Source organism: Equus asinus, chromosome 21 (genome assembly GCF_041296235.1).
Source record: "Equus asinus isolate D_3611 breed Donkey chromosome 21, EquAss-T2T_v2, whole genome shotgun sequence".
NCBI classification, from domain to species: Eukaryota; Metazoa; Chordata; class Mammalia; order Perissodactyla; family Equidae; genus Equus; species Equus asinus.
The window spans coordinates 12,988,453-13,048,209 of record NC_091810.1 but is presented as its reverse complement, the minus strand read 5'-3'; the positions used below and the strand labels follow the sequence as shown (position 1 = coordinate 13,048,209).

The following is a 59,757-nucleotide window of genomic DNA, read 5'->3' as shown; positions in this document are numbered from 1 at the left end:
TTTAATAAATTCATTTTAATTTTAGCCAGCTTGACCACACATTAAAATTCCTTTTCCAGGGCAGGCCTTTAGATATGAAGATGTTTCCCTTATTATCACACATATTACTTAGGATTCTTTTTTTTTTTTTTTTTTTGCTGAGGAAGAGTCACCTTGAGCTAACATCTGTTTCCAATCTTCCTCTATTTTGTATGAAGCTGCTGTCACAGCATGGCCACTGATAGACAGGTGGTATAGGTCCATGCCTGGGAACTGAACCTGGGTCACTGAAGCAGAGTGTGCCAAATTTGACCACTAGGCCACTGGGACAAGCCCTGATTAGAATTCCTAACTCTTAGAATCCTTAATTTCTGGGGAAAGACTAAGTAAGCAATTGTGAACTATATTAGCATTTTGTGGCTTGGAGAACTTATAACTATCTTTTATATATTTCTAGAAATGTGCCTTATAGAAAATTTCTCAGTGTTGCATAAAACATGTTCACCAATAAATTCAAATATCTTTAGTTTCTCTGGAATAGGAAGCCAAAAGTAGATAAGCCTGTGTTCAGTAATTAATGTTCATCTTATTTAAAAGTTATCTAGCTATTCAATGATCAATTATTTAGTTTAACCTAGTATAAGCTTTGATCTTATTTATATTTATTTATGTTACTTGCTTTTAACAATCATGCTTGGATTTGACATTAAACAACCAACCATCATCATGTTAAGTTACTTTCTTGCTGACAAATTTTCTAACAGAGATAACGTGAGCTTAGTAAACTCAGGCAGATTGAAAGTTGTATGTCTGCATTATATTCAGCATTGATAACTCTAAAGACATGACTGTTTCAATTAAAACAACAATCTTAAGCTAAATGTTATTTACTAAAGATTAATCCTAGAGCATGTAAACTTGAAAACAATTGGGTTAATTTCCATTATATTTCTGAGGTTTAGGAATACTTAATTTATAAGTGCTTAATTGCAAGCTAATTAAATAGAGCTCTTTTACAAATCAATCTTAGCAATACAATCTGGAGGTAGAAAAATGTCACGTATGAAAATAGACAGACATAACATATAGACAGACACAGAGACCTTACAGCTTTTGTTTCAAAAACTTCAGCCATTTCTCAGGTACAAAATTCAAGTGAATAGTTGGATCCAAATTGTGTCTCTGGTGGATGGACTAAGTTGTTTACTTGCTCAGGTGGCCAAAGTTTCAGCAATAGAGGTGATGCAGAAGGGAAGGAAGAAGACGGCACCAGAGGTGGAGTCTGAGCATAAGACAAAAACAAAAACAAAAAACAGGGGAGAGGAAAGAGAGGCCTCAGAAGCCCTTTTGTTTCCTTGAATTTTTTAGTTTTTTGGCTACTTTAGATATGGGACTCGTACTTTAGATACAAGGCAATTTTAGAGTATTGCGCACTTTTGGAAGCCTCCAGGTACCAAATAAAATAAACATACCATTCATTTTGCTTAATTTTAGAGCTACAGTCTTCCAATTTGGTTTTTAAAAAAACAAGTTTGGGGAGATCTAAAGTTCCCCATAATAGCCATTGTAACTTCAAACCACTCTTGGTCAGTTTGGCCGACTTAGTTAAATGCCCAAGTAGGGGCCCAAAGTTCTCAGATATAAACCCAGCCAGGGTCCCTGAAGAAGGGTTTCCCTCAGAACATTTAGATCACTGGGATCCCATTTATGAGATTTCCTCTGAAAACCAAGAAAGTTACTAGAGTCCTAGCCCTGATCCCTGAAGGAATCTAAAAACAAAAGAAAGTTGCTGGAATCTGAAAGTCAAAGAAAACACCTGCGTTTTAGGCAAGCCCAAGCCCCAAAAGGAACTGTGCCACCTTCAGAAAACTACTGAGTACTCACCAGGGATGAACTCTGTCCTTGAACCCAAGGACAGAGCCTTGAACTGGGAGGACAAAGTCCATCCCCTGAGAGAACAAAGCCTCTCTTGGTCCTGAGTAAGTCAGAGAGCTCAGAATGCAAAGGAAGCGGGGGTCAAAATCTGTGAGGAGACTCGCCAAACCAAAAGTAGGTGGCCACTCACAGAAGCGATGAGCACAAGGAGCTCAGTGCAGGTAACTTGCTAGATTCTGGGGGTCATTTTATCTTGGCAGTCGCCTCCTTCAGATCCCACTTCTGACTCCATATATGTGAACCTTAAAAATGAAACAGCCAATTATTTTACCAGCAAAATGGGGTGATTCAGGAATAGCCAAAGAATTGCAATTCAAGATATGCGTGCTATGGCAGACGAGAGGCAAATCCAACAATCAAAGAAGAACATTATTTTATAGGGAATTGGGAGGGGTTGTTTTGAACAAAAGTCCATTGGAGAAAAGCAAGAGTTCAGGGTAGTGATGGCTTCTCATTGGCTCGGTTGCAGAGGTAGTCTATTTGGGATGCAATGTACATTTTCTTCCTGTAATTGATGATTCTTTCCTGTTGACTTCTTTCTGTCGGGGTCTGTAACTGACTCTCTTTCCTATAATCGACCTCAAGTGGTACTGCAGGAGAGCTCTCCCTTTTGGCCTCCTGACTCCATTTTAAATGAGGTTTCCCTCTGTTAATTTTCACACGTGTCAGAATTTCCTTCTTTTTTAGGTGTCTATCTGAATTTTTGTTTCTTTCATTTTGTTTCAAATTAAAACAACAACAGTACAAATCAGTCCTGATGTTGCAAACAAAAATGCCACTTGGGGGTGACCTAAAGACAGGGTGCTGCCAGAGAGGGCCATCTAGTGTGGTGTGTCCACACTGCCCCTGCCCCCCCCTTCTCTCCAGGGGCTGCCTTTGCTGTGATGATCATTTGGACAAGGAGCTCCAAGCTCTCTCTGTTGGCTGTGGCTGAGAAGTAGCAGGGCATTATTTAGTTTTCTTTGCCAAAAGAGAATCTAAATTGTGCTGAATCAGAGTAACTATAAACATTGTTTGCTTCTAGATATTTCACTTTATTCGGCAGGCTCTGAGATAATCAGCCTGTGTTCTGGAGCTGTGTTTCTGAGAAATAGATCCAAGTGAGTCAGCAGGGTCCATAAACATAATATCTTAGGACTTTCCAATCTAGGACAAGCAATTCATATAAATCTTGGAAGCTATTGTATTACACAAATCTTTATAAAAATTGTGCATTAACTGGTGTAAGGAAATTTTTACATCGGGAAATGCCAATATATAAAATATTTAATGCTTTATTCTTGCACTTTATTTTAATATTCTAATATATATACTTCTTTACATATAATATTTTCTAAGTACAGTAATTTTATCACCTCTTCCTATTATAAATTTATCAAACTGAAGTCAAATCAATAACTGCTGGTGCATCTAGAAAACAACACCAACAAGAAAACACTGCTTTCTTACCTTGTATTACCAGAAAGAATGTATTCCTATTCTATATTTATAAGTTTATAAAATATAAATATAATATAAAATATAAAAATATAAATAAAATATATTTATATTACTATAAAGAAGGTAAATATATAGGCATAGAGGTAAAATTACATGGTATTTACTGATCTTGAACAAATTTAAAAGATTACTCCCATAAGTATAAATTGTGACAAATAAAAGCTGCCTTGATGGTTTTATCAGCATCTGCTATAGGAGGAAAATTCAAGACAAGACAAATATTGTTATTTAAAAATGAATAAAAGATAATATTTCAAATGCATGTGGAATATGAACTTGAATGGTTCTATATATCATTTAAAAATGTTTTAAGACATAAACCACCCCTGGACATAAAACTTTAAATATAATTAAGATCTCAGTTTTAAAATCTCAACAGCAAGTTTGAGAATATCAGAAGTATTGTGAAGATATGCTATATAACCATGTCCTTTTTTTTCCAGGTAGCAAGACAGCCTTCTGAAAAAATAACTCACGCATCACATCTGCCAACATCCTGCACAAGGTGACAAGCTCAGAAGATTTCAGTGACTTGCTCATGGTCACAGAGCCACGAAACCAACCCTTTCCCAGAAACCAATAGCCTCTAATAAGAAAGTCTTCAAGGAGAAGAGAAAATATATAACAAAGCAGAAATATGTTGGAATAAGAAAGATCTAGTTGCTTTGTTCAGAATTTTCATACTGTGGGGATGTATTAGGATTAAGGAGAGAGGTAATCGTTACAGAATTAAGTACTGATACCAAAAAGAAAAGAGACCCTCAGAGGTGGCACCGCAGTAGCCCAGAAGCAGGCAGTGTAGACAGACGCGGTTTCCTAGCCCTGAAGAATACCACAGCAGGCCAGGAGGAAGATGGCCTGGGAAAGGTTATCTTATTCCAGCCTTACTCGAAACCCTCCATTGGTCCTTGTACAGTACTGGTGGGAATGTAAACGGTGCAGCCACTGGGAAAAAGAGTTTAACGGTTCCTCAAAAAGTTAAACATAGAATTACCATATTAGCCAGAAATTTCACCCTAGGTATAGACCCCAAAGAACTGAAAACAGGGACTCAAGCAGATAGTTGTATGCCAATGTTCACTGAAGGCTTCTTCACAATAGCCAGGAGAGGGAAGCAACACAAGGGCCCATGGAAGGATGACTGGATAAATGAAATGTGGTCTATACGTACAGTGGAATATTATTCAGCCTTGAAAAGGAATTAAATTCTGATACGTGCTACAACATGGGTGAACCGTGAAAACATTATGCTAAATAAAATAGGCGAGATACATAAGGACAAATGTATGATTCTACTTGTTTGATGTATCTAGAATAGTCAAAGTTACAGTGACAGAAAGTGGAATGGGGGTTGCTAGGGGCGGGGGAGGGGAATGGGGAGGTGTGCTTAATGGGGCAGAGTTTCCATTGGGGGTGATGAAAAAGTTCTGGAGATGGACAGTGGTGACGGCTGAACAACAATGTGAAAGTATTTAATACCACTGAACTGTCCATTTAAAAATGGTTAAAATGTTTAATGTTATGTCATGTATATATTACCAAAATAAAAGCAAACAGTAACATGATATATTTAGCACCAAAAAAAAAAAATGGAATGAATTTTTGAGACATTCTACATGGATGAATCTTTAAAACATTTCCAGGTGAAATAAGCCAGGTACAAAAGGACAAATACTGTATGATTCCACTTATATGAAATATCTTTAATAGGCAAATTCATAGAGGCACAAAATAGATTAGAGGTTACCAAGGGCTGGGAGCAAGAGAGAATGAGTTATTGCTTAATGAGTACAGAGTTTCTGTTTAGGGTGGTGGAAAAGTTTTGGAAATGGATAGTGGTGATGGTCGTACAACACTGTAATTAATGCCACTGAGTTGTACGCTTTAAAGTGGTGAAAAGGGCAAATTTTATGTTATATTTTCTCCCACAAAGCAAACAGACCCTTCAGTGGCTCCACATCTTTGCAGAACTAAAAATCCACACCCCTATGGCTGGCAGGCCGGCCCCTTCATTCTGCCTTTCCAGACTTCTTTTCCACTAGTCCTTATTGTACAGCTTCTAGGCTGCTCCTAGCCTAATCCTACTGGCCCAGTGCCACTGGCCTTCTCCAATTCCCCATCTGAGAGTGTCACTCCCTCCTGTGAGTAACCAGCCACTCCTGCACCACCCTGCCCTGCCCCCTCCCAGGCCTCAAGTCTGAGTCATCTGGGCTCGCACAGAACTGTCTGCTCAGTAATTGTATGGACCGAGTGGAAGGAGGGCAAGCAGAGGCAGGGGCTGGCCAAGGTCATGCCTTAGGAAACAGTGTGCTCAAGCAGAAAGGTCAGTGGACTTGGCGTCAGAAGACAGAGGTTCTAGTCCACCTCTGCCACCAGCTAAGTTGCTGAGCGTGGACAAGCCCAAGCCCCTCTCTGGACCTGCTTCCTCTTCTGTAAAATGAGAGGGCTGCACTGGGATGTCTAAGAGTGCTTTCAGTTCCAGGGTTTGGGGACTAAACGTGGGTACAGAGCACAGCAGGATAGAGATAACCTTCAAGGGAGGAAGTTTTCCTAAAATTTCAGTTGATGATTTTCTTCTCATTGGGGCACCTGGGGCAGTCTTTAAAGATTTCTGGAGAGATAAATGAAAAAAATTTAACACACCAAAGTTAAGAGTTCTGAGGCTGACTTATCCAATAATTTTAGCGTTTGTTATGGTATTAGGATTTTCACAAAGAAAATTATCCAAGGGAAATAATAATTATTCTCTCCACTTTTAGCCCACAAATGTTAAGCCTAAGATGTTGAGTAGAATCTGGATATTAATAATGCATAGTTAAACATAGAAGCAACTAAAAGGAGGCAGTAACACAGATGTAGTGGAGGAATATTATACAGCGATGACGAGAAACTAAGCACAACGCCCTGCTCCCAAGCGGATGTCTTGAAATCATATACGCTACAGGACTCCCCTTCTGAAAGTTTCAGAAATGAATGGAACTCACCGATGGTGCTCTTCCTGATTCACCAAATTCGGGCCTGAATTAACACTTTGGTATTTAAAATAAAATATGTAACAACTGGAAAAATATTTAAGATGTTATTTTATTTAACTCATCAACTTCACTTCTGGGAATTTATCCTAATGAAATATTCAATGATGTGCACAACCGTGCTGTTGTAAAGATGGTCACTGAAGGATTGTTGATATGGACCGAATGTTTGTGTCCCCTCAAAATTCATATGTTGAAACTAATCCCCACTGGGATGGTATTTGGAAGGGGAGCCTTTCGGAGTTAATTAGCTCATGAGGGTGGAGCTCTCATAAAAGGGGATTCATGTCCTCATAAGAAGAGGCCAGGTCTAGCTTGCTCCTTTTCTGCCATGTGAGGACACGCTGAGAAGACCACCACCTGCAAACCAGGAAGCAGGCAATCACCAGACACCGGATCTGCTCGCACCTTGACCTTGGACTTCCAGCCTCTAGAACTGTGAGAAATAAAGGTTTGTTGTGCAAGCCACTCAGTCTGTAATAATTTGTTATAGCAGCCCAAATGGACTAAGACAATTGTTTATAATACTGAAAAAGAAGACACAATCTAAATGTCTAAAGATAAGGAATTAGTTTTATATATAATACATATGTATTGATATTAAAGCATATGTATAAATAAATGTATGCCAGTATATACATATGCCACTATATCAGTATTTCAATACATAGGCCAGATGTATATCATATGTATAAATAATATATAATATAAATAACATGTAAATATATTTATATCATATAAATATACATTTAACATATGTCAGTGTATCAGTACAAAGGAATGCTACACAGCCATTTAAAATTCTGGAGAATATTTAACCACTTCATAGTAGTAACTAACATTTACTGGACCCTAACGAAGCACTCCGTCTGTGTTATCTTATCTCACCCTGACAACATAACTCCCTGTGATGAAATGCTCGTTTTTTCATTTGTCTAGATGAGAACACTGAAGCAGAGGGCGTTAAGTAACTTGCTCAAGACCATCTAGTTAATAAATGCCAAACTCAGAAATATATCTATTATTACGTTTAAGAGAAAAATAAGGTATGCAATAGTATGGATAATATTATCTCATTTTTATTGTTTTTGTTTTAACTTTTTCAAAATACATCTGCACAGATATATAAAACATAACACATATATATACATACTCAGCACAGGCATAACCTCAACAAAATGTTAGCAGTGGTGGGATTCTGAGAAATTGTAATTTTCTTCCTTTTTGTTTGTGTGTATAGAATGGGTGGGTATATGAACTATGACTCTAAGTCCCAGGTCTGGGCACTGTATCTTATCAATTACCAACACACGCCCTATCCCAGGAAGGGTCAACATATCATATTAATATCAACATATTGGCCTGGCCTATTTGCATATTCACAAGACCTACAGCAGAGCCCGATGTGCACCAGTCGTACCTGGGACCAACATGCGAGGGTTTGCTCATTTGCATGTAGCCCAGTAGATCAGGCGATGGGAGGCAGTACCCCTGGAAATCAATCTTAGAAAGCCACTCCCCACTCCAGAGTTCTAGAGCCTTAAGCTTGCAGAGCTGGATGGCATTTGTGCCCATGGTGGCAGGGTCCTATGCTGCCCTCCTGTTCTCTAATTCTTGAAGGTGGAGGGAGTCTCAGGCTGTAGGCTCTGGCCCTCCCTCTGATGGGGGAGCCCTTACCCCTGATTCCAGTCCAAACTGAGCACCTAGGCAGCTGCGGGGAGGGCGTGTCCCTAACATGACACCCCCCTAGAACTTAAGGCACAGTGTAGGGCCTCTGTCCCTCCCCCACAGAAATTTGCCTGGGTGTGCTGTTGTTTTAATAGGAAGCTTGGATAGATTAGGTATTTTTATATTGGACAATCTTACGTTGAACAATTTTATAATAAATATAAGTAATTTGAAAATGTTGCCTAAGTTTCCACATCATTCTATCAAAGCCAGTGGAGTGACTATAATTCAATTCACTAGACAGTTTTGACAATGTCTGTGTTACAAAGGTTCTTTAATGAATGGGTAAAATTTTTGCAATGAGTGTTTTTTAATAAAAAATAATTTTAACAAAATTTTGAAAATATTTTAAAAATATTTTGGAAGCAATCGTTTATTTAACAGATACTTGGGAGCTGACCACATGCCAGATTACAAAGAGGAAGAGAAAAGATTTACGTCTTGAGTTTACAGTGCTTACAGCATTTGGAAAATCCATTTTCCTCTACTCTCCCCTATAAGGATCACCCCCTACTCTCCCCAAAGGAAGATTTTCTGTGTCTGTGCCTTTGGGATCTGGGCCCCCTGCCCATCCCCTAAGCCACTCTTATGAAGTCTTGTGGCTGCCCCAGGCCCACGTGAGCGCTCCTTTCTCTGGGCTCACCGGTAATATTCTCATAACAATAATAGCTACAATTATATTCATTGAGTGCTCATATGTACCAAGCATTTTATATTCCTTAGCTCTTACTCCTCCCAACAACGTGATGAGATACATACTCTCACTTTAAAGCTGAAAATATCTGAGACATAAAGAGGTCAGGTAACTCACACGTGGTCACTCATCAGGATTTGAGTCCAGATGGACCAGCCCCAGAGACGGCGTAGCTCTGAAGCACTCACCTTGCTTTGCCATATCCCGCCCGATACACATGTACACCCCGCCCTGCCTGGCCTGTAAAGTTCTTAAGGGAGAAATCACTCCAGGTATTCCTGAATAGCAGCAGTCACTACAGTGGCCAAGACTTATTGCTTCAAAATCCAGTTTTTCTCTAGAATCTAGACTCATCCTTTTCCTTTGTCCCAGCTGCCTCTGCTGGGCCCTCATTCTGTCAGCCTGCACACAAGCACCACGTACCCAAGTCTATTCACATTTAAGCCCCTCCAATCAGCTCCACACTGGCCATGGGAGTGAGTCCCGCCTCTTGCATGGCAACCAGGGCTCTGGCGACCTGGCCCCAGCCAAGCTTACCAACAACATCACGCACCCCATACTACCCCTCCACTGGTCTCACCACGCTGGTGGCCTCACCATGCTCACCCTACAAAGGCGCTTCCTGCCCTTCTCCTGAGAGATCCAAAGTGAGCAGCGGAGCTGGGTTTAGTCAGGGAGACTGACATAAATGATGGATTAAAACACAGTGTGGTGAATGGTAAGACCATCCCAAGAGTGGGGGAAGATGGCTTGGAGGAGGAGACCCTTCATCTGCATCTTGAAGAGTGAGAAGGCATTCACCTGACTAAGAACCGCAGTGGAAAAGGACGTAAAAGGGCTTGTGTAAACTGTGCTATGCTCTGTGCTCTACAAGTTTTCCTTTACTCACAGGCACAGTGTGGAGACCAGGCATTCAAGGCAGAGTCAGAGTGGGATTCAATCTCGGCCCTACCGGCTCAGCTCTGGGTTTGTTTCCTCAGCGTAAAGAGGAGATGGGAGGGGAGAGATATGCGAAAGCATAGAGCAGGTAACATCCAATGTCAGCTTCTTTTCCACTACGAACCAGATGGCAGTGGGTTCTAGGCATATTTGGGGTTGATTTGTCATCCCTTGAACCTCTAGGTCTATTACTGGCCCTGTTTTACACTCAACTATGAAATCATTAATGATGCTGTGCTAGTATTTCTTTTTTTTTTTTTTGATTTTATTTTGAGGAAGACTAGCCCTGAGCTAACATCTGCTGCCAATCCTCCTCTTTTTGCTGAGGAAGACTGGCCCTGAGCTAACATCCACACCCATCTTCCTTTACTTTATGTGTGGGACGCCTATCACAGCATGGCTTGCCAAGTGGTGCCACATCCGCACCCGGGATCTGAACCGGCAAACCCCGGGCTGCCGAAGTGGAATGTGCACACTTAACCGCTGCGCCACCCGGCCAGCCCCTGTGCTGGTATTTCTTTAGATTACTGAAATATTTTTTAAATTACATGATATCTTCAAAACCAAAGACATTACTCCTGGGAAATTACTGAAAGTAATTAATTGAATAAGGAGAAAAAGGCATGTGCACAAAGACGTTTCAATAAAAAATGAAAAATCAGGACAACTTAAGTATTCAAGAGAATAATTTTAAATAATTTATGGGCCATCTCTGGGTGGGATATTATGCAGCCGTTAACATTTATAATTTTGAGAACTGTAACAAATGGGAAATACTTATATCCTAAGTGAAGAAACAGGACACAAAATACGTATCCGTTATGCTTACCAGGGAATCTAGAAGCTAAGGCAAAGATAGTCATGTTTGACCACTGAAAATTCATAAAGTTCTATGACAAAAACATTATTAAAAAGCCAGAGGACAAAGGATATGGCAGGAAAACATTATAATATCTACAACAAAGGTTAATATCCCCAGTAAACAGTTTCTAGGAATTAAAATCCCATAGAAAAAGGGGTAAATGGAATGTACAGACAACTCGTAAAAGAGGAAAGCCCAGCAGCATGACCTCTGCGGTCAGGGAAGCACAAACTAGGCAAGGAGGAGACACTGACACTCGTGTGTGAGACCGGCAAAGAGTGGACGGAATGAGACTACCCAGCGCTTGTAAAGCTTCAGGGGAAAGGACACTGGCGTGCACATGTGCGGGAGCTCTTTGAGTGATACACTGAAAATGGGAGCATTTTGTTGTATGTACATTATATCTCAATAAAGTTGATTTAAACATTTAAAAGTACAAATATACATGTTTGTTGGTTTTGTAAATCCCATTTTGGAGAGTCAGTTCCACAGAAATAAAAGTACCGTATGGAAGAATATATGCAGATGGATGTTTTAGCGCAGCATTGTTTTTAGAGGCAAAAAACTGGAAACAATAGGAATGTTTGTCATTAGGAAAATAGCTGAATAAATCACAGTAGATTCTTACCGTAGAATATTATAAACCTATTTAAAAGAAGAAGTTAAATCGGTATCTATTGACCTGGAGGAATATGCATGTCATGTTAAAAAAAAAAGTGAGTTGTCAAGAAATGTGCATAGTACACTATTTTTGTCCCCAAACAGTGTATATTTGTTTATATTTAGTTTCTATCGGAAAGATAGAGGGGGGAAAATATAGATTGAGCACTCCAGGCTGTTAATATTTATTACTTCAGCAGACAGAATTCGAGTAGGATGTGGGGCAGATAGAATTTTTCTTTTACAAACTTTTGGATTATTTTGCTTGTACCAAATTAGCATAAATTAACTTTATAATTCTTTCAAGTCTTAAAGAAAATTTAAGAGAAAAAATGACAAAGACTATAAGGAAATATTGAATGTTTTATAATATAAAATAACAGAACAAAAAGATTACATTGGACTCATGCTTCGATTACAATTGTAAAAGTGAAATATGCACACGGATGAGGACTGGTAAGGAGAACTCAACACAGATCTCTAGAGTTTTTTAGAGTGTAGGAGTATGTATTCTTTTTTTTAAACCTGTGAATGCTGTGGGCAATAACCAGAATAGTTCTATTATGTAAAATATGCAAAATATGGATGCAGTGAACAAAGTATAGATAGGAAAGGCAAAAGTTAAATTTCTTGGGGCTGCTCCATGGTGTAGCGGTTAAGTTCCGCACTCCGCTTTGGCGGCCCAGGTTTGAAGGTTGGGATCCCAGGCACGGACCTATACCACTCATCAGCCATGCTGTGGCAGCAACCCACATATAAAGTGGAGGAAGATTGGCAAAGATGTTAGCTCAGGGCTAATCTTCCTCAGAAGAAAAAAAAAGTTGTTTAGCAAGGAGAGCAGGCTTATGAATAAACTTTTTCAATTTCCCCAAACTTTATGTAATATTACACCATCTTGGGAATAAAAAGTAACTCCTTCCCTCTAAAAAGCTAGGTTCTCTTTTTTGGAATCAATGACATCAGGAGAAAAGACAGAACACAAATTTGTATTGTGCTACAAAAAAAAAAAAAGCTAAAGCTTTGTGAGAATATACCCCCTAGGGATGAGGATTAGAAGGGAAGCATGCTGAGATCATTGAGGGTTTTCTAATTTTTATTTCCTTTATTGTTATACCGCAAATATACAAACCAAGAGTGGGGGGAAAGCTTTTAATTTGTGTTTTCCCCATTCCCAGAAGCTCTACCTTCTTTTCCAAATTATAAAAAGTCTCTGTTTTAAATACAAGCTGATCGGGTTGTCCCTGAAACACATGAACTCAAGCTCCTGACCTTGGGAAAGCGAATCAGAGATTCTATCGAGAAAGAACTGTGACCCAGCTCGGCTCGGCGGGGAGTTACTTAGGATGCAGGCTCACGCTCAGGTACAGCCTCAGCCCTGGGGGCCAGCGGGGTCACTGGGACATGTGACAGCCACTGTGTAAGGGACATAAGCGGAGAGGATCTGAAGCAGGCTGGTTCTGGGGAAGGAGGCACAGGACCTCCTTGGCAGCCTCGGCCAGGCTAGTGACTGTTATCTGCCCCCAAGGATGTTTTTGCAGTGTCTGCCCCCAAGGATGTTTTTTGCCATGTCTAAACGTGGAATGCAAATTGAACATAATGCAAGCGGGTCGCTTTTCTCTGCAATTTTAAAAACAAAGCAAATCCTAGACTTGATATGGCTCAAGTCAGCTGGAGCAGGGGGCTTCTCAGGAGTTGAGAGAGACTTGGGCCACTTCTAATTTGGTTTTTGAATATGAAGAAATATCAAATCAAGTTTAAAATTTGTAGTATACTTTATTTTATTTTTTTTGAGATTGGCCCTAAACTAAATCTGTTGCCAATCTTCCTCATTTTTTTTCCTCCCCAAAGCCCCCCAGTACATAGTTGTATATCGTAGTTGTAGGTCCTTCTATCATCTACGCGGGAGGTCGCCACAGCATAGCTTGATGAGCAGTGTGTAGGTCCATGCCCAGGATCCAAACCAGCAAACCCCGGCCCCTGAAGTGGAGCACGTGAACTTAACCACTCGGCCATATGCTGTAGTATATTCTAAATGTTTACTTCAAATAATTAACACTTTCAACACACAAACATTGCATTTATAATAGTGCTATTCTAAAGACGGCTACAGAATTTTATAGATATGGATGAAGATACATATATTTTCTTTTTGGAATGAACAGATATTTTGAAAAGTCAGCAAACAGGATAAATTTGTTTTTTAATAGTGTATTAGTAACATTTTCAAATATGCTCAGTATCTTTTCTTTAATCTCTAGCAACATTTTCAGGTAAAGAACATCTAAATTTAAAGCAATAGATACAATTTCTCATTTGAAAAAGTACAGTAAATACAAAGGGAAAATTTTACACATATATGTATAATATCCTATCTATCTATCTACTCATAGTGTACTCCAGGTGTTCTGGTTTGATAAAGGAAGACCAATTCAAGGTAATATGATAAGCATCTTCTTTTAATCCTGCCAATGTGTCTCTGACTCATGCACACCCTTGTATGGAGATGAGGCTCTTGGAGAATGTGCAACCTGGCCACTCGCCCATGGCAAGCCCTGCTATGAGACAGCCAGAGCCGCTGGGAGTGGACAAGCCTGTGATGCGGAATCAAAGGACGTCAGCTGAAATTGCAATTGTGCCATTTCTTGCGTCAACTCTGAGTCTATATCCTCCACAGCGAGATGGAGACAGTAATAAAACCTCTTGACAGGGTTGTGGGGGAGATTAAATGAGATAGCGCATAGGATGATGCTCAGCACAGGGCTTAGCACAAACATTGCTCAACTGTTTGCTTCCTTAGATTGCCTCTTCCTGGCTCAATGTGAGGGCTACACTGGATGACGCATGTGAAAACAAAGGCTGGTTATAATTAGAAGTGGGTCACAGGGGCCCTCAGACTATGTCAAGACAGCATGTCTGTTTGTGTGTACATGGTGGTCGTGGAAGGTCTTTGACTCCCAGTTTCCCGGACACAGATATTAGACCTCAAATGCTAGAATACTTTTTAACTTCCTTCTGAGTCCCTCCCCTTTTGGCCGTCCCCAGATCTAGCTGGCTTCTCAGAATGGTTCTGGAAATGCAGAGGGGCGAGCTCATGGGCAAGAAACTATGGGTCACAGCTCCTGACACTCAATTAATACTTCGAGGCTGCATCCACATGTCCAACAAGGCCCCTGTCTGCTCCCTCTGACCTTCCCTCCCTCTCTCTCCCATCTTTTCTTACACTGCAGCCACTCTGGCCTTTTTTCTGTCTGTAAAACATGTCAAGATGCATTCCTGCCTCCTTCCCTTGCTCTTGTTCCCTCTTTCTAGAACATTCTTCCCCGAATCCCCACATGGCTGGCCCGCTTCCTCTCATCATTTAGATCTTCACTAGGCCCTACCTTCCAGGAAGGCCTCTCCTGCCCTCCTTAGCTAAAGAGCCACACCTCACTTCCTAGCCACTCTGTACCCTATTATGCTATTTTGTTTTCTTTATAGCACTTACCACCACCTGAAATTATCTTCTTTGCGAATTTATTATTTGACACCCCACAGAAGCAGAAGCTCATCTGTCTTGTCCATACTGCATCCCCACACTCAGAAAATACTCGTCAGGGGGTGAGTGACATCGGCAAAGGGAGTCGATTGTATGGTGACGGAGGGTGACAGACTTTTAGGGGTGATCACCTCATAGTGTATACAGATGTCGAACTAAAATGTTGTACACCTGAAACTTATATAATATTATATACCAATTTTATCTCAGTAAAAAAAAAGAAATACTTGTTAAATGAATGGATGAGTGAAAGCCTGTATGACATCTTTATAGCAAAATGAATAGCTTCCTCCTGGGTGATCCATGGCAGTTTATTTATTCCTTTATGCAGTGCTTATCCTAGTTATGGTAGATTGATACATTGGTGCTCTCCAATGAAACAGAGCATCCAGTATTCATGTTCTTTTTTTTTTTTTTTTTTTTGAGGAAGATTAGCCCTGAGCTAACTACTGCAATGCTCCTCTTTTTGCTGAGGAAGACTGGCCCTGAGCTAACATCCATGCCCATCTTCCTCTGCTTTATATGTGGGATGCCTACCACAGCATGGCTTGCCAAGTGGTGCCATGTCCGCACCCGGGATCTGAACCAGCGAACCCCAGGCCGCCGAGAAGTAGAACACGCAAACTTAACCGCTGCACCACCGGGCCGGCCCCCATGCTCTTTTATAGTCCCTCACATATTAACTCTGGGATTGGCCATGTGACTTGCTTTGGCCAATGAGACATTAGCAAGAGCGACACAAGCAGAGGCTTGACAAGTGCTTGAATGCTGAGGTTTGTCCTCTTGGGACACTGTCTCTTGACGTCCTGAGTTACCTGGTAAAGAGGCCCAGCTACCCTGATGAAGAGACCACATGGAGAGACAGGTGAGCCCAGCCAGCCCCCACTGTTCCAGCCATTCCAGCTGAAGTGCTGGAAATGTGAGTTGAAGAAGCCCTCTTGGACATTCCAGCCCCAGCAGATACCAGGTAAACAGAAGAACCGCCCAGCTGAGCTCAGGCCAGATTGCAGAACTATGAGGAATAAGAAATCAATTATTTTTTTTAGAAGTTTGGCATGGCTTCTTACATGGCAATCGGTGGCTGAAACATCGCTTTATCTTCCATTATAAATGGTTGTGTATGAGTCGACCCTCTTCCCCCACTAGACTGTGAGCCCAAGGCAAAGGGTTGCAACATAACTATCTGTATCTTTCCCACTTTGCATGGCATCCTGCACAAATTGAAGTCAATCCGAGAGACTAGGTCAATAACTGATTCAAAGATGTATTGAGCTCCTCTACATGCTAGTCTCTGTGCTACTCGTGTGAGGCTAGTTGTGTGTTCGTGTGGCAGGGATGGAGAGGTGCAAAAAGAAGTCGTGGAGATTCACTGCGCAAAGACATCACAGGCTGTTCCTTGAGGTCAGAGATCACGCTCAACTCCCAGCACAGTAGCCCAAGTGCAGGAGGTGAAGATCAGTGTCCAGAGAGGTCAAGACAAAGGTCTCCGGGAGCCAGAGAGGGCACGGCTGCCACCCCGGATACGGGAGACCCAGGGAGCGGCTTTAGAGCTGAGCGTCAGCTGTGTTCTAGCTGCTGTTTGAAGGCACGGGGAAGTTGGCAAAGTGACCCCAGTCATGTTCTCATGTGATCTTTAAGGCCATCCTGTGAGGTGTTAGCGGGGTCGTTTTACAGCTTGTCCTTGGTCACACAGCTTGTGAAGGACGCAACAGCCAGGCTAACATGACTAAGCTCCCTGCAGACCCTGAAGCCAACTCCGCTGCCCTCTCCCTGGCCCCTGAGGTTTGGGGGCCATACCCCTGTCCCTGGACCCTGGGCAGGCACACACCCACCTGACCTCCTGGCCCCCTTTTCCACAGGACCAGTGCTCTTTGGGAGAGAGAGAGAATAAGGCAGGTGCTTAACCGTGAAGCTCAAAACAAGGGGCCAACCCAGTGGCGTAGTGGTTAAGTTCGTGGGCTCCACTTCGGCAGTCCGGGGTTTGCAGGTATGGATCCCTGGCGTGGACCTAGCACTGCTCGTCAGACCGCTCTGTGATGGTGTCCCACATAAAATGAAGGAGGACATGCACAGATGTTAGCTCAGGGCCACTCTCCTTGATCAAAAAAAATCCTATCTATACTGCCTCCAAGTCCAAGTTGAAATAGAAAGGCTTATTTCTTCTTCCTTTTTTTTCCCCTCTTGGATGGAATTAAGCAAATTAAAATTCAGAGTTATGTCACAGTTTATCTCAAGTAGATTAGAAGCTATGATTGGTTATTTGAGGCTAGAAAAAAATTAATTTTACAATGAAAAAGAAATACATAAAAAAGTTTGAGGGGGAAGAGGGGATTCTTTTACAGCCAAACTTTTTCTAATAAAAAAGTCAAATAAACAGAAGAGTTAAAAGATCCAAAAATTGTGAAGAAGTTGCCATATTCACTTTACAAGTGGGTGCGTGTGTTTTCCTCAAAGATTTGGAGGTAATTTCAATTCTCCTATGTAACCATCATAGCATTTTCACACCTAAAAGGTTAACTATAATTAAACAGAATCTTTGGGGCCGGCCCGTGGCCGAGTGGTTAAGTCCACGCACTCTGCTTTGGCGGCCCAGGGTTTCACCGGTTTGAATCCTGAGCGCTGACATGGCACCACTCATCAGGCCATGTTGAGGCGGCATCCCACATGCCACAACTAGAAGGACCTACAACTAAAAAAATACACAACTATGTACCAGGGGGCTTTGGGGAGAAAAAGGAAAAATAAAATCTTAAAAAGAAAAATTTAAAAATTTGAACAGAATCTTTGAACACAGATGATAACTTTTATCTCTGTTTCTTATCTGGGAGCACAGGAAAGTTGGCCAGGGTGCTGGGCTAAATGTGGGGGGGTGGGAAAAAAAGAGCTTTCTGATCCTCAAAGGCCCGGACAAATGTGTGAAGTTGGCATCATTCAAAGGTGTGTTTAAAACCATTTATGGGGAGTTCCCAGCTGCCTGGATTGTGAGCACGAGTAATTACCTGCCTGTGTAGCAGCAGCCCTGGGCCGACCTCACTGACCACCAGCGTGAAAATGGCACGAAAAACAGAAGTGAATGGGTCCTTGAGACATGAAACAAATTGTAGCCACAAGTCATCTTTGCAAGCACGGGGGGAGAAAGAAAGAAAAGATTCAGCACAAATAATTTCTGCTGTGAATGAACCTGGGTCTTCCCAGGGGGAGATGTGGGTGGGGGCAGTTTGACTGAGGAAGGAAAGGAGGCTCCAGCAGGAGGAAATTCCTTGCTGTGTTAAAGTAATAAAGAATGTGCTGAACTTCACTCTTCCCACCTCTGCCGGCTCTGGCACAGGGAGCCTTCCCGCCCCCAAAGGTTTTGCAGAACCCTGCTGCGCATTCTGAAACAGGACGGAGCCTGCAGTCCTGCCTCCTTTCCCTACTCTTCTCGCCCCCTCTCTACTCCCCACAAACTGTTTCTCTTCACCTGAGTCCCTAAATGTCCTCATCCATACAATGTAGATGATCACATCTGCTTGCAAGGCAGTTCTCAGGCAGGGCTAGGTGGAGCAGTGTGGGTGAATGTGTCTGACACAGCGTCAGGAACATTAGAACAGGTCCCAAGTAAATGGTGTCTGAATCATTCCTGGGGAGCCCCTGCCCTTGTGGAAACTACATTTCCCAGGCTTGCCCATTGGCTCATGGCTGGGCTCAGCCAATGGGAGATGCAAGTGGAAGCTTGGCAGGTAGAAGCAAGAGGGAGGGGGAAGGGTATTTCTCCCTCTCTCCCTCTGCTGGGGGGTGGGATGGTTGCTGACCCTCCTCTGTAGTTCCAGCTCCCCGCCAGACAGCCCCTCCCTCTGTGGTCCCAGTGTCCACCAGGTGCCCCCACACATCAGTTCCTAGAGACGACTCTAGCCTCTGGGCTCTGGTGACACCACGTCTGGTCCTGGGGGTAGCAGAGGCTTCCTGTTGCTGCTGCTGCTTTCTGGGTTCCTTCGCTGTCTGCTGCTTAGCTCCCAACTCTTCTATCACTTGTGCAACCAACTCTTGTTAACTCTGTCTGTTTCACAGAATGACAGCGGTTTCGATTCTCCTGACTGGACTCTGGCTGATACACACAATAACTGTTCAGACCAAGTATGCAGCAAAAGGACAACTCAGCAGGCTTGGAGTGCTCAAATGCTGCACATTCCAGAGAAGGGATGGGCCCTTGACTGGCTCCTGGGAGATAACCTATAAACTTTTAGAATATCCCGCCTGATAAGAGAGTCTTTGTATACCTGGGGCCTTGGGCTAACACCCGCAATGGGATTTATAGAGAACGCCTGTTTCTATTTGCCTGGGGCCTTGTGCCACACTGTTTTAGCCTGACTTGGCTGATGGGGTAGTAGTGAAGACTGAGTACCTGTGGTCAGCCATGCAGGTGCTCCAACCCTCCGTGACTGACCCTCAAGAAAAAGCCTGAACACCAAGGCTCACATGAGCTTCCCCGGTTGGCCACATTTTGTACATGTTGTCACACATTGTTGCTGGGAGCATCACACACTGTCTGAAGGACTCCTCTGGGCGAGGACTGCTGGAACCTCACATCTGGTCTCTCCTGGACTCTGCCTGAGGCACTCGGTCCTTTCCTGACTTTAATCTTTATTCTTTTGCTATAATAAACTATAACCATGAGTATAACAGCTTTTCTGAGTGGAGTCTTTCTAGCAAATCATTGAACCTAAGGGTGGTCCTAGGGACCCCCAACACACCAATTGAAAAAGAACCTTTTTTTTTTTACAGACAAAACGTCTAGGGCCCCCAGAGTTTAAGTAACTTACCTGAACTGAATGCGGTTCTACTTGACCCTAAAGCCCCGGCCCCCTCACCAGGCCACGCTGACTTTCATAAGGACAGGGCAGGGGGTGAGGGACACGGGAGCAGAAAGACCACTTGATTGAAAATTGGAAGCAGATGGCTGTGAAGGCCCCTTCTGGCTCCAACAGCTTATAAATCTGTAAGTCAATAAACACCTATGGAACTCTTGGACTAAGCAGTCATTTGCTTGCCGGGGAGTGAGCGGAGAGGGTCTGTGTGGGCAAGGCCAGCCTCGCTGCAGAGGGAGGGAGGACTGGAGAGGAACGGATCAGGGTGGAGGACTGCAGAAGTCCAGGCAGGCAGGCTGGCAGCCCGGACTGGGGGAAGGAGGGCCAGGGTGGACTCAAGCGACCGGGCAGGAAATGGGCTATTGAACATCTCCTGAACATCTCCGCTGGGAACCTTGTTTTCCATCCCTCCCCCATACCAGGGAGTGTCCCAGGTGTCCGCATTTCAATAAATGATATTGGCTAAAGCCAGAAATACAGCATCCTCTCTGATCCCTCCATTTCCCTTGCTTCACCTGCCCACAGCAAATCATGTGAATTCTATTTCGGAAACATATCTGACGTGGGTCCTCTTTTCTCTCTCTCCCTCCTCCTCTCTCTCACTTCCTCCACCTTCGTCCAGACCAGCCTTTTGCCTTTGCGCTGGTTGTTCTCTCTGCCTGCCTGACTGGTCCCTTCTCATCCTTCCGGTTTCAGCCATTACGTGGCCTCTGCAGAGAAGCCTTCCCTGCCCACCCCAGGGAGAGGTCTGCTCTCTCCTTCTCTCCACAGAATCCTCTTTTTGTTCTTCCTTTATGGGTTTTCTTACTCTAACAACAACAACTAGTATTTGTTGCGTACACTTACAGTGTGCCAGTCACTGTTCCAAGCATGTTACATTATATTAATTCATTTAGTCCACACTTACCCAACTTTGTCTTAAATTAATTTTAAAGCTAAGGAAACAAGTTTTAAACTATTGCCTCAGCTAGACTGTGCACATTATTAGGGCAGAGATCTTGCCTGTCCTGTTTGTTGCTGATCCCCAGAAGCCAAGCATACAGCCTGGTCCCTAAGGAGGAACTCTGTATGTATTTGCTGAAGAGACAAAGAAGAATGCAGATGATTGAATGTGGAGAATGAGGGGAAAGAAGATGTCAAGGATGGCCCCCAGTTTCCGGGTTATGCAACTGGGTGGTGCCATTAGCAGAGGTGAGACGCTCCGCAGAGGGAGCTGATGGGCGGACTGGAGACGGCAATGAGCCGGGTTAGGGAGTGTGGAGCTGAAAGGCAGTTATTAGGCTGCACTGGGTCTGGCGCTCAGTCTGGGGCAGTGGATCTGGGTTTAGGAGCGGTCAGCATGTAGGTAGACATTTACCTATGAGTGAGATAAGACAGCATTTGTCTTTTTGTGACTGGCTTATTTCACGTAGCATAATATCTTTAAGGTTCATCCATGTTATAGCATGAATCAGAACTTCCTTCCTTCTCAAGGCTGAATAATATTCCATTGTATGCACAGACCACACTTTGTTTATCCATTCACCTGTCTATGGACACTTGAGTTGCTTTGGCTATTATGAATAATGCTGCTATGAACATGGTGTATAAATATCTCTTTGAGCCGTTGCTTTCAATTCTTTGGGTTATATGCCCATAGTGGAATTGCTAGATCATATGGTAATTCTGTTTAATCTGTTTTTTTTCTTTTAAGTATGCTTTTTGGTGAGGAAGATTGGCCCTGAGCTAACATCGGTTGCCAATCTTCCTCTTTTTGTTTTCCTCCCCAAAGCCCCAGCACCTAGTTGTATATCCTAGTTGTAGGTCATTCTAGTTCTTCTATTTGGGATGCTGCCACAGCATGGCTTGATGAACAGTGCTAGGTCCGTGCCCAGGATCCGAACTGGTGAACCCTGGGCCATCAAAGCAGAGTGCATGAACTGAACCACTTGGCCATGGGCCAGCCCTCTTTTTATTTATTTTTTTGCTGGGCTGACATTTTGCAGATCTTCCTCTATTTTGCATGTGGGTCACCGCCACAGCATGGTCCAGGTCTGCACCCAGAACTGAACCTGGGCCACTGAAGTGGAATGCCTGGAACTTAACCACTAGGCTGTGGGGCTGGCCCCTATCTGTTTAATCTTTTGAGGAACTGCCATGCTATTTTCCACAGTGGCTGCACCATTTTACATTTCCAATAGCAATGTACAAGTGTTCCACATTTCTCCACATCCTTGCCAACACTTGTTTTCTGGGGTTTCTTGACAGTGGCCATCTGGAAAGGCATGAATGAGGTGATATCTCACTGTTGTTTTAAGCAGCTATTTTTTGGAATGACTTTTACGTGGCAATACATAAGTAACACACCATTTCATTTTGTGAGTTCCAGGAAGGGAGTGGTTATTGGTTTCAAATACAGCTGAAAGATTGAGCAAGAGGAGAACTGAAACAAAAGTCCTCCAGAGTCATCACAGAACAAAGGCTGGGGACCTTGGGCAGAGCAGATCCAGTGGAGGCGGGGGTGGGGGTGGGGTTAGGGAGCTGTGGCGAGACTTGCAGCAAGGAAGAATAAGGGCAACTTTTTAAAGGAGTCACCTATATAATTTTTATGGGTTGTCTATGTTCTTTCCTGTGAGGGAGAGAGAAATGGAAGGGGGTGCAGTCAGATGGTGGGTTGCATTCTCTTCATTTTGAAGCTGGAAAGGAACCGATCACATTTAAATACCTCTGGCACCTCTGGCACCTCTGGCAGGGCTGGGACTAGAATCCCAGCTGAATGGCTCCTGAGCTCGCACATTTACCAGAATGCTTTGCTGGCTTGCCCAATTCCGAAGCAAAATAAAAACAAGACTAATATCAACCAGCAACATTCTGATTTCTTTCCCCTTGATGACTACTTTGAGTCCTCCTTGGGTGTAAATATTAAATATTTAATTATTTCAAATATTCTCTCTCTCTCCCTGCAGTGTCCTGCCTGGCCAGGGTGAAGATACATGTTTAATCTGCCCCTTGGGCAGTCCAGCTCCATGTCCTTCCTCCCCCATGCATCAACTCTTGCTCAGGACTCTTCTGAGCAAAGCACAATGTATAGTAGATCCCTAATGACTTTTTTTTTTGGTGAAGGAGATTGGCCCTGAGCTAATATCTGTGCCAGTCTTCCTCTATTTTGTATGTGGGTCACTGCCACAGCATGGCTTGATTAGTGGCATAGGTCTGCACCTGGGACCCGACCCCATGAACCCGGGCCGCTGAAGTGGAACACGCTGAACTTAACCACTACGCCACCAGGCCAGCCTCTAATGACATTTTTTGAAAGAGAAAACAAAACACCCCTATGGCTAAAATTGCTGGGGGTTTCCAAGTCAAAGGCCCTTCACAAACTGCACCATGAACACCCTCTGGGGGGTGCTGGGACTGGGTCCTTGCACATGGAATATGTTCCTGCTTTATTCACATGTGTGATTCATGGACACTCCACCATATCGTGCATGTGTATTTTAGCTGTTTATGTAAAGGCAGACTTGTTCTGAGGGTCTTCTGACTACAAAATCCCCAGGCCCAGGCACAAGCCAGTGTTTACCAGGCCCAGGTGTTATGGTTTGTATGAAGAAGCTCCCCGAGGGGTGAGTGCAGGCCTCTGGACTCATCACAGACACCACCTTTGAGTTTATTGGGTCCTCGTTATTCTTCAGTCTGCTAGAGCGTGGAGATGTTCTAGACTCTTTCTATTCATTGTCACCAGCCCCTGATGAGTCACTAATAACTATTCAGCCCCATGACTCCCCCTGGAGGGTGGAGAGAACCTGTAGGTGGCTGCTTCTCCTCCTACTTTGCAGTGACAGGAAAACCATCCCTCAGTAACCCTGAAGCTTTGTTGCGGGCCTATTCGGCCCACGGTCACACACTCAGAGGAGAGCAGGATGGGTGTTAATTTTGTTGCTTGGGAACTGAGGATGCACAAGAAGCCGAATACTGCCCTCAGACTCCCAGTCAAGGGCTCTTTCATCACGTGACAAGAAAATCATGCATTTGCACATGAACATTGATTTGACTTTAGCTATTATATTATGTTTTCTTTTTAGTAAACCATCAGTGATCAACATGAAGGAATTTCCTATTGCAGAAAAAAGATAAATGTGGAGTTGCCCAGACCAGGGCTAAAATCTGGGCTTTGTCATTCATTCATTCAACTGCTATTTACATTGTACCTACTATGTGCCAGGTGCCAGGGATATGGCAGACAAGGAGCTGCCTTAGTAGCTAAAGGTGGAAAGATGACAATAAGCAAGTGTGATGGTTAATTTTATGTGTCAACTTGACTGGGTCATGGGGTGCCCAGATATCTGGTCAAATATTATTCTGGGTGTTTCTGTGAGAGTGTATTTGGATGAGATTAACATTTTATCAGTGGACTGAGTAAAGCAGATTGCCCTCCCCAATGTGGGTGGGCCTCATCCAATCAGTTGAAGGCCCGAATAAAACAAAAAGGCTGAATAAGAGGGAACAACACCTGCCTGACTGCCTTCAATCTGAGACATCAGCTGTCTTCCTGCCTTTGGACTCAAACTGAAACATTAGCTCTTCCTGACTCCTGAGCCTGCCAGTCTTCAGATGGGAACTACACCATTGGCTCCCTGGTTCTCGGACCTTTGGACTCAGACTGGGACTAAATCATCGGCTCTCTTGTGTCTCCAGATTGCTGACTCGCCCTGCAGATCCTAGGCCTTGCCCTCTTCCAAAATCCTGTGAGCCATTTCCACATAACAAATCTCTCTCTCCACACACATGCGCACGCACACATCCTATTGTCTCTGTTTCTCTGGAGAACTCTGACTAATACAACAAGCAAACAAATCATCAATTTGGACAGTGATAAATTACCATGAAGAAAACAAAACATGATCGTGGAAAAGAGAGGGGGTGGTACTTTAGTTATGGAGGTCAGGATTGCCTCCCTGAGGAGGCAGCCTTTCAGCTGAGCCAGAGCAGGAGAGCAACAGCCATGTAAAAGAGGGGGAGAATGGATGGGCAAAGGCCCTGCAGTGGGCAGGCTTGTGGGGAGTTGGAGGAACAGAAAGAATACCAGTATGGCTGAGGGGAGCGTGGTGGGAGAGGAAGGCAGGATGCAGGGCGTTAGGGCCTCATGGTCCATGAGGATGAGTTTGGACGTTATTCGGAGAGCAAGGGGAATCCTTTGGAAGGTTTTAAGAATGTGTGTAACCCTCTCGCTTGCTTTGCATCCCTAGCTTGCTGTGTGATCTTGGGCAAATGAATGTAGGTCTCTGAGCTTTAGTTTCCCAGCATTGTAGTCAGGATCAAATTAGATAATATAAGAGAATGAGTTAGTACTGGGTCTGGCCCAAAGAAGTGGCTGTAGAAATGTCAGTTTCTCTTCCTGGTTGTTCACTAGGGGCAATGATTGGCAAATGCTGACACTAAAACAAGCTGCTGAAGTGGAACTGGCATGAATTTTCTGGAAGACAGTATACAGCACATCTTTTGACAAGGGACTCCTCTGCTAGGATTGTAGCCTAGGGAAACAATGGGAAACAAGGACAAAACGTATACCAAGGATGTTCATCACAATATCATTTACGCATGGAAACAACTGAGTGTCTGAGATAAGGGATGGTTTAAAGACACTTGGGTACATTAAAACAAGAGCTTTGGAGTCAAATGGACTTGGGTTCAAACTGTGGCTATTCAACTGCATCCCCTGGGTAACTTCTGGCAAGTAATCCCATTCTGTAACTCTCAGTCAACTCAGAAAATGGGGCTAACAAGAGCAACACCCACCACTTAGGGTTGTGTGAGAATTAAAAGAGAGCGTACGTGCAACCCAGCAGGCCTCCAATCCATGGGAGCTGTCTACTTTAAAAAAGCAGAAAGTTATATTTATATAATGATCACTATGCTAAAGATTGCTTAAGTTGATCTGTAGATTTAATGCACTGCTAATTAAAATCCCACAGTTTGTTTATGGAACAAGTTTTATTTGGAGGATTTATGTGGAGGAGGAAAAGCCAAGAAGAGGCAAGACACACTCTAAGAAGAATAAGATGGAAGGACTCACCCTAGTAGATAGTGATATCAAGCCTTATTCTAAGACTATGATGAGACAGTGGCGTTGACACGGGGATGGACAGACTGACAGTGCTACAGAATAGGCAGCCCAGAAACAGAGCCATTGAAGTGGGCCTTTCACGTATGACATACAAACAGAACATAAATGGAAGTTTGATATAGGACTAAAGCAGCACTGCAGATCAGCGTGGAAGGAAAAGATTATCCAACAAATTGTGCTGGGGCAATTGATTATTCACACGGGAAAAATCAGCTGGCTCCTTCACACCATATAAAAAAATTTCAGACAAAGTCAGAACTTAAGTGTGAAAAGCAAAATTTTAAATCTTTAGAAGAAAACATAAAACTGTAGGCACTAGCCATATGTGGCTATTTAAATTTAATTTTAAAGTAATTAAAATTAAATAAAATTTAAAATGCAGTCCCTAAGTCACACTAGCCACAGGTCAAGCGCTTGGCAGCCACATGTGGCTGATGGCTACTGTACTGGACAGCACAGATAGGGAACATTTCCATCACTGCGGAAACTTCTATTGGACGGAACTGATACAGAACATCTTTCCAACCTTGGGACAGAGAAACATCTCTTTAAAAAGACAAAAAATGCTATCTACAAAAGAAAATACTGATAATTCAACAACATTAAAATTTTAAACTTCCATTTATCAAAATATACTACTAAGAAAATGAAAGGACAAACCACAAACTGAAAGAAGACAGCACTGACAATAGAGAACTCCTACATATTGGCTACCAAAAAACAACAAAAGGGGGGCTGGCCCCATGGCCGAGTGGTTAAGTTCGCACACTCTGCTGCAGGTGGCCAATGTTTCATTGGTTTGAATCCTGGGCGCGGACATGGCACTGCTCATCAGACCACGCTGACGCAGCGTCCCACATGCCACAACTAGAAGGACCCACAATGAAGAATATACAACTATGTACAGGGGGGCTTTGGGGAGAAAAAGAAAAAAAATAAAACCTTAAAAAAAAAAAAAAGGCATGAATGGGCATTTCAGAGAAGTAGCATGATTATCCAATAAACAGATAAAAGATTTTCAATTTCAGGGAAAAGCAAATTAGACCCCAATGAGATTCCATTTATAGCCACTAGATTGGCAAAAAATAAGTTTAACAATACCTAGTTGGAGAGGATGTGGGTCCATGGTGGGAATATAAATTAGTACAAAAATTCTGGGAAACAGTTGGCATTATCTCGTAAGGTTGAATATCCTAGCAATTCCTCTCCTTGTGCATATCCAAGAGGCATTCCTGCATATATGCATCAGAAGACAGGCACAAGAATGTTCATAGCAGCATTTTTTTGTAATAAAAAAACTGGAAACAACTTAAATGCCCAACAAGAAGAAAACAGGTAAATATATTGTGGTAATTCGCAATGGAATATTATGTAGTAGTGAAAAGGATGAACTACAGCTACATAACCTCAAAATGAACCTTAGATAATGCTGAGTACAGAAATTCCTTGAATGCTACCTGTGACACCATTTTTATAAAGCTCAAAAACAAGCAAAAACTATACAGTCCATTGTTTAAGCATACATACATACTTGATTTTTTTTCACAAGTTTCAATAAACTAAAAGTTACCTCTGGGGTTGGGCAGGGCATAATAATACAGGGGGCCTCTGTATCTGGTAATGTTCTAGGTCTGCATTCGGGAGGTGAGTTCATGGGTGTCATTGCATTCTCATGCCCTAAAATTTACATGTGCATCACATGTATCCTTTTGTATGCATCAACTGTAAATGAAAATGTAATAAAAAAAGAATGGCTGATTTTCTCCTTTTCTTTTTACTTTGCTGTATTGTTCAAAAGGTCCCTCCCCCTAAATAAATGCTTTTGTTTTTCTAATCGGAAAAAAAAGAAATATATTAAAATACCTGGGAAATGACGTGCTGAATTCAGGAATCATTTACAAGTAGAATTGCGTTACGATGTTCAGAAGAAAAGGCGTGAAGAAAGCATATTTAGGGGGTGACCTGATTCCCTAGGTCATCTTCTAACCACCGTGTGCTCCAGCTCAAACCTTCCTGAAGGTGGCTTTACCCCAAGATTTCCTTTCAGTTAATGGCTTGGGGTTCAGGAGAAGCAGAGGCCTTTGCAAACTTGGAAACCTAGTTTTGAATGCCAGCTCTGTCATTCAGAAGCCGTGTGTCCTTTGACAACGTATGTAACTTCTCTGAGATTCAGTTTTCATGACTGTAAAAGTACAGTGATGTTTACTTTGAACTTTCTTTGGGTGGGTTAAGGTTAAAATACATTGTGTCCATCTCCTGGTGAGTACGCGACAAATGCCAGCACTTTTATTGTGACCTCCCTGCCCCAATAATGATCATACCTTATTACAGTGTAGCCCTTTACAGTTTGCAAAGGTGGGGGGGGCAATATTCATCATCTGATCCTAAAAAAGCCTCATTCTTATTAATAATATAGCTTACATGTATAGAGTACAGGTATTTGCTATGTTCATAAGAATTATGTAATAGAAATATGTAATTATGAAATAGTGTAACATGTTCATAAGAATTATGTAATAGTGCTCAGTAAGTGCTGCAGGAATGAATGAATGCTTTCAAAGGTAGATGTGAGCAAAGAAATAGAGGACTGCTTCTGTGCCTGGAGAACTCATTTTATGAGGCTCCAAGCTGCCCCTAAAGCAAAGGCAGTCCTGAGTCTCCGTTATATGGAGGGGACCCTCAGGGCAGGCCCAGGACTCTGAAACTGCCCTGAGTCATTCTGGTGGACAGCCAGAACCTGGCAAGGGGCCCTGCTCTTGGCAAGAGGCCCCAGCAGACTCTCTTCCTGCTCTGGCTTCTGAAAAACTAGAGGTAAAAGACTTGGTGCCACCTGGAGGGCAAGAGTGGGTACTTCAGATGAAAAATGCTTAGAATAGAACAGCTCTTTTAGCTGGGGGGTGAGGGCGGCGATGGTGGTAGTGATGGTGAGAAGGTACCATAAAAATAATTTCTGCTTTTTTTAAATTAAAATTTTGAGATAATTGTAGACTCATGAGCAGTTGTAAGAAATAATACAGAGAGATGCTGTACCCTTTACCCAGTTTCCCCCAATGGTAACATCTTGCAAAACTATGGTATATAGATTCATGGAATATAATCGAGAGTCCAGAAATAAACCCAAACATTATGGTCACTTGATTTTTGACAAAGGTGATGACACAATTTAATAGGGGAAAGAATAGTCTTTTCTACAAATGGTGCTGGGACAACAGGATATCCACACGCAAAAGAATGAAGCTGGACCCCTACCTCATACCATGTACAAAACTAACTCAAAACAGGCCGAAGACCTAAGTGTAAGAGGTAAAACTATAAAGCTCTTAGGAAAAAATATAGAGATAAATCTTCATGACCTTGGCTTAAGCAATGATTTCTTACACAACACCAAAAGCACAAGCAACAAAGAAAAATAAATACATTGGACCTCATCAAAACACAAACCTCTTGTGCTTCAAAGGGCACCAAAAAGAAAGTGAAAAGACAGCCCACAGGACAGGGGAGGGTATCTGCAAATCATATATCTGATAAGGGTCTAGCATCCAGAATACATAAAGAAATCTTACAACTCTATGGTAGAAAGATAAATAACCCAATTTTAAAATGGGCAAAGGATGTGAACAGACACTTCTTCAAAGATACACAAATGGCCAGTAAGCACCTGAAAAGATGCTCGACATCTTTAACCATCAGGGAAATGCGAATTAAAACCACAATGACATACTACATCACACCCACTAGCATGGCTACAACCAAAAAGACAATGACAAGTGTGAGCGAGGACATGGAGAAATTGGAACCCTTATTGCTGGTAGGAATGTAAAGTGGTGCAGATGCAGTTTCTCAAAAAGTTAAATATAGTTATCATATGACCCAGCATTTTTACTCCTAGGTATATGCCCAAGAGAAATGAAAACAGCTTACACAAAAACCTGTACACGAATGTTCATAGCAGCATTGTTCACAGGAGCCAAAAGTGGGAATCCAAATGTCCCTCAACAGATGAATGCATAAACAATAAACAAAATGTGGTGCATCCATAAAATAGAATATTATTCAGCAATAAAAAGGAATGAAATACTGATTCATGCTACAACATGGACAGACCTTGAAAACATCATGCTAAGTGAAAGAAGCCAGACACACAATAGGCCACATACTGTATGATTCCATTTATATGAAAAATCCAGAATAGGCAGATCCATAGAGACAGAAAGTAGATTCAGTTTTGGGGGCATCAGGGAGGGGAGTAAGGAAAGGAGAATGATTGCTAATGGATATGGGTTTCTTTTGGGGGGTGACGAAAATGTTCTGGAATTAGCAATAAAGGGTACACAACTTTTTGAATATACTAAGAACCACTGAATTGTATACTTTAAAGGGGTGAATTTTATGGTATGTGGATTATATTTCAACTTTTTTTTTAAAGATTAGCACCTGAGCTAACATCTGTTGCCAATCTTTTATTTTCTTTATTTATTTCTTCTTCTCCCCAAAGCCCCCCAGTACATAGTTGTATATTCTAGCTGTAGGTCCTTCTAGCTCTGCTATGTGGGATGCCACCTCAGCATGGCCTGATGAGCGGTGCCACGTCTGCGCCCAGGTTCCAAACATGCGAAACCCTTGGCTGCTGAAGCAGAGTGTGCAAACTTAACCACTTGGCCACAGGGCCGGCCCCTCAATCTTTAAATACTTGTAAAATTAATAAATACTATCACAACCAGGATATGGATCTTGGTAAAACCTCCCAATTGTGTTCAGATATCCCTTATTTTTCCTGAACTTTCAGTATTCTGTGTTTTTAAAAAGGACTTAGTGATTATCATGAAGAATATATATTACATTTAAAAAATAATAAAAGCCCTACAATTATATAGATAAGCCCATACTTAGACCTGGAGTCACAACCCACAATTCTCATTCTTAGGAAGGTATTGTCAAAATTGTCCTTGGTATAGAGTTTTATAGAATTAACATCATAACAGGTTATTAACCCAACACAATTCATCTGTATTTCATCATCTTAGCACAACAATTCAAGTCTCTGGGGTTCTCTTCTGGTTTTTAACCATGAGACATACTTATTTCATCTCAATTATGAGTACTTCTACACTCTGCTTTTCTTGTTTAATGTCTCATTTGTTATAAGAAGCTTGCATACCGCCTCACAAGTCGTCAGTAATTCATTTATCCCTTTATAAAGGGTGTGGAATATTTCATCCAATGGATGTGCCATAATTCCCTTAATCATCTCCTTACCGCTGGGCATTTCGAGTGTTGTCAGTTATCTTGCAGCAAACTGCTGCAGTGGGCAATTTTATTTTCTTCTTTTGGATGATTTCCTCCAGATAAGGGGTGGGGTTTCCGGTAAAGATTTTGACCATCTTTCTGGCTCTCGACAATTTCACCTCGGCGCAAGATCTCCCTCCCCCTCCCCTACTTCCCCCCAGCCAGCAGACTCAGCCTCTGCAAATCCTGACGCTAAAGGCTGGCCCCTCCGCCGTCACCTCTCCTCTCACTTTGCTGTCAGCCCCTCCTTCTTCACCCGCCAGCCTCTGCCCCAGCCTCCTGCCGCTCCTCTCCACCTCCGGCTCACCAGGGCTCCTTCTCCTCCCCGCTAGGCTTCGGGCTGTCCCCTCCCCAGGCAAGCTGGTGCCACGCGTGGCAGCGCTGGGCCGTCCTCACTCGGCTTGGCCGTAGCCGATGCAATTTGGCACGTCTGCACACACCGTCCTTACCTTGGCCTCGAAGTGTCCCGCGTAGGTCCCTAGGAAGATAAACCCCGCGTGATGTTTCTCTTTCCCCTTCCTGTCCCTTCACTCCCCAGCGCTAGGCGGCGGGTCTACTACGGCGCTCCATAAACACCCAAAGCCCTTAAACAGCAACACTGAAGTTTCCACGCTGATCTTTTACTCTAGTTAGCTCCGAAGTTAATAAAATACAAAACAATTTGCACCAGGAGCAGATGTGCTAGGGCGTGGACAGATATGAATTATACCAAGAATTTACTGAGCACCAATGTTATCCACGGCAGTGAATAAAGACAATAAAAAGCAATAAAGTAAAAATATAATGTGTTAGGCGGTGATTCGAGCTAGGAAGAAAACCAGGCAGGGGAAGGGGACTGAAAGCGAGGAGCGGCTAGCTTCTCACACGTGAGAAGGTGACAGTAATGACAATACAAACAGCAGGTAACATGAACTAACTGGGCGTCTGCTCCAGGCCGGTGTGCTGCGGGCCTCACCTCCGAAGGTCGGTTTAAACTCCCGCCACAACGCAGCGACGCAGCGACGACTGCTCCTCACACTGCACGATAAGGAGAGCGCGAGGCGGAGACCGCGGCGCCGATCAGCGCCGAGTCTGGGCGCTCCCCTTCCTCCCAAGGCCCCGGCCCCGGCCCCGGCCCCGGCCCCGGCCCCGGCCCCTGCCCCCAGCCTCCCCCGCCCCTGCCCAGCGGGGACAGGGTTAACGCCGGAGGCGGCTGCGCGGCCGGAATGTGCGCATGCGCAGGGCGCGGGGTGCGCTTGCGCAAAGCGCAGGGCTACGTGGCCGGCCGGAAGTGGGCTGTGTGGAGTCGCCGCTCGACTGCTGTTGCTGGCTGTCGCGGTCCAGTACAGAGCTACTGCGTTGCGCCCCCGCGGCACCACCATGCTGAAGAAATTCGACAAGAAGGACGAGGAATCGGGTGAGGATGCCCAGGCCTGTACGTAGGCCTGGGGGCGGCCGGAACCCCGCGCAGGCTCTCGGCACCCTCCCTGGGAGCCCTCCTTTGGGGCTTCTGTCCTGACCCGGGGCCGAGGCCCAGTGAGGGACAGGGGCTTGTACTAAGGTCCACCACTGGTCAGTGGCAGACCTCGGAGAGCCCGAGCGTGCTCTCCAGCTCTCCCCCCCCCACGCCCCATTCGTAAGCTCAGGCCCCGATTCGCTGGGTGACCTTGGGCGGGTCACGTGCCTTTTTGGGCCTCAGTTTCCCCATCTATCAAGGGAGGGAACTGAGCCAGATGTTCCTTTACTTTGTCCGTCCTACCTCTTGGGATTCGCCAGGACTGCGTTGGGGTTGGCCAGACTGGGGCGCAGTTTTCGGAGGCAGTGTCCTGTGGCTGAGAACCGTGACTCTTTCATTCATTTTCTCAGCAAACATGTATTGAACGCTTACTGCGTGCCAGGAACTGTACTATGTTCCGATACTGCGGTAGAACAAGTAAGACACTCAGTGCCTGGGCTGGAAATATTAGAATGGTAACAGGCATAATGGAGGAGACAGACATCTATCAGATAATCACCTGTAACTAATTACAAATGTGACACGTTCTGTGAAGGAGTCCCAGGTGTGGGGGAGATGGTGGTCCCTGCACATAGTAGGGACTCAGTTAAGTACCAGTTGCATAAATGAATGCAAGACAGGATGCTATGAGAGGCACAGAAGGACTGTACCAGGGCTCCTGGGTGACTGAATAAGTGGTTTTGGGTAGCGTGGAGCTCCCTTGTGGGACAGCAGTGGTATCTATAGGCAGATTGTAAAGCTTTGATTGCCATTCCAGAGGAGTTGCAACTTGACTAGGTAGATGATAGGGACATCTTTCTGAAACTCAGGGTCACAACCTCTATTTAATGTTTTCTGTTCCCTGACTGTAGGAGGAGGCTCCAACCCATTCCAGCACCTTGAGAAGAGTGCAGTACTCCAGGAGGCAAGTGTCATTTGCTCCCCTGTATCTTCCATCATAAATATTCATGATTGATGTGATCAGAATACTAATACATTCAAAGTGCTGGTTTAAAAAACACTAGAGGAGAAGGCTGTTTTTAGAAAGACAGGAAAACTTTGTTCCTGGAGAGCGTTCCTTGTACTTACACTTCTGTTGTTTTCTTCATTTCTCTTTCTAGCTAACAAGTGTTTACTAGTATCTATCAGTCAATAAGTCAGCACATTCCTAAGTAATGCTTAGGGAAGATTGCAGGAGTTGTTAATAGATAAATTAAGGGGAAAAATCCAAAACTCTTTCCTTATGACAATAAGCTTGTCCAGGCAAGTGTCTTTATTTATTCTGAGTCTTCTCAGACCTTGTATGTGCTTGAAGGGAGTCAATGGAAGGGAAATAAGCTGGGATGGAAGGTAATATTCTTGGTTGCTTCTTCTCAGGCCCGTGTATTTAACGAAACTCCCATCAATCCTCGGAAATGTGCCCACATCCTCACCAAGATCCTTTACCTCATCAACCAGGTAACAGAGTGAGGCTTGGGGGTGGGAAAACGGTGTCGGGGCATGTTGGGGGTTGTATAAGTCAAACAGCCATTAGGCTGTTCGACAGCCACTGTATGGTTGTAATCAGTGGCCCCCCTCTGGGTCACCTCAGCGTCCAACTCTGATATGTTGCCTTTCATGGACCCTCTGCAGGGTCCGAAGATCTGGCCTGGACTGATCTGGCAGGAAGGGCCTTCTGGCCCCTCTGTCCCAGGCTGAGACTTCTTTCTTGATTAAAATAGGGGGAGCACCTAGGGACCACTGAAGCAACGGAGGCCTTCTTTGCCATGACCAAGCTCTTTCAGTCCAATGATGTAAGTGTGCCACCCCCAGCTTTCCTCAAGAGGGGGCACCTGTGACAGGGTGGTGGGAGGGCCAAGGGAAAGTCACCTCACCTATCAGTGTGGACTGCCTTTGTGTAGGTTGGAGTTTTCTTTTGTTAGTGAGGAGAATTCTCTGAACTAACATATGTTGCCAGTCTTCCTCTTTTTTTTTGCTTGAGGAAGATTGTCACTGAGCTAACATCTGTGCAGGTCTTCCTCTCTTTTGTATGTGAGTGGCTGCCACAGCATGACTGACAAGTGGTGTAGGTCCGTGCCCGGGATCCGAACTTGCAAACCTGGGCTGCCAGAGCGGAGTGCACTGGATTTAACCACTATGCCACAGGGCCAGCCCCAAGAGTGGAGTTTTCTTTTCCTTCCCCTGGCCCTCATGCTGAGCCAGGGGTCATAGGGCTTTTCCTATTTCTTTCCCAGCCCACCCTCCGTCGCATGTGCTACTTGACCATCAAGGAGATGTCTTGCATCGCAGAGGATGTCATCATCGTCACCAGCAGGTGCATCTTGGGTCTGTGGATGGCTCCTCTGATGGGTTCCATTGATACAGAGGCCATTTTTTCTCATGTGTACCTGGTGATGAGAGACTTTGTTTGACATATTGCCAGGCGTCCTTTCCTCTCTATCTCTCTCATCATTCACTTACTGCTGCCCACCCCATGGCATGACAGCCTCCAGAGTGTGCTGTTTCCCCTTTAATTCTCTGGCCTTTGCTCAGGTACAAACCCTTCCTTCACTTGATGCCTCTTAGTCAACTGAGCCAGCCTGGAACTTTCATGAAGACTTTAGTGGGTACCCGGAGAGAACACAAGAAAAGCAGACATAAAGAATGCAGAAGTGTTCAAATAGGCTTGCTTACCCAGTGTTGGTTTCTGCATCAGGCTGAGTGATTCAGGGTACAGAGGTGACTGAGGTATAGTCTCTGCCCTTAAGAACTGGGACTCAGTTCTCTTATTTCTTCCTGCCACATTTTTTTTGGGGGGATGTTATATATTTGTTTGTAGGTCTATTGAGAAAATATTTATTGAGCGTCTACCAGTCGTTGTGTGTACCTCTGGGAACAGAGCAGCAAACAAGAGAGACATGGCCTCTGCAGCCCGAGAATTTACAGAGAAATAACCAGGCAGTCGGCCCTTAAGATCGGGTATCATATGGGTTATCACAGGAAGTATGATGTGAGAGCAGACCAGAAGGCTCCCAGCTTGCATTTGATCAGGAAAGGCCTCCAAGAACTGTCAGTGTGGCATCCTGAGGGGTGAATGAGAAATGGCAGGACAGAGGTGGAGGTGAGGGGTGAGGCGTGCTCAAGGCTGAGGAAACAGCATGTGCAAAGGCTGGGAGAGGAGAGAGTTTGGGGACTTCTCTGTTAAGGAGTTTGCACTTGAGGGAAATGGCAGTCAGAAGCCTTAGGGATGTTTTAGTCAAGGCAGAGGAATGACCTGGTCAGTTTTGAGTTTTATAAAAATTCCTTTGGCTGCTGTCTGGAGTTTGGCTTGGAAGGATTAAGAATACAGAGAAAATGCTTGTTAGGACAATGGTGTAGTGATCCAGGCAGGTGATGAGGTGACGGGAGCTGGAGAGGGCTGGGTGGGGTTTTGGGCTTGGGCAGGGCAGGGCAAGCTACTGTGTGTGGACAAGGCTTTCTCCCCTGCCCTGCAGCCTGACAAAGGACATGACCGGGAAAGAAGACAACTACCGGGGCCCGGCTGTACGAGCCCTCTGCCAGATCACTGACGTGAGTCTGCTGCCCCGCCAAGCCAGCCCTCTCTTTCCCCGCTTCTCATCGAGGCTCAGGCTCATCCTTTGCACGCTTTAGGTGGTCTCGTCTCCTGGGCAAAGCACTGAGCCAGGAGATGGGGTGGGGGGCGGTGCAGGAACACAAAAAACACATTTGCTTTCTTCCTCCATACCCCATCACCTGCCCTCCTGAGGGCTGCTGAGGACCAGTTGGGCCTCCTCCTGCCCACCCCCCCTTGTCCCCACAGAGCACCATGCTGCAGGCTATTGAGCGCTACATGAAACAGGCTATCGTGGACAAGGTGCCCAGTGTCTCCAGCTCCGCCCTGGTGTCTTCCCTGGTGTGTAGCTGTGGCTGGGGCCCTGTGGGGCCAGGGGCAGGGGGTGGATTGGGAAACTGAAGAAAATATGAGTTGCTTTCCAGTAGAAAAGAGAAGTGTTTCTGTCTCCCCACATCTGAGAGTCCCACCTGCCTTGTCAGTGACAAGCACCTGGGGACCTCTGGGTTGGTTGAGGAGGGGCCTTGACCCATCCCTTGGGGTGACAGGTTGTTGGAGTTTGGGCCTGGTAGGAAATCTTCTGCCAGGGTGGGGAGAGTGAGGGTGGGAGCCGTCCTGAGTTTGTGCACTGTGTCAGAAGACCAGGCCAATAGAGAGGGAAGACCCAGAGCTGGGCTGAACTGAGAGCTGAGCCCAGGAGGTGTGATGGGAGACCCTTCTGCCTGCCTGGTCCTTAATGTGCCCTGTTGCCCATAGCACCTGCTGAAGTGCAGCTTTGACGTGGTCAAGCGCTGGGTGAATGAGGCCCAGGAGGCAGCATCCAGTGATAACATCATGGTCCAGGTGAGATGTGAGTGGAGCAGTGTTATTTACAATACTTAGGCAGATAGCATGGCACTGGCCAGAATGGACAGTCACCACGGAGATCCTGGTGCCTCTAGCCAAAGCAGGCTTTAATCCTTTGTCATTGGATTGTGGGGAGACTTGGGAGTTTTAGAAAAGCATTCAGGGCACCACTTGGGATGGGTGGGAGGTGGGAGCTGGGAGAGATTGGTTTAGAGACTGCTTACCAGCTGGTGCCAAGATATTCATGTATTTTGATAACCAGCTGAGTATTGTTTTGGGGTATGCCATGTAGCAAACCTCACTGAGGAAGGCAGAGGGCCTTTGCCAAGCTGGCTTTGTTGGTGATGCATGGACATAATCTTAGCGGACTTTCATCTACATAACTCTTCGTTAGTGACCTAGGCCAGGAATTCCTTTGATCTCTCCAAGTCTTGATTTCCTTGTCTGTAAAATGTGAGTGAAAGTCCCTGCCTCACAAAGCCGTGAAGGTCAAATGCAGCGGCATCTATAACATCTGACTCATCTGCCACAGCCCTGGAGGTGCTTCCTTTGTGTTTACCTGCCCCCTCTCTCCTCAGCCTTTGTACTGATTCTTGCCTCTAGGGCCAGCTGTGGCCCCTCAGAACACTTCCTAGGGTAACAGGAGCTTCCCACATAGAAGGCCCACACAGCTGCCATGTCATAGCCTTTGAATGCCACTCTGGCAAGGAAACCAAAAAGCAGAGGGGACAAGAAATAAGTCTGCACACCTTGCATCTCCAGAAGAGCAGTCCCTGGACTTTAGGCCCTCCAGACCTAGCTTTGCCAGTACCAGCCGCGAGTCCTTGGGCAGGTCAGTGGGGATAAGAATATCTACCATCAGGGTGTTGTAGGGTTTACCCTATGTAAGGTCTGCCCTGCGTAAGGCTTACCCTACGTTGTAAGGTCTCATGTCTGAGGTGTGCTGCACAGCACCTTACAACACACGTCCGTGCTCGGGGCCTGGCTCACACTTTCCCTTTCTTGTCAAAAGACGCTTGGTCTCCTCCCACTGTTTCTCTCTGTGGCATCTGTTCCCCTCCACATCTGTACTCATGATGCCCGTTGAGGCCGTTGCTGAAATCAAGGGGTGAGAACGAGAACTGCAGACACACTCATGTGGTTTGTTGAGCTTTGTGCTGGGGGCTCTCCATACAGAGCATCTGGGGGAATTGTCACAGCCACTCTGTTAGGTAGCTGCTACGATGCCCATCTTAGCAATGAGAAGGCTGAAGCCCAGAGAGATGGGGTGGCCACCCAGGGCCACACAGCTGGAAGACCTGAGCTTCACATTCCTGTGCTCTGCTGCTGTCTCCTGTCCTGTAGTACCATGCCCTGGGGCTCCTGTACCATGTGCGTAAGAATGACCGCCTGGCCGTCAATAAGATGATCAGCAAGTTCACCCGGCATGGCCTCAAGTCTCCCTTTGCCTATTGCATGATGATCCGGGTGGCCAGCAAGCAGCTGGAAGAGGAGGATGGCAGGTAACAGCTTTTGTCTCCTCTGGCAGGATGCTGCCTCATTCAGCTTACCATGCTGGGCCATCCCCAGCTGCTTTTTGCCGCCCTTGTTCTTTTGTAGCCGTGACAGCCCACTGTTTGACTTCATCGAGAGCTGCTTGCGCAACAAGCATGAGATGGTGGTGTATGAAGCCGCCTCGGCCATCGTCAATCTGCCAGGCTGCAGTGCCAAAGAGCTGGCCCCAGCTGTGTCAGGTTACCAGACATTCCTTCACCCCAGCCTCACATGTTTGTGCCTGCTGGGAACTGGGCCCTGGGCCGGGGGTTGAGGGAAAGAAAGAAAATGCCCTCAAATAAGCCACAGTCTCATGGTAAGAGAAGACATCAGTACCTGGTAAGCCCTACTCTCTGCCCAGCACTGGGCCAGGGCTTCTCCCATGGGTTACGTATTGGGGGATAGGGTACTTTTAGTTCCATCTTAACCACTGATGAGGCTGAGGCGAGTGGCAGAGGTGAAGTTCAAAGCTATTCTGCGGGCTGTCAGGCTGGCTAGCTATGGCAAGAGGGCCTGGTGGAAGAACCCAGGATTTATGGCCAGCACGTGCTCTCTAGGGCCTGAGCCATCTCAGGGCAAGGAGACAGCAATACATAGGAGTCATTTGGAGCCTGCACGCTGGAGCCCGATAGCCCAGGTTGGAGTCCCGGCTCTACCACTTACCAGCTGGGTGAGCCTGGACAAGTCATCTACCCTCTCTGTGCTCCACCTTCTTCTCTAGAATGTGCATGGTAATTGTGCCTGTTACACAGGGTCAGGGTAGGCAGTAAACTTGTGTGATCTATACAAATGGCTGAGAACGGTGCCTCACACCGTGGTGAACACAGCATAAGTGTTCTCTCCGGTTATTCAGAAGGATCCACCAGGGTTAAGTTGTTGGGATCCAGTGTGTGGGTAATCGGGCCTGGTTTGTGCAGGACCCTGCCCTGGGTGTTGAGATCTCACTGTGTATTAGAATAGCAAGCATGTGAGGGTGTGTGAAGGAGTTGGGACTGGAAAGCGGGTACATTGAGAAGTTAGAAAAGAGGAGATTCTTCTGGGTTCTAAACCCAGATTCAAAGAGTGGGAGAGGGGGAGAGCATTCTAGAGAAGAAAACCCATTGAAAGCCAAGATTTTATGTCAGGAGAGCTCAAGTTGCAGATTTTTAGGAAGGATTGGACCTCCTGCTTTTCAAATATTGTCCATAATAATACTATAAAACTGGTCAGGCAGAGAGATGGGGCTTGTGTTTGAAGAGAGATGTCTCCCTTCCTCTTCAGAGACAAACACAAAAGAACTAAATGAATCCATTCACTGGTTTGGGTGTTTATTTGTTCTTATTATAGTCCCCATGTTTCCAGAATAAGAAAAGATATAAGTAAGACAGAGCCTTCAAAATAAGGGTTATCTTATTTAAGGAAAACAAATAGGTGCTGAAAAAGTCTAAGGGAACAAAAGCCAAGTTATGAAGAAAGGAACATGGATCCTGCAGAGAACAACAGTCCTGTTCACGACATAGGGAGTGCAGAACGGAGCCCTGAGCTTCCTGACAACCAAAGCACAGGGAGGGACGTGCTGCCTGCCGTGTGCTGATGTAGGAGAGGAACTGAGGCACCTGTTTAAGGCAGGACTGAGGAAGTTCTGGCTTCTGCACATGCCCCCGAAGAGAGGCGTAGAGTTTCACCTCATGGGAGTCAAGGACTCAGGCTTTAGATGCCAGCAGTCCTGGACTTCAGTCCTGCTCCTGCCACTCGCTGGCTGCTAACCCAGAGTCACTTGTGTTGCTTTACCCCTTTGTGCTTCAGTCTTTGTCTGTCAAACAGGGATAAGAATAGTAGCTGTCGTGGGGTTGTGAGGAGTCATTGAGACGAGGCACGGCAGCTCCTCCACACAGTGCCTGGTACACAGCAGGTGCTCAGCAAACAGCAGCTGTTGTGAGAACCACTGGGTTCTCATGAGCATATTAAGGCCTCTTTGCTCCTGGCACCAGGGAGAAAAGAGCTCTCTTCCTTGGTTGGGGTGGGAGTGCCAGCAGGGAAATGAGCTGAGCAGAGGGTTTGAGTCTGAGCAGCCTCAGAGCCCTTGTACGCCCTTGAGGCCCTGTTCCTGCCCTTCCCTGGAGGCCTCCCTGGGTTTTTCCACCTGCCAGGCAGTGAAACAGCCTGACCTGTGGCATCTGTCTCCCCACAGTGCTTCAGCTCTTCTGCAGCTCACCCAAGGCTGCTCTCCGCTATGCCGCGGTCCGCACCCTCAATAAGGTAAGAGTCCAAGGGTGGGTGGAATGGGGGCCTGGCCTTTGGAGAGGGTTGGGGGAGGTGGTCTGATCCCGCTAGAGGTGTTTCCTAGCCCCTGACCTGGACTGTGAAAGGTGTAGCCCTGGTCACTTATTTTCTTCCAGATGGTGAGATGAGCTCATCTGAAGGACCTCTGACTAGGCCAAACCCATCCAGTGGAATGACAGAAGTCCTTTTTTTAATCTCTCATCGCTATTCTCTTTATCTCTTTCTTCCTAAAACAGGTTGCCATGAAGCATCCATCAGCAGTGACAGCCTGTAATCTGGACCTGGAGAACCTGGTTACAGATTCGAATCGCAGTATTGCCACACTGGCCATCACCACCCTCCTCAAGACGGGCAGCGAGAGCAGCATTGACCGCCTCATGAAGCAGATCTCCTCCTTTATGTCAGAGATCTCGGATGAATTCAAGGTACCCTCAGTTCCCGGAGTAAGGAAGAGCCTCTGTGCCTGCCCTCCGTGCCGGATTGACCTGAGGGGCTGGTCATGCTGGAGGACTCATGGAGAAGGCTGGCATGTGGCCCTTCACAGGGTTTGGTCTTGGGAGATGCACACAGTCCTGCCTGTAGGCCTTTGTCCATATTATTCCTTTATATTGCAAGACCAGTAGCTTCCAGGCCATTTGGATTCCTGTATTAATTCCTGAAGTGTTTTGGTGCACTTGTTGTATACTATGTAGAGTGTTTGGAGAGGGGAACATAGGAGTGAGCAAGACAGGGATCTGGTGTCCTGGAGCTAACTTTCTAATGAGGGGAGGTAAACAGTAAACAAGTAAATAAGTGCTCCGATGAGATCATTTCAGACACTGGCAGAGCAGAGAAGTGGAAATGCAGTGGAGGTTCCCAAGGAGAAGCATGGTCTGGGAATGTGAGAGGGCTGGCTGGGGGAAGATCCAGGATGAAAGGCAGGCGCCAAGTTGTTGTGGACAGGAGGGAGAGAGGCAGCCTGTGAGGGGGTTGGGAGCTTTGGGGCTAGTCGTAGGTGATGAAGCCAGAGAGTAGGGAGGCGCTAGGTCATGTAAGACTTTGTGAGTCCTGATAGAGAGTTTTGATTTTAAGGAAGGTATTGTAGAGTTTTTTCGGAAGTATCTTTAGTTTTTAATTTTTTTTTAGTTTTGTTTTATTTATTTTTTTGCTGAGGAAGATTCGCCCTGAGCTAACATCTGTGCCAATCTTCCTCTGTATTTTAGGATGTGGGCCACCAGCACAGCATGGCTGCTAACATAGTGGTATAGGTCCATGTCGAGGAGCTGAACCTGGGCTGCTGAAGTGGATCATGCTGAACTTAACCACTAGGCCACCTGACCTGGCCCTTTTTTAACTTTTGTTTTGAAATAGTTCACAGGAGGTTACAAAGAAATGTACTGGGGCTGGCCCCGTGGCCGAATGGTTAAGTTCACGTGCTGTGCTTCGGTGGCCCAGGGTTTTGCTGGTTGGGATTCTGGGTACAGCTTGTCAGGCTGTGCTGAGGTGGCATCCCACATAGCACAGTCAGAAGGAGCTGCCACTAGAATACACAACTGTGTACTGGGGGCTTTGGGGAGAAGAAAGGGGGAAAAAAAAAGATTGGCAACAGATGCTATCTCAGGTGCCAATCTTTAAAAGAAAAAGAAAAAGAGAAGAAGTGTACTGGGGCCGGCCCCGTGGCTGAGTGGTTAAGTTCGCGTGCTCCGCTTCGGGGGTCCAGGGTTTCGCCAGTTCGGATCCTGGGAGCAGACATGGCACCACTCATTAGGTCACATTGAGGCGGCGTCCCACATGCCACAACTGGAGGGACCCACAACTAAAATATACACTGTATACTTGGGGGATTTGGGAAGAAAAAGCAGGGAAAAAAAAAAAAGAGAAATGTACTGAGAAGTCTTGTGCACCCCCTTCCCCAACTCTCTCCTCCACTACCCACACAACCACAGTATAATGTCAACCAGCATTGGCACAATCCATAGTTTATTCACCAGTTATGCAGGTGCCTCTGTGTGTGTATGAAGCTCTATGCAATTTTGTCACATTGTGTAGTCTTGCAAAACTTCTACCACAGTCAAGATACTCAACTGTACCATAGCCAGAAGACTTTCTTGTGTTGTTATCCTATATAGCCACACCTCTTCCCTCCTTCCCATCCCTAACCCCTGGCAACCACTACTGTGTTCTCAATTATGTAATTAGGTTGTGTCACAATTGTTACATAAATGGGATTATGTAGTATGTTATTGGAGAGTTTTAATCAGGGCAGACAGTAATATGAGTAATTATAATATGGTAAGTTCTATAGTGTGGATTATGCAAAGCAGGCAGAAATAAATTCTGCCTATGGGTTTTTAAGAATGCTTTGTATACTGAAATGACACAGTGAGATTTGCATATTCGAAAGATCCTTCTGGAGCAGCTTGGAGCATCAGCTAGGGTGAGACATTATCGCAGGAGTTCAGAAAAGAGATGATGGCACCTAAAGCAGGCTGCAGAAGTGGGCAAGGAGGGATGGTTTGAGAGCTCTTCAAGGAACAGAGCCAACTAGCAGGTGTGTGTGAAGGCCAAGGGAGTGAATTTTGTCAGAGATGATGCCGTTTTCTAGTTTGGGTTGATGGTGGTAATGAGTTTTGGGAAGGAGGGAGAGGGTCAGGTCTTGGATAAGGAAAGAGGGAAGGTAATTGCAGACGTGTTGAGTTTGAGGTGCCTGTGGGCAGCAGGTGGAGCTGTCTGGTAGACATTTGAAACACTTGAGCTCATACAAGAAAGATTTGGGCGTCAGTGGCATAGAAGAAGTGATTAAAACCATGGGAAGAGATAAGATTGCCAAAGAGACTGTGTGAGAAGAGAAGATGGCCAAGGACAGAATACCCAGAGGCAGGCTTGATGAAAGAAGAGTCAGAAAAGCTGGTGGGTGGGAATCAGGGGAATAGGGGGAGGGGAGAGCAGCAGGACAAGGAGCCCCATCCAGAGTGGGGCTCTCAGACTTACCTTGAGGTCTGAGTAGAAAAGCAGAGTTTTGGGGACTCAGAGTCTGGACCTGGGGCTGTTCGGACTGCTCTCCATGCCACCCTGCCCCGCATGGCTCTGGGGTTGCGTGCTCCCTGAGGGTGGTGATGGAGTTCCTCTCATCTCCTTGCCCTTGTGTCACATCCAGGACCTGGCCTTGCCTTGGAAAGGACTCCTTTGGCACTTAGTGAACTAAGTGACTTGATCCTGGTGGCAAGGGTCTGCTCCTCACACATGTCTGTTTGACTCAGGTGGTGGTTGTCCAGGCCATCAGTGCTCTGTGTCAGAAGTATCCTCGCAAACACGCCGTCCTTATGAACTTCCTGTTCACTATGCTTCGGGAAGAGGTAAGAGTAGGGGGCATTCAGGACATGCCAGGTCTCCTGGTACAAGGAGTGACCTGGCTCCTGGCTCCGTGCTCAACTTGGAGCCGAGAGCCTGTTCTTCTTGGGTGTGCCCAAATCAGCCTATTAACTGGCTGGATTCCGTGGTGCCAGCAGCCCTTTAAACTCCTCACGGACCAACAGTAAAAACGTGCAGCAATTGCTAGTAATTATGGTAATGACTCACTTCCCTGGCTTTACAGACACAGCAGATGCCCCGAGGCAATGTTTGTGGGGAAGATGGCAAAACACGTGCTCTGTACTGGTGTTGTCTAGCATACAAATATTCTGGGCCATTCCAAGAGCTCTAGGGGTGGTTTCTTGTGAAGCTGGTGCTAATACTGTGACATTGGTTCTATTTTTGTTCCTGATTCACTTATGCCACCTTTCTTAGATGTCTCAACAAAACCGGTTAATTCAGAGGAGCAGAAGCAGAGTGCTCAAGGGCTAGCTTTGGTCCCCAGAGATTTGGTGCCCCTTTGCCCCAACCTCAGAGTGGCCCTTGGACTGAGGCAGTAGAGGAACCGTTGCCTTGTGTGTCTTTGGGTTTCCCAGGAGTGTCAGAAGGGAAGAGGGCGCTAACGTCTAGGGAGCCTTCAGCTAATGGGCCTGGCACTTTGGAGACACTTCACAGTGTACAGTCTGTGATCCTAGTAACTGGCCTTGTCATCAGACACTATTTTCTCCCTTTAGAAATCAGATATCTGAGACTCAGAGAGGTGAAGTGACCTGCCTGTGGTCATCTAACTAAGGTGACCTGATCTTGGAGTATCTGAGCCAAGATCTGTCTGGCTCCAAAGCCCATGGTTTTCTCTCAACCTCCCTGGCTCCCAGAACAACACATGGTTCCTTAAGTGTAAGAAAGACTTTGACTCCTTAGAGTGCCGCACTCGAACATGGCACCTTGTCTGCTGGAAAAGGTTTGTCACTCCCACAGGGGGGCGTCATCCTCTAGTCACAGCAGCTGCCAGCAAAGCCTCGCAGTTACTCTGAACTTCTTGGTCTCCCCCAGGCTGGTTTGCTAGCCGTAGAACTGATAGTGAGAGTAGCGTTTGAAGGTTCTCAGAGTACCTGCTCACACAGCAGCCTCACTGAAATGTAACTCACACACACAAGGAATTCACACAGTGTACAAACAGCATATGGTAAAATACACACAGCACAAGTATATTCATGTTGTTGTGCCACTGATCTCCGGAACTTTCTCATCCTGCAAAACTGAAACTCCCTGTCCCTTGGACAGAAATAGTTCCTCCTACCCCCAGTATCTGGCAGCCTCCATTCTACCTTCTGTCTCTATGAATTTGACTACTCTAGATATTTTATATAAGTGGAATCATATACTATTGTCTTTTTATGTCTGGCTTATTTCACTTAGCGTAATGCCCTCAAAGTTCATCCATCTTGTAATGTGAGTCAGAATTTCTTTCCTTTTGAATGCTGAATAATATTCCATTGTATGTATAGACCACATTGCCTTTATGAATTAATCCATCAATGGACAGTTGGGTTGCTTCCATGTTTTGGCTATTGTGAATAATGCTGCTATGAACATGGGTGTGCAAATATCTATTTGAGACCCTGCTTTTAATTCTTTGGGGTATATACCCAGAAGTAGAATTGCCAAATCACATAGTAATTCTATTTTTAAAAAGTTTTTAAGGAGCTACCATACTGTTTTCCATAGCATCTACACCACCCATTCTGCCTTTGTCTCAAAGTTAGGAAGAAAAATAAGACCCAAAATGTTTTCTATCAAACCAGCTACTGAAAGTGCCCCACTTGACCTTGAGGTCTGAGTAGCGTCCAGTGAGCGTGTAGTCTAAGGCTTTTGTTTTACACAAAAAGGAGATTGAGACCCAGAGAGCCAGGTTCCTTGCCTCTAGGTTCTGGATTTGGACCACTGTGCCTGGTCCTGGTTAAGCTCTGGGCCTCATGGCTCAGTTCTGGCAAGAGCAGCCTCCTTGCTCAGCTTGATTCCTCCCGCTGCAGGGCGGCTTTGAGTACAAGCGGGCCATTGTGGACTGCATCATCAGCATCATTGAGGAGAACTCGGAGAGCAAGGAGACAGGGCTGTCACACCTGTGCGAATTCATTGAAGACTGCGAGTTCACTGTGCTGGCCACTCGCATCCTGCATCTCCTGGGCCAGGAGGGGCCCAAGACCAACAACCCCTCCAAGTACATCCGCTTCATCTATAACCGAGTGGTCTTGGAGCACGAAGAGGTCCGAGCAGGTGGGTCTGAGCAGGGCTGAACTTGGCCTCTTAGCTACTTCTTGATTAGACTGCCCCAGCAGAGGGGCCGGAGCCTCCAGTGGGGACGAGGGCACTTGGTGTTCTTGCCTCACAGGGTTAATTTTTTATAATATTGTAGGAAGGACCTCTGATGCTTAGATGTCGTCTAGTTGAATGGTTCTTAGCCTCTCTAATTTGTTGATTTTTTTTTTAAATATGTTGGTGTTAAGCTTTTTTTTTTATTTAGTTTTTTCTCTTTAATAATAGCCTTATTGAGATATATTTCACATACCATAAAATTCACTCTTTTAAATGAGTGTACAATTCTGTGTGCAACGATCATATTCTTAATTTTACTTTTAATTTACTGTTCTTCTCTTGTCTGCTGGATATATTTTTCTCTTTCAGTAATTGATATTCATTAAGTATTAGTTCATTTTCTCATTTGTGTTAACCTAAAACTTAACTGCGAATTGAGGCCATTTGTATTCAGAAGCTGAGAAGCCTGACCTTGTGGCCAGCTTCTGTGGCCTCATCATATTTAATGCTGAAAACAGTCCCTGAATGGGACTGCCTTTTCCATGAAGCAGATGAGGAAGTTGAGGCTGGGTGGTGCCAAGATCCACCATTGGTGATGTGAGAGCCGCTTGTGTTGGTGGTGGGTTCAGGCCTCCTCGCTAGGGACTGCTGGGCTCTGGGGCTCTTCTGCTCGGAGACCCATTCGAAGCGCTGGAAGTGCCAGGCGGTGAGCTGTCCCATCCATCAGGTAAATCATATGTGGTTCATAAACACAGGTGCTGTGAGTGCTCTGGCCAAGTTTGGAGCACAGAATGAAGAGATGTTACCCAGTATCTTGGTGTTGCTGAAGAGGTGAGTCTGGGCCATAGGGCCCGGGTGAGTTTCTTTTTAACTAAAAAGGGGGAGAAAAGTTATACAATTGTGAATTTTAAGTAAAAAATAGAAAGCACTGGGCCAGCCCCAGTGGCCTAGTGGTTAAATTTGGTGCGTTCCACTTTGGAGGCCCAGGTTTGGTTCCTGGGCGTGGAACTATACCACTCATCTGTCAGAGACCATGCTGTAGCAGCAGCTCACATACAAAAAGAGGAAGGTTGGCAGCCAATGTTGGATCAGGGCGAATCTTCCTCAGCAAAAAATAAAATAAAAATAGCATAGAAAAGCATGAAAAACAAAGTCATGCAAAAATCCCTCCACCCAGGCATGATCATTATTAATTTGGTTATTTTCTTTTTTAAAAAAAATAGCTTTATTGAGATATTATTCACAAACCATATAATTCACTCATTTATTTATTTAGTTTTAAAGATTGGCACCTGAGCTAACAACTATTGCTAATCTTTTTTTTTCCCTCCCCAAATCCCCCCAGCACATAGTTGTATATTTTAGTTGTGGGTCCTTCTAGTTGTGGCATGTGGGACACCGCCTCAGCATGGCCTGATGAGCAGTGCCATGTCCGCACCCCAGCATCCGAACTGATGAAACCCTGGGCTGCCAAAGTGGAACACGCGAACTTAACCACTCGGCCATGGGGCCGGCCCCTAATTTACTCATTTAAAATGTGTAATACAATGATTTTTAGTATATTCACAGAGTTGTACAATCATCACCACAATCTAAGCTTAAAACATTATCACCCCAAAAAGAAACCCTACATTCTTTAGTAGTCACTTCTCCCTCCCCTCAAACCTCCTTCCCCCCAGGCCTAGGCTCATCTACTTTGCGTCTCTATGGATTTGCCCATTCTAGACGTTTCCTATAATTGCAGTCATACGATGTCTGGCCTTTTGTGTGTCTGGCTTCTTCGCAGTGTTTTCAGGTTCATCCGTGTTGCAGCATGTACTAGTACTTCATTCTTTCTTATTGAGAAATAACCTTTCATTGCATGTTTGATGTATCCGTTCATCAGTTGATGGACATTTAGGTTGTTGTCCACTTTTTGGCTCTTGCAAACAATGCTGCTATGAACATTCATGTACAAGTTTTTGTGTGACATGTTTTCAGTTCTCTTGGGGATGTATCTCGGAGTGGAGTTGTTGGGTCATATTAAATTCTTTTTTTGATGTATGCTGTTGGATACAGGAGATTGCCTCCCTCACTGTGTAGGCTTTAGGGAAAGAGTCCAGGGAATATGAATATGGCTACCTCCTAGTTAATTATTTCGACTCTCTGGGCCCCATGTGTGTTTGATGCACGGATACCACATCCGGGGACTGAACTCTCAGCTTCAGAAGACCTGCTTCCTTTCACCACCTTCTGATGAAGCCCTGCAGGATCCTTTCTGCCACCCCTGTGGGGCCCCAGTCAAGATTACCTTGTCTTCCGGCTGCAGGTGTGTGATGGATGATGACAATGAAGTAAGGGACCGAGCCACCTTTTATCTCAATGTCCTGGAACAGAAGCAGAAGGCCCTCAATGCAGGCTATATCCTAAATGGTGAGTCTCCCTGGCTGTCTTTGATCTGGGTGCCTATCGGAGCTGTGGCTCTTCTCATCAATTCAGAGCAGGTACACCCTCCGTTGGCAGGGAAAATCTGAGGCAAGATGCTGTTGGCTGGACTTGGAGGGCAATTTCATGGCATCACTGTGACCTCAGGAGACCTAGGGTCATGCAGTTCACACCATTGTGGGTGGGAACAGCCCAGTGAATTGAAATGCTAGTCGTTCATAAAAACCTCTGCCGTATTTGCATAGTGCTTTACCCTTTTTGAGTCACTCTTGTGTATGCTTTACTCCCCACACCAGTTCTATGAAGGAGGACGTAGATGAGAAAGTGGAGGCTCAGAGGGTTAGGTGGTTTTCCCAGGGTCATACAGCCTAGACCTCAGGCCTCAGTCTTCCATGGGGGATCCCTGGTGCTCGTTCTGTCATGTGTGCCAGGCAGAGTGACCTCTCTCCTACTGGCCTTTAGGTCTGACCGTATCCATCCCTGGTCTGGAGAGGGCTCTGCAGCAGTACACTCTAGAACCGTCAGAAAAACCTTTTGACCTCAAGTCTGTGCCCCTGGCCACCACTCCTATGGCAGAGCAGAGAACAGGTAAGTAACACCTGTGTTCCTTTCAGAGGCCCTCAGGTCCAGGCCTCCGTTGCGGGGTCTGCATTGGCCACGAAGCCACTAAACCCAATCAGGAGGGATGGGGTTGTGCTGGGAGGAGGGAATAATCCTTTCTGTCTCTGGCTCCAGGAAACTGAGACACATACACACAAAGATTTGCTCTCTTTCTCATATATTCTGTACTTCACACTCTCAGGAGGGTTGGAAATTGTAATCCCTAAGTAGTAGCACTGTGGTCAACACCATGCTGCCCCGTAACTGGAGTTGTGGATCACCATGTGTATTTGCTCCTGCAGAAAGCACCCCCGTCACAGCAGCCAAGCAGCCTGAGAAAGTGGCAGCCACCCGGCAGGAGATCTTCCAGGGTGAGTGGCAGTGCGCAGTGGGGTTCTCAGGACCTGGACTTGGGCTCCTCAGCTTTGCGGGGTAGCTGCTCTCCTCAGGGGAATGAAGAGTAAGAACTGTCATTTGTGGGGTCTGTGCTGAGTGCTGGGCCCTGAGAAGACTTTTAGATGGCACATTTGACCCTCAGGTGGAGGTATGAGGTCCATTTGGTGTCTGAGGAATTGGAAGTTCAGAGAAAGTGACGTGCCCAAGGTTGCACAGCAGGAAAGTGGAGGGTCTGGAATTAAGATCCAGATCAAACTGGCTCAGAGTGCCACCCAGCCTTGGTTTTCAGGGCTCAGGTCGCTGGAGCCCAGGCCAGTTCAGAATGTCTGATTCAGCACAGTTGGGTCCAAAGACACTGTACTTTTTTTCGGATTCCAGATGTGTTTAGTCCACGCTGCCTTATAAGGTTTTGTCTAGGGATTCATCCGTTCCTCTGGTCTTGTGTTTTTTTTTGTTTTTTTTTTTTTTTTTTTTTAAAGATTTTATTTTTTCCTTTTTCTCCTCAAAGCCCCCCGGTACATAGTTGTGTATTCTTCGTTGTGGGTTCCTCTAGTTGTGGCATGTGGGACGCTGCCCCAGTGTGGTCTGACGAGCAGTGCCATGTCCGCGCCCAGGATTCGAACCGACGAAACACTGGGCCGCCTGCAGCGGAGCGCGCGAACTTAACCACTCGGCCACGGGGCCAGCCCCTGGTCTTGTGTTTTTTAAGGGGAGGGGCTGTGTATCTAACTGCCAGACCATTTTATCCATTGACTTCCCACCTTTAAGGACTAGCCTCTTCCTTCATGAAGCCCTCCCTGATCTCCTAAGCTCATCACTTCTACTCAGCTCTTCCGTCTTCTCGTAAATAGTTCTGTGTGGTTCTTCACATGTTCTTTTGTTGTTCTCTCACAGCACCTAGCACAGTGCCTTTCTTCCTCACAGTAGGCTCCTAGTTATTGTTGAATTGGAGTAAATTCCCCCTTTTCCATTCCATTCCAGAATCTTGTCTTCTGTCAACATATTATCTTTCAGATTCAGCAAAACTAGGATCCTGAGCTAACTTGGATCACTCTAATTTGAAACTTTTCCTTCTGTATTTGTTCCCCTCTTGCTGTTATCACAAATCGCCACAAACTTCATGGCTTAACACAACACAAATTGGTTATCTTACAGTTCTGAGGTCCTAAGTCCAAAGTGGGTTTCCCTGTGTTCTCAGTGCTGTGCTCTCTCTGGAGGCTTATAGGAGAATCGTTTCCTTGCCTTTTCTAGCTTCCGGAGGCTGCCTACATTCTTTGCCTAGTGACCCCTTCCTCCATCTTCAAAGCAGTGTAGCCTCTTCATGACCCTTCTGCCTCCTCTCATAAGGACCCTTGTGATTACATTGGGCCCACCCAAACAATCCAGGGTAATCTCCCATCTCAAGATCCAACTTAATCATATCTGCAAAGTCCCTTTTACCATGTGACATAACATATTCACAGAGTTGGAGCTTAGCTCGTGGACATCTTGGGGGCCATCATTCTGCCACACCTTCCGTGGGAGACTCCTCCTAAGCCTCGTACAGGGTATCAGTTCTATTTTTAAACTGTCTTCTAAAGCCTCATTTATCATCACATGTTAAATGCTACGAACTTTGCTAGATCTTGACACTTACTGCCTCATTTATCTTCAGAACAACCTTGTGAGCAAGACTATTGTATCTATTTTATTGACGAAGAGTCTGAAGCTCAGAGGCATTAGCTGATAGCTACTAGCAGAACCCCCCAGGTAGTAAGTGTTAGGTCTAGAGACCTGACGACCAGTGAAATAAATTCCCGTAGAAAAGCACTCTGATGACCAATGATCATGGAGGCCCAAAGGTTCCTCCTGATATCTAAGCTGGTTCTTTCTGGGCTCTTTTTGCTGGCATGTTCATCAGATACAGTCCTTCAGGCAGCAAATGGCTGACGCAGTCACATTGGCTGACATTTTGTAGGGGGAGAAAACAAAATAATAACAGTAATGCCTCCCTTGTCTCTCTATCCCTGAAACATGAGTTGAGTACCTACTAAGTACAGGGCAGAATAGCAGATCCCTGCCCTCAGGGCAAAATTCCTGTCCTTACAGAGTTCAATTTCATTGGGAAAACAAGTTGAAAATCTTAGCATAGTGGTCTTCAAATATCGGGATACGTAAGAGTCGTCTGAGGAAACTTGTTAGAAATGCAGATTCCTGCGTCCCGACCCCAGAGATTCTGAGAGAGCAGATTTGGGATGGGTCCAGGAATCTGAATTTTTAACAAGCCCCCACCCCCAGATAATTCTGACACAGGTGATCTGTGCCTTTAGCTTGAGGAATCTTGCCCTGCCGTGGAACAGGGAAGGGGACAGCAGCTCTAGCCATCATAGGCAGACACCATGTGTGCAGACAGCTGCCAGATACCTCATTCCCCTGGACGGGTCAGAGGGCCCAGCCCAGTGCTGGAACCTGGCTACAGGGTGTAGGGATAGGCTTTACCGGATGCCCACAGACCACCTGAGTTGGGTTTTCTGCAACACTCTGAAACATTTCCTTATTGGCCATTTGTCTTAACTGACAAATGTATAGGACCAGTTTGTTCTTTTGCCTGATTCTTTAGCTGTGACAGCATTCATCTCATCGTCTTAGTCCTTCCTAATTTCTACCTCCTTTTAAGAATCCTTGCTGAGCTAAAGTTGAGGGAGTCTCCAAATGGATTAGGCCTAGGACAGTGGGGTCTCCCAGTCAGTTTATTGCTTCTGAGGTCTTTCATGGGATGGAGGGGAGAAGAGTATTTGTGGTGGGTGGTACAATTTAAAGTTAGGGAGACGAGAAAATGCACCGATATGTTTAGGAAATAGCGAGTAACCCAGTCGTATAGACATCCATCCATCTCACTAGAGTGAAAGACCTTGAGAATTGGGCATGAACATTTATTAGAAACCATCACAAGTTGGTTTGGGAATTGAAAAGCTGAGTGGACATGTGGCCTGTGGGTTTCAGAGCAGTTGGCGGCAGTGCCAGAATTCTGTGGGCTGGGGCCCCTCTTCAAGTCGTCGCCTGAGCCTGTGGCCCTCACTGAGTCAGAGACAGAGTACGTTGTCCGCTGCACCAAACACACCTTCACTGACCACATGGTGTTCCAGGTGAGCAGGGAGGGCTGAGGCCCTGCTGGGGCTTGGGCCTAGGCAGTGGTCCCAGGGTGATGGGTCCTGTAGGGTCATGGTTCCCCCATACTGAATTGGTTGGGAGCCCAATTTGATGACAGGATCTGTCACCAGCCGGTATGTCTCTTTCACCCTTGACCTAGGACCTCTCTGGCTCCTGAGTGTCAGCATGGAGACAGGGAGCCTGGGCAGGGGGACTGGGATGGGGGTCATTTTGGCCCACAGGGTGAGAGGTAGGACCTCTTGGCAGCAGGGCTTGGACCTAGAGTGGTGTCTAAGCAACCCCTCTCCGCTGTGGTCCAGTTTGACTGTACGAACACACTCAACGACCAGACCTTGGAGAATGTCACGGTGCAGATGGAGCCCACTGAGGCCTACGAGGTGCTCTGTTACGTGCCTGCCCGGAGCCTTCCCTACAACCAGCCTGGGACCTGCTACACACTGGTGGCACTGCCCAAGGAAGACCCCACAGCTGGTGAGCCCTTCTCCAGACACTGCCCTGGCCTTGTGGGAGCCCTTGGGATCAGGATGAGGTGGGCAGCTTGTGCACTAGCCGTTGGTCTCCTATGAGAGCTTCAACTCTTATTTCAGTCCTGAGAAGCAGCATGATGGCTAAGTCCTGGGTACTTCTCATGCATTATCTGATTTCATTCTCACTTAAGGCCTATGGGGATAAGTACTGCTGTCCCTGTTCCCAGATGAGGAAACAGACTCAGGTGGAATGACTTGTCTAAGTTCACACGGCTGGTAGGAGGCAGAACCCAGGTCTCTCTGGGCCTCAGACCAGTGCTCATTGTACCATGAAAGCACAAAGGCACGATACTGAACCATCCCAAATCCACTCCTCCCAAGGAAACCACCAGCTGCTTTTCCCAGACCTTGGACAGTGGGCTTGTGACTACTATGTGGACATAGCCATCCCACAGCATCTCTGCTTCCCTCTTTCTTCCTTCCTCACGAGGAGACTCCTCATACCTGTGGTTTCACTCTCCTGCCTTCTACGTGGTGGCATCCCTGTCCAGATTTGTGGAGTTGGATGGCGTGTTGCTGCTACCGATAACATAGCAGACACCCAGAGAGCAGGTTATGGCCACCTGCCCTAGGAGGAGCTCGTCCCCACAGTGGCTGGGGACATCCTGACCACCCAGCCTGTCTTCCCTGCAGTGGCCTGCACGTTCAGCTGCATGATGAAGTTCACTGTCAAGGACTGCGACCCCACCACTGGGGAGACCGATGACGATGGCTATGAGGATGAATATGTGGTAAGAAGCTAGTGTCAGGAGGCTCAGTTCTGTGCCTGAGGCTGCAGAGCAACTCCCTCCAGGAGCTGACAACGAGACGTGAAGCGCTTTCTTGCTGTTTTGGGCTTTACAGCTCTCTTTGAAACTTTTTTTTAACTTAAAAAATACATGCTCATGTGCAGAACAAAACTTGGGAAATAGAAAAACAAAGCATAAACAAACAGGAGGACATTACCCCATAGTCTTTGGGAGGTTTTGGAGTGAGGGAGTTGTATAGCTGAGGTCATTCTATACATTATACATCTTGCTGTTTTCACTTAGTACCATGGTGTAAGTATTTTCTTGTGTCATTATAAATACTTTATAAACACACTTTTTAATGAGTTTGAAATCCTCTATTACATAAATATGTCATAACTCACTAGACTCTGTCTTCCTTTAACGTTAGGCATTTGGGATTCCAAATTTTCACTACAAATGCTACATTAAACATCCCTTTGGGTGCAAATTTTTATTTGCATTTCAGATTATCTCCTTAGGATAGATTCCTGGAAGTGGAATAATTGGGTCAAAGGATAAGCATGATTTTAAGACTCTTTGATTCATTTTGTCAGCTTGCTTTCTAGAGTAATTGGATCAGTTTGTGTCTGCTGGGTGGTCCTTTGATGCAGTGAAATAGCCCTTCAAATTCCACCTCTCTGAGCTTGGATGGAACCGAGTGCAGGATCGTTCTGGGGTTTGACGATGGGGCAGTGGCTCAGTGCCATCTGAGTGCAGACTGTTATGCTCGGCCTGGGGTTGGAGATTGCTAGAACTCCTCATGACTAGAGGGACAGTCACTGTGGAATATAACTGACTCGCACGGTTGTGTCATCCTAGCACCACTGTTGAGGAGGGGCCTCCCTGAGTCAGCAATGACCCTAAGGGCAGGAACTGCCCCAGGACCAGGTGAGCTCCTTGGGAGAGGCAGGTCTGAGGCAGTGCTGCTGTGTAGGAGCCACGTCCTGCTTATGTGCACCTGGCACATCCACAAGAGTAGGGGCTCAGGGAAGATGTGTTGGGGGAATGGATGGGGAAGCTTTGGGTATGCTCAGTCCGAAGTAGGGCGAAGTATTGTGTGTCAAGTTCAGGGAGGACACAGCTAGGATGGAGGTGGGCGTCCAGGACAGGTAGGCCCAGAGGACACAGCTGAGGTAGGGGGAGGACCTGCTGAGTCATAGGAGTGACCGAGCCACAGGAGGCAGACCTCTGCGAGTGCTCTCTACAGGCCCTGGATCCTTGAGGCGCTGACTCTAGGGGCTCTAGAGGGGGTGCGATCTTGCAGCTGACACCCTAAGGTGGCTACTGGGTCAGGGTGTTTTCCGTTGAAGGGACGCCACTTGGCTGTGACCACCTTGAGGACAGGGACCCAGTCAAGTTGCTGTGTGTCCCCAGAGCCTAGCACAGTGCTCAGCACCGAGCAAGCAGCTGCTGAATGTGTTGCAGGAAAGGATGAGCAGCGAGTACAGCGCAGAGGCGCAGAGGTGCACAAGCAGGGAGTTTCTCCTGCGGAAGTGCGTGCCTAACGGCCCCCTCCCTCTCCCCAGCTGGAAGACCTGGAAGTCGCTGTAGCTGACCACATCCAGAAGGTCATGAAGCTGAACTTCGAAGCAGCCTGGGATGAGGTAGGAGATGAGTTCGAGAAGGAGGAAACATTCACCTTGTCGACCATCAAGACACTTGAAGGTAAAATCCTTGGCTACTGTTGGCGTGCCTCTCCCCTTTCTCTCCTCCCCGCCCCCTGCCCCCAAGGATCCAGGGCCAATGTCTAGAGTGCATACTTCAGACGCCACTTCATTAAAAGCCCCTTAGAGCAGGGTTAGGGGATGGGGAGTGGTGGTGGCACAAAGGGAGACAAGATCTGTGGGTTAATGATACTGGGATTTCTCCGTGCAGAGGCTGTGGGCAATATTGTGAAATTCCTGGGAATGCACCCTTGTGAGAGGTCGGACAAAGTGCCGGATAACAAGAACACCCACACGCTGCTCCTGGCTGGTAAGCGGCATTTCTGAGTGGGAGGGGCCTGGGCAGCTCGCAGTGCAGACGCCACTGCATCCTGGGAATGCACGCCCACTGGGAACACAGGGATCCCAACTCACAGTGCCGATGGCTCACCAGGGGCGAAAAGACCCGCAGTGAAATGTCCCCTCCCAACCCTTGCTGCCAGTCATCGGTTCCCTTCCACAGGCGGCCAGTGTCACTATTACAGGCAATGCCGCTCTGTCCTCCAGGGATTCTGTGGATAGTAAAGTGAATACAGACACATTTCCCTTTTTTAACTCAAATGTTTATGTACACATGGTATGTACATTGCTCTGGACCTGGTTTTTCACTCAACAGTGCATCTTGGAGATCTGCCCTATCAGTACATAGACTGTCCTCATTCTTTGTTTCTTTTGACTGTGGTAAAATATACATAACATAAAATTTACCGTTTTAACCATTTAACCATTTGTACAGTTCAGTGGCATTAAGTACATTCACACTGTTGTGCAATTGTCACCACCATCCTCTCCAGAACTTCTTCCTCATCCCAAACTGAATCCTCGTTCCTGTGTATAGCTGCCTCGTATCCCACTATGTGGATGTTCCATAGGTTACAGAACCGGCCGTATCAGTGAACACTTAGACTGTTCCAGTCTTTTGCTGTTACAGACAGGGCTACAGTGAATGATCCCAGACATCACATATACATATATACACACATACTTTATTTTTCACGTGTGCACTGAGAATATCTATAGGATAAGTTTCCCAAGGCATTACCAGGTCAAAGTGCATTTCTCATTTCGATAAATATTTCCAGTTGCCTTCCATAGGAATTGTATGCCTTTCCTCTCCACTCTGGACAACACACTGTATTATCAGATTTTATGATCTTTATCAGCCTTAGTGAAAAATGGTGTCTTAGTGTAGATTTATTTTACATTTCTTGTATATTGAATGAAGTTAAGCATCTTGTCAAACGTTAAGTGCCATTGTGTTTCCTTTTCTATGAATTATTTTCATATCCTTCATCCAATTTTCTACTGGGTTGTTGGTCTTTTCTAATAGGAATGGAATTTTAAGCATTCATCTTGGAAATTTTCAAACATACACAAAAATTGAATAGTACAATGAACCTCTGAGTGCCCATCTTCCAGCTAAAACAACTAATAGCATCTATACCCCCACCCATTCTCTCCCTTAGATTTTTTTTGGGGGGGGGAGGGTGAGTAAGATTGGCCCTGAGCTAACATCTGTTGCCAATCCTCCTCTTTTGTTTTTTCCTCCCCAAAGCCCCAGCACACAGTTGTATATCCTAGTTGTAAGTCATTCTAGTTCTGTGTGGGATGCCGCCACAGCATGGCTTGAGCAGTGTGTAGGTCTGCACGCAGAATCCGAACTGGTGAACCCTAGGCCACTGAAGTGGAGCAGGTGAACTTAACCACTCGGCCACAGGGCCAGCCCCTCCCTTAGATTATTTTAAAGCAAATTCTAGATAAAGCATTTTGTATATAAATATTTCTGTTTCTGGATGTTTCTCTAAGAGATAATGACTCTTTATTTAAGGGGAGGGGCAATACAGTTATCACATGTAAAACAGTGAACAGAAGGAAATGGGAGATGCTTTTTGCTGAGAGTTTATAAACAGGGTTGGGAAGGGAGCTCTGCTTTGGTGCCCTGCTCACAGCTGACAGCCCCCAAGCCCACTGAAGCCCCTCAGTCCTTGGGTCTTCCAGACACCTGCTCTGCAGTTTTGTCACGGTGGGGGCTGTCCCTTCATCGTGCTCTTAGATCCAGCCAACGTGTGAGAGCCTCTGACATCAGGGACGAGGCTTGTATGTCTGTTAATGTATTTGAGCTTGGCAGAAGCTTGAAATACGGTTAGTATTATCTCCTCCACTTTGTAGATGAGGATACTGCAGCTGAGAGAAGCGGAGTAAGGCACGTGAGCCTCAGGGATTTCAGCCCAGCTCTCCTGGTTCCAGGCCACTCCCATTTCACTGCACCAGAGCTGCCCGGATCAGTGGCTGCAAACGCCACCCTCAGCCTAGCCTCTGCAGCCCCTTCTGCCTTACACTCCTGTATTTATTGTCTCTTCCCTTCTAGGTGTGTTCCGGGGTGGTCATGACATCCTGGTGCGCTCCCGGCTGCTGCTTTTGGATACAGTAACAATGCAGGTGACAGCCAGAAGTTCGGAGGAGCTGCCAGTAGACATCATCTTGGCGTCTGTGGGCTGAGGCCAGCCTGCATAGGCCCTGCTCCCACCCTTCTCCCCCCAGCACTACGCAGAAGTCACAGCGCGTCCTCCTGAACCCAGTAGAAACTCCTCAAGCCTGTGTATTCAGAAACAATTAGGAATCATTGAGGGTGTTTTCTTTTTAATTTAATCTCTGCCTCGGGACTACTAGGGGTAACTTTTTTTTTTTAAATAGAGGATGGTTTTAGCTTGTCCTAGAACTGGCTGCCCTGGCTGCCAGGGAAGGGACATTGCAGATGAATAAAATGCTTGCATCTCCTCTCGAATTTATCCCCCCTAAAACCATCTTGTCCCTATAAATAAATCAGCACGTATTTACTGAACGACTGTTACTTCTGCAGGCTCATGCTTCAGGGCTCCACCTTCCCCTTCGAGGCCGCCCCACCGAGAACACCTGCTCTGTCCCCTTTGCACCCACAGCCCTTTGGCTGCTGTACTTTGCAGGAGGCAGGAGCGGCTCCCACTCGGCGTGGGAGCCCCAGGCCCGGAAACAGGAGCAGCGCAGGTCTGCGGAGGCAATGACGCTGAAATACACCTGTAAAGCCGTTTAAAAAACCAGGCCTCCCCTCAGAGGTTCAGGCTTGGGGGCGGGGGAAGGTGAGGCCCCGAACGCCTCGTTCTGGAGCCCACAGAAGTCTGAGAGTGACTGTGGCTCACGGAGGTTTTCCTCATGGGTGCTCAGCTTTGCCCCGAACTCTGAGGCAGGCGGCAACACGGGGAAGGTCCCCCGACAACGCCCTGCGGCCCTGGTTACGGCTCCCGCTGCACAGAGCAGGGCCCAGGCTCCCCGGCGCATCGGCCCGGCTGGCCACGGAGACGACGCTGCTCCCGCCAGACCCGTCCTCCGCCCCGCTCCGCGGGTGGTCCTGGGAGGGGACCCGGGGGGACAAGGAGGCAGGTGGCGCTCTGAGAACCCCGGGATGGAGGAGTCTCCAAAGGCAGGCACAGCCGCCTGCGGCTCTTCCGGAGGGTGCAGGCTCCGCGCCCCGTGGTGGGGGAGGGGAGGGGACGCCCGCGGGCGGAGGGAGCTCGCGGGAGCCGCCGCCGTTGAGGCCCGGGGCTCGAGGCCCGGCGGGAGGGGGGCGACGTAGGCCGGGCCGCGGTGGGGGTGCGGCGGCGCGGGGCGGGCGCGCGGCCGGGGGAAGCGAGGGGCAGCGCGGGTGCGGCGGCGCGGGCGGCTGAGGCGAGGAGACGCCAGCCTGCGCGGGTGGCGGAGGCGAGGGTGGAGCGCGGGTGAGGCGAGGAGACGCGCGCCTGCGC

At 46.2% G+C, this 59,757-nt stretch overlaps 1 protein-coding gene and 1 long non-coding RNA gene across 2 annotated transcripts; one reads left to right on the top strand and one right to left on the bottom strand.

Annotated features, from left to right (window-relative positions):
- Positions 1–1,087: 1,087 nt before the first annotated feature.
- On the bottom strand, positions 1,088–32,187 carry LOC123279625 (uncharacterized). The gene is made up of 3 exons (XR_006517826.2): positions 32,053–32,187; positions 2,045–2,156; positions 1,088–1,261 (listed from the first exon to the last, which is right to left on the bottom strand). It is a non-coding gene; the product is annotated as an uncharacterized lncRNA (long non-coding RNA).
- Positions 32,188–32,319: 132 nt separating this feature from the next.
- COPG1 (COPI coat complex subunit gamma 1) lies at positions 32,320–58,820 on the top strand. The gene is made up of 24 exons (XM_044755176.2): positions 32,320–32,493; positions 33,444–33,496; positions 33,949–34,029; positions 34,293–34,364; positions 34,806–34,885; positions 36,045–36,120; positions 36,371–36,463; positions 36,878–36,964; positions 38,312–38,469; positions 38,567–38,700; positions 40,671–40,738; positions 40,999–41,187; positions 44,002–44,097; positions 46,126–46,369; positions 47,164–47,239; positions 48,717–48,820; positions 49,295–49,420; positions 49,735–49,803; positions 52,811–52,953; positions 53,278–53,449; positions 54,139–54,236; positions 55,802–55,940; positions 56,151–56,249; positions 58,347–58,820. The coding sequence occupies exons 1-24, from the start codon at positions 32,457–32,459 to the stop codon at positions 58,475–58,477; spliced, it is 2,625 nt and encodes an 874-aa protein (XP_044611111.1). The 5' UTR covers positions 32,320–32,456; the 3' UTR covers positions 58,478–58,820.
- The last annotated feature ends 937 nt before the right edge of the window (positions 58,821–59,757 follow it).

Coding starts and splice junctions, on each gene's coding strand:
- COPG1 (XM_044755176.2), top strand. CDS start 32,457: ATGCTGAAGAAATTCGACAAGAAGGACGAGGAATCGG. Junction 34,030..34,292: donor TCCTTTACCTCATCAACCAG/GTAACAGAGTGA, acceptor TGATTAAAATAG/GGGGAGCACCTAGGGACCAC. Junction 54,237..55,801: donor GCTATGAGGATGAATATGTG/GTAAGAAGCTAG, acceptor CCCTCTCCCCAG/CTGGAAGACCTGGAAGTCGC.